Source organism: Cajanus cajan, chromosome 11 (assembly GCF_000230855.2).
Source record: "Cajanus cajan strain Asha chromosome 11, NIPB_CcT2T_4, whole genome shotgun sequence".
Lineage (NCBI taxonomy): Eukaryota > Viridiplantae > Streptophyta > Magnoliopsida > Fabales > Fabaceae > Cajanus > Cajanus cajan.
The window spans coordinates 4,778,554-4,850,642 of NC_138527.1; the positions used below are offsets into that span (position 1 = coordinate 4,778,554).

Genomic DNA, 72,089 nt, shown 5'->3' on the forward strand with positions numbered 1-72,089 from the left:
CCATCGTCGCGAATGCCAAGGTCCGTTTCGGCGGGTGGCGACAGATGGCGACTCCACTGGGGAAGCCTCGAGAGTCAATCCCATTTAGTGATGGATTCTTTTCAAAATAATAGTTTAAAATTACTTTATTACCCCTTACTTGTATGATAACATGCTTTATCTATTTGGCTTTAATAACTGTTGTATTTTTAAATTCTCGCAATTGTTTGAAATACAAACTGCACACGAACCTTTGCACACAAGAGTTCCCTCTATACCCGGGGGCATGAGTGGTAAGCCATAGGGAGTGGATGTTAGTACGGCCGGTTGTCGAATGGGCCTAGGTGCCCGTAGACCGTTGTCGAAAAGCATCACTCAAGGTGATAACCATGAACTCGAGTCCGACAGTGCGTTGGAGATTTCCATCGACTTACGATGAGAGGAATTGGGTCCCTATAATGGGGGCACCTTGGGGGCCTCAGACCGGTGAGAACAGTTAGAACCACCTTGAATATGCACTTTTCTGCAGGATACCCCTACCTCGTGATTCGCTCGTGACTGTTCGTGGATGAGTGAATTGTTTGTGCATTGTTTATGTGACATTGTTTGAGCATACATTGCATTCTTTAAACATACAACATTCCTTTTTTAAAATAAGAATAAATAGGAATAAGAATCTTCCATTGCATGGTGTTAACATCTACCTTCATCACATTCATATAGGTAGATTCCCTTTTCACCCAAAAAATAAATACAAAAAACAAAATACCCAAAAAAAGAAAAAGGGTTATTTATCCAAACCAAGCAATATCATGCATCATCTTAGGGACATCCTAAAAACATGATAATGCTTAGTTGAATAAACACAATGCATGCATATTCATCGCCATCATCTCATATCATGCATTCTTATCAAAGATCATGGAGGGATCTAGGTTTGCATTTCATACATCCCTCCTAGTAATTCATTAATAAACATTAATAAAAAGAAAGAATTAATCGATGCGTATGTTCAAAGAATGGATCGCACGCCGTTCGTTATTAAATGCAAGCCAACAACCGCGTCAAGCGAACACACATCAACTCCGTTGTTGGTAATCAAGACAAATAAAGGGGAAGGTCCGACACCGTTAAGGATCACTGCTCCAAGACCTTTTCCCTACGAATCAAATAAGGCTGTGCCATGGATATACGACATCCATTCTTCTGCCGACAGCGATATCTCTAACGTCGCTGGACTTGGGGGCATGACTAGGAGTGGCAGGATCTACACTCCCGAAGATCTTCATGATAAAGCTCCCAAGAATAAAGGGAAAGAAAAAGAAGAGAAAACCGAGGAAAACAAAGAATCCGAGGAGGAGACTGATGAGCTGTTAAAGTTTATCCGACAGAGCGAGTACTCCATCGTGGATCAACTTCATAGAACGCCAGCAAAGATTACTCTGTTGTCGTTGATCCTATGCTCCGAACCGCATCGACAAGCTCTGTTGAAAGTGTAACGACCCACCTTAGGCCGTCACATCAATAACCAACCAAAATAAATAATATAAAATAAAGAAAATAGAGCAAAAGCCAGCTACGCTAGAGTGTAATTATACAATAACATATAAATTGTTTCCAAAATATATAATATAATCTGCTATGGCAGAGTCATCATCCTTAGTAAAGTTATACAGTAATCCAAAAGATAATATAATTACAATGTCATGAAAACATTAAAATAAGACACCCTAGGTGCTGGTCAAGCTCTAAACCTAGCCACTTCTCAAAGTAGCTATCCAAAAGACTCCTTGTTAACCCAAAGCCTCATACCTGATCTGCTCCCCCATAAAGTGAGATCATCACAGTCCAAACCACATGGAAACATGCAAGGGTTAGCACATATAAAACCAACCATAGTACATCATGATAAAATATCATTAAACAAATATTTATCCACAGTATTTATCCAGACCAACAAGTCATTTCCATTCTAAATTTAAACCAATATATTGTATACACGTCCATGCCAATGTATACATATTTTATGATAATAAAATAATCCATAACCAATGTATACAATCCATACCATATGTATACAGATTCCATATCCAAAACAAAGTCACACCACTGTATAATCCATGATGTAACCAACACATCCAAACCAAATGTTGGCCTCAACACCATCCAAACCAAGTGTTGATACGGTGAAACATGTCAGCAACCCATGTCCCACACCTAACCTCTCATGGATAATATACAGTTGGATTACGTCGTCACGTAACCCTGGTGATCATGGCCACTTCATCCATCGGTATGACTCGGCCTGGCCCCCATACCGGTAGCAAATAGAATACTTAAAGGAGTACTTCAGAATCCACCTAACATCTGAAGTGGTTTATCATATAACCTTTGGAAAAGTTCCACATTGGAATCCTCACCATGGGATTCCCAAATTTCATATTTTTCCAAAGATTATATCCTGATCTCACCAAGAGATCTAATCCATACCATAACCTTACTCCTTTAAGTCCTATTTACTTTTCCAAACCACATACATAGCATATTCCATAATTAAACATAACCATAACCATGCCAATTTGTCAATATAATAATAATATAAATATCCAAAACAACCATCAATTGATCCAAATTATACTATATGAAATGAAAATCTCCACATAAAATAGCATATTAAAATTATACTATTCCTATCATGCTCATATATACTAGACTAATTTTATAAGCACTACCCTTACTTGTATAAACCTGAACTGAAACTCGGGCAGAACCTCCACCTCTCTCCTTAAACAAGAACCGAAACTCGGGCAGAATCTCCTCTACTGGATTCTTCTTTCTCTCTCTCCTCTTTCCTCTCTCTTTCTCCCTTTCTCTCTCTTCTTTCTCTCTAAAACTTCACTCTTCAAGTTATGAATTTCCTTCAACCCCTAGCCCCTATTTATAGAAATTTTCGCCACCTAACCCAGAACGGCCCGTTCCGAAAACGGAACGGCCGTTCTGAACCCTTCAGAACAACGTAAAATTTTCGACTGGAACGGCCCCGGAACGGCCCGTTTCGAAACCCAGCAGAACGGCCCGTTCTCCTTTCGGAACGGCCCGTTCTGCAAGGAGAACGCCCCGTTCTCCAATCAGAACGGCCCGTTCTGCAAGGGAAACGCCCCGTTCTCCAAGCAGAACGGCCCGTTCCAGCCCTGTTCTGCACAAACCCAGAACACATATTTTTATCTTTTGGAACGGCCCGTTCCGCTTTTGGAACAACCCGTTCCAAAATCCGAAAATACCCCAAAAATTTTAATAAAATTACGAAAATGCCACCGATAATTACTAAAATGCCATTGATAATTAATAATAATAAAATGGGTATTACAATTCTCTCCAACAACAAAAATTTTCGTCCTCGAAAATTCACTTACTCTAAAAGAGATATGGGTATTGATCCTTCATCCTTTCCTCCAACTCCCAAGTAGCTTCATTAGTAATCTCATCCCAAATAACTTTCACCAAATTGATAGATTTACCTCGCAACTGTTTAACTTTCTTATCTGCCACTGAAACTGGCTGTTTCTCAAAAGTTAAATTTTCCTTAACTTGTACTGCCTCTGATTCCAAGACATGACTTGGATCGTGAATATATTTCCTCAGTTGTGAAACATGGAACACATCATGCAGATTAGAAAGGAATGGAGGTAATGCAATCTGATATGCCACTGGTCCAATCCTCTTGAGAATTTGATACGGTCCAATAAACTTAGGATTCAACTTCTTAGCTTTGATAGCTCTTCCCACACCTGTGGTAGGAGTTACTTTCAAAAACACATGTTCTCCTTCTGAAAACTCCAAAGGTTTCCTCCTTTTGTCTGCATAAGACTTTTGCCGACTCTGAGCAGCTCTCATTCTTTCCTGAATTTGTTTCACCTTTTCAGTAGTCTGTAAGATGATCTCTGGCCCCACCATCACTGATTCTCCCTCTTTAAACCAACACAAAGGTGTTCGACATTTCCTCCCATACAGAGCCTCAAACGGTGCCATTCCTATACTTGCATGAAAACTGTTATTATAAGTGAACTCGACCAAAGGCAACATCTCTTCCCAATTCCCTAGATGATCCAAAATACAAGCCCTCAACAAGTCCTCCAAAGATTGGATAGTCCTCTCAGACTGCCCATCAGTTTGTGGGTGATAAGCAGAACTGAGCCTCAACTTAGTCCCTAACGCTTGATGCAAACTCTGCCAAAATCGGGATGTAAAACGAGGATCCCTATCAGAGATGATACTAGAGGGCACACCATGTAATCTAACAATCTCCTTAATATACAATTGAGTTAACCTTTCTAAGGACCACTTTATATTCACCGGAAGAAAATGAGCACACTTAGTTAATCTATCCACGATCATCCAAATAGAATTACAATTCTTAGCAGACCTTGGTAATCCAACAACAAAATCCATGGTTATACTATCCCATTTCCATTCTGGCACTTCCATCATTTGTAACAAACCTCCTGGTTTTTGATGTTCTACTTTAGCTTTTTGACACACAATGCAAGATGCAACATACTCAGCTATCTCCCTCTTCATACCATTCCACCAGAACATTTTCTTCAAATCTTGATACATTTTTGTCATACCCGGATGTACACTCAACTTACTTTTATGACCTTCCTCAAGTATCAACTTCTTCAACTCCTCATCTTGTGGAATACAAATTCTACCCTTATACCTCAAGATTCCATCCATATCTTGTTTAAATCCTTCAGCTTTCCCAGAACTCATCAACTCCTTAACCTTGTTCAAACTCGCATCCTGAACTTGTTTTTGTTTCACCATCTCTAAGAAATCACTAGTAATGGTAGTCATACCACAACTAATAAAATCTGAGGCAATCACCACATTAAGATTCATATCCCTGAATTTCTCTACTAACTCCATCTCTTTAACCATCATGTAAGACATATGAAGAGATTTTCTACTCAAAGCATCTGCCACCACATTTGCTTTACCTGGATGGTACATTAACTGAAAATCATAATCTTTCAAAAACTCAATCCACCTCCTTTGCCTCATATTTAACTCTTTCTGATCAAACAAATATTTCAAACTCTTATGATCACTGAACACATCAAACTTTGCTCCATAGAGATAATGTCTCCAAATCTTCAAAGCAAAAACCACCGCAGCCAACTCTAGATCATGCGTAGGATAATTTCGTTCATGAGTCTTTAACTGCCTAGATGCATAGGCCACAACCTGTCTATCTTGCATAAGAACACATCCTAAACCTTGATGAGATGCATCACAATAAACCTCAAAAGATTTATTAGGATCTGGCAGAATCAACACTGGAGACGAAGTCAACTTTTCCTTTAACTCTTGAAAACTCCTTTCACACTCCTCCGTCCATATAAAAGGATGATCCTTCCTGGTCAGCTGTGTCAAAGGCATAACTATTTTAGAAAATCCTTCTATAAATCTTCTATAATAGCCAGCCAATCCCACAAAACCTCTAATTTCAGTAACTGATTTTGGACGCTCCCACCTCAAAATCGCTTCCACCTTAGTAGGATCAACTGCAATTCCTTGTGCAGAAATCACATGACCCAAGAACTTAACTTCAGATAACCAAAACTCACATTTTGACAACTTTGCAAATAACTGTTTCTCCTTCAATACCTGCAAAACTATCCTCAAATGTTCTCTATGTTCTTCCATAGATTTAGAATAAATCAAAATGTCATCAATGAACACCACAACAAACTTATCTAGAAAGGGTCTGAAAATCCTGTTCATATAATCCATGAAAATAGCTGGAGCATTCGTCACTCCAAAAGGCATGACAACATACTCATAATGGCCATATCGAGTCCTGAAAGCAATCTTTGGTATGTCTTCTTCCTTTACCCGAATCTGGTGATACCCAGATCTCAAATCAATCTTGGAGAAAACAGAAGCTCCCCTCAATTGGTCCATCAAATCATCTATCCTTGGCAAAGGATACTTATTCTTGATTGTCAATTTATTTAACTGCCTGTAATCCACACATAACCTCACACCACCATCCTTCTTCTTTACCAATAACACTGGTGCTCCCCACGGAGAGACACTTGGTCTGATCATCTGCTTCTCCAAAAGCTCCTCAACTTGCTTTTTCAATTCAAACAACTCCGCTGGTGCCATTCTATAAGGAGAAATGGACACTGGTCCCGCCCCTGGTATAAGATCAATACTAAACTCTAACTCTCGCTTTGGTGGTAATCCCGGAACATCATCCGGAAAAACCTCTGGAAATTCTCTAACAACATCAATACTATTCAACAACTTTTCATTCTCTATACTAATAAAAGATAAGATCATAAACCCAAGAGCTCCATTCTTCAACAACCCATCCACCTGTCTATTAGAAATAAATCTCTCCTGTTCATCAGTAGGAAAGATTAATTTCTTCTCTGAACAATCTATCAAAATCCTATTGGCAGAAAGCCAATCCATCCCTAAAATCACATCCAAATCGGATAGAGGTAAACAAAACAAATTCACTTTATAACAACGCCCTTCCACCTCCACTGGACATCTCAAACAAACCTCAGAAGTCAAAATAGACCCTGAAGCTGGGGTAGAAACAACTAGATCCACACACAAGGAACTCACAACTAAATTTAACCTTGCCACGCATTCATAAGAAATAAAAGAATGTGAAGCACCAGAATCAAATAAAATAGAAATATCATTACCATCAGCTTTGCCCTTTCCTTTTACCAGCTCAGATGTCGTTTCAGCTTCAGCACCGGTTAAAGCAAAGACACGACCTGCTGCAGTAGGCCGATCCACTTTCTGGTTCTCTCTAGCTGGAATATTTTTGACATTGCAATCTTTAGCCATGTGACCCACCTTGCCACATTTAAAACACGTATAGTTCTTTGTAGGACAGTCCTTCATCATATGTGGGCCTCCACAGATATAACATCTAATACTCTGAACATCTCTTGTGGTAGTAGTCCCCATCGGTTTCTTATTAGCATTTCCAATTTGAAACTGAGATGGTCTCTTTTGAGGATGTTTCCCCCTACCAAATCCAGATGATCCCTCTGAACCCTTTGCCATTTTATTTCCTCCTTCAAATCTCTCAACTGTTTTTGCCTTTTCAACTAGAACTGGGAACTCCATAATTTCCATAGGGACAATAGTCTTTTTCAGCTCAAATCTTAAACCCTCACTAAACTTCCTGCATCTCCAGGCTTCAGTGATAGCTTGAGAATAATACCTAGCCAAGTGTTCAAAATTGACCACATACTCTTGTACTGACATATTTCCTTGTTGCAATCTCAAAAATTCAGCTTCCTTAGCATATCTGGCGCTATCTGGAAAATATTTCTCTAGAAATACCTTTTTGAAATTTTTCCAATTTATCACCTCCCCTCTAGCTTCCATCATAGCTTGAGCACCTTTCCACCAGAAACTAGCCTCACCCACCAACATATAAACAGCATAAACTAGCTTCCTCTCCTCGGGGCATTGCATCACCATGAAAATTTTCTCCATCTCCTCAATCCATTGATCAGCAACTTCAGGTCCATTAACACCTGTAAATTGAGGAGGATTCCCTTTTCTGAATTCTGACAAGCCCCTATATTCATCAGGTACTTCAGTCCTAGCTGCTTCAGCTGCAGCCCGGTTAGTCTCCATCTGAGCCAACAAGGTATTCTGTTGTCCAATAGCAACAGCAATTAGCTCCATAGCCTGAGCAATCTGCTGCTCATCTACACCTGAAGAAGGATGAGAATGGTTTCCCCTACCAACCATCCTAATAAAGATAAAAGATCAAGGAACCCATGAGTTTACACTAAAACACATAAGAAATTTCTTTCCAAAATCTATTTCCTCACAACAGGAACATAATAAGACCATTTCCCACAAACCCTAAAGAGACTCGACCAGCTCTGATACCAAAATTGTAACGACCCACCTTAGGCCGTCACATCAATAACCAACCAAAATAAATAATATAAAATAAAGAAAATAGAGCAAAAGCCAGCTACGCTAGAGTGTAATTATACAATAACATATAAATTGTTTCCAAAATATATAATATAATCTGCTATGGCAGAGTCATCATCCTTAGTAAAGTTATACAGTAATCCAAAAGATAATATAATTACAATGTCATGAAAACATTAAAATAAGACACCCTAGGTGCTGGTCAAGCTCTAAACCTAGCCACTTCTCAAAGTAGCTATCCAAAAGACTCCTTGTTAACCCAAAGCCTCATACCTGATCTGCTCCCCCATAAAGTGAGATCATCACAGTCCAAACCACATGGAAACATGCAAGGGTTAGCACATATAAAACCAACCATAGTACATCATGATAAAATATCATTAAACAAATATTTATCCACAGTATTTATCCAGACCAACAAGTCATTTCCATTCTAAATTTAAACCAATATATTGTATACACGTCCATGCCAATGTATACATATTTTATGATAATAAAATAATCCATAACCAATGTATACAATCCATACCATATGTATACAGATTCCATATCCAAAACAAAGTCACACCACTGTATAATCCATGATGTAACCAACACATCCAAACCAAATGTTGGCCTCAACACCATCCAAACCAAGTGTTGATACGGTGAAACATGTCAGCAACCCATGTCCCACACCTAACCTCTCATGGATAATATACAGTTGGATTACGTCGTCACGTAACCCTGGTGATCATGGCCACTTCATCCATCGGTATGACTCGGCCTGGCCCCCATACCGGTAGCAAATAGAATACTTAAAGGAGTACTTCAGAATCCACCTAACATCTGAAGTGGTTTATCATATAACCTTTGGAAAAGTTCCACATTGGAATCCTCACCATGGGATTCCCAAATTTCATATTTTTCCAAAGATTATATCCTGATCTCACCAAGAGATCTAATCCATACCATAACCTTACTCCTTTAAGTCCTATTTACTTTTCCAAACCACATACATAGCATATTCCATAATTAAACATAACCATAACCATGCCAATTTGTCAATATAATAATAATATAAATATCCAAAACAACCATCAATTGATCCAAATTATACTATATGAAATGAAAATCTCCACATAAAATAGCATATTAAAATTATACTATTCCTATCATGCTCATATATACTAGACTAATTTTATAAGCACTACCCTTACTTGTATAAACCTGAACTGAAACTCGGGCAGAACCTCCACCTCTCTCCTTAAACAAGAACCGAAACTCGGGCAGAATCTCCTCTACTGGATTCTTCTTTCTCTCTCTCCTCTTTCCTCTCTCTTTCTCCCTTTCTCTCTCTTCTTTCTCTCTAAAACTTCACTCTTCAAGTTATGAATTTCCTTCAACCCCTAGCCCCTATTTATAGAAATTTTCGCCACCTAACCCAGAACGGCCCGTTCCGAAAACGGAACGGCCGTTCTGAACCCTTCAGAACAACGTAAAATTTTCGACTGGAACGGCCCCGGAACGGCCCGTTTCGAAACCCAGCAGAACGGCCCGTTCTCCTTTCGGAACGGCCCGTTCTGCAAGGAGAACGCCCCGTTCTCCAATCAGAACGGCCCGTTCTGCAAGGGAAACGCCCCGTTCTCCAAGCAGAACGGCCCGTTCCAGCCCTGTTCTGCACAAACCCAGAACACATATTTTTATCTTTTGGAACGGCCCGTTCCGCTTTTGGAACAGCCCGTTCCAAAATCCGAAAATACCCCAAAAATTTTAATAAAATTACGAAAATGCCACCGATAATTACTAAAATGCCATTGATAATTAATAATAATAAAATGGGTATTACAGAAAGTCTTGAACGAGGCATATGTGTCGCACACTATCTCCCAAGACAAGTTTGAGGGGATTGTTAGTCACATCACGGCTAGTGATCACCTCTCTTTCACCGATGAAGAGATCCCCGTTGAGGGACCGAATCACAACAAGCCCTTGCACATCTCTGTAAAGTGCAAGGAGTATCACATCGCTAAAGTCTTGGTGGATAATGGATCTTCCTTGAACGTAATGCCAAAAAGAACGCTCGATCAAGTGGCAATCAAGGGAATCCAAATGCGCCCGAGCAACATGATCGTCCGAGCTTTCGACGGTTCTAAAAGAGAAGTGGTGGGAGAAGTCAATCTCCCAATCCAAATTGGGCCCACCATCTTCAACGTCGAATTTCAAGTGATGGACATTACTCCCGCATACAGATGTCTCCTTGGCCGACCTTGGATTCATGATGCAAAAGCTGTTCCTTCTACGCTCCACCAGAAAGTCAAATTCATTGTGGGTGACAAGTTGGTGACTGTACAAGCTGAAGACGATATACTCATCAGCAAGCCGTCCACCATACCTTACGTGGATGCAGCGGAGGAAGCTCTAGAAACTGCCTTCCAAGCATTGGAAATTGCCAATGTTGAAACGTTTCCCCGAGAAATGAAGAAGGTAGCCTCCATGCTCACCAAGAACGGATACTTGCCAGGACAAGGACTTGGCAAGGATTCCCAAGGAATTCCCGAGCTACCTATTATCAAGGATAATCCGGGGAAACAAGGGTTAGGATACAACCCTAATAAAGATCAAAGGACGAAGAGGAACCAAGATCCTTCTCGACGTTCTTTAAGCCAGATCTTTAGGAAGGCCGGTTCACAAGTGTCAAGGCCGGTCGTCGTCATCAAGTGCTTTTCTCCTTCTGATAGGGATGTATAGACCTGATGACTATTAGAGATTACTTCTCGGGGACAGCCCGACCCCCGAGCCTCGATAGGGCACATGTTTCCATTATGATTATAATAAAATCATTCTTTATTATTTCTTACTGCTTCTCTTCTTGCTTACAATAAATTTCTAAACCGCATTATTTTTCACCCTGTTTGAATAAACATGAATGAGGTTAAAATTGTCTTAATAATAATCCCGCATCATTTTTATGTGGAAGTGTGTGTGACAACTTGGAGCACCTTCCCTTGGCCTCGACAAGTGCCATCATGGATAAAAAGAAATCCTTTAAAATAAAAGAAGCTCGGCAGGAAACCCAAAAAGGGGGCTGCGCAAAAATAAGAGCAAAAGACCCGCTAGGAATCCCACGAAAGGGTGACCTAGGCAAAAGTTAGGGTTGCAAAAATGAACAAAAACAAAAGTCCGCTAAAACGCCACAAAAGGGTGTTTTAGGCAAAAATAAGGACTATAAAAAAAACAAAAGAAATCCATGATGGTACCATGAGTTGAATCCAAAAAGAAAGGTTCAAGGGAAATCATCTAAGTTGTCAAAATCACAACGTCAATAACAAGATTTTCTTAACTTCATAAGTGTTTAATCAAACAAGCCTAAACACATAAGCCTACCTTGACCAACCATTCTTACAAAAACCATTTTTGAAAAATAAATTCCCTCTAAAACACAAACTTCAGAACAAAAATATCTTTCCTTTCTTTTCTCTCTTGTCCCAAACGATTTTAGGATAATCTAGTGGAAACATGGAGATATAGTGGTCAATAGGAGGGTTGACACGTCTTCTAAAGGAAGGGGAGGATCACTGGGTTGAGGATGCCCATCTCAATATAACACGCATTATTCCTCGGTTACAGAAATCGGCAACGCACAGCTAGAGGAATGGCAAAAATCCAAACAGAGAAACGCATCGGTTAATTCTTTTGAAAAATGAATCAAATAGAATTAGGTGCATCATACCGCATACATGCATACAGATGATAGGTGTAATGGAAGATCACTTATTCTCTGTTTATTTAAAAAAAAAAAAAAAAAAAAGAGGCTCAATACGCTCGTACCCAGTTCAGTACGCCTGTACTGAAATTAGGGTTACGGGCAACCCTTCAGTTCAATACGGGTGTACTGAATGAAATATGCCCGTATTGACCTCAACAGACACACCAATACGGGCGTATTGAATCCAATACGGCCCGTATTGGTCCCCCGTTTTGCACACTAACGGCCAAGTCAGTACGGCCGTATTGAATTCAATACGGGCCGTACTGACATAAATTTTTCTATAAATAGGCCCCTTCCCCTCTCATTTCTGCACAACATTCTTCACTCCTTTGCATACCTTCTTTGTGAGTGTGTCTGAGATCTCCCCAAAATCTGAGAAATGGCCGAATCATCAAGAAAGAGGCACAGGGACCCCGCGCAAATCGAGATGACCGCGCGACATCAAGAAAGGCTTGAACTCCTAGAGTCGTTCGTATTCCAACCGTCAAGATCGCTTGACTTCACCATCCTCCGGGCGATGGAATGGGAGGACGAGGTCCGAGGCTACATCAACGCCATAGGATGGGGATTCCTCCTTGATCCCCACCCTCAGATCTATCCGACAGCAACGAAGGAGTTCCTAGCTACCGTCGGCATGACAGAGTCGACGAACAGTTATGGTGCGACGGTCTACTCAGTGGACTTTTGGATGATGGGAGGATACCGCTCCCTAACGCTGGACGAATTCAACATCCAGGCTGGCTTCTTCCAGCGAGCTGATCAGCTGGAGTATCGGGATGCCATCTGCGAGTGCCCCGATAGTCTAACCACGAACGAAATGTGGAGAGAGCTTACGGGTCAGTTGGACTACCACGCCGGAGTGAAGGGTACTCGGCTCCCGATAGCGCTCCGCAACTGCCACAAGCTGGTCACCGGCTCCATCCATGCCAGACCAAAGAGCCCAGAGTCAGTGACACGACAGGATCTACTGGCTCTCTATTGCATGGTCACTGGACAGAAGGCCAACCCCAGATTCTTTTTCCTCGAGCACATAAAGAATCTGGGGGCAAGGGAGGGAAGCGACGCTCGGCGAGGGTACATCATGGTCTCCACGCTACTTTCGCGACTCGCCGAGACTTGGGGGTGCCCCGATGGCATAGACGCAGGGGATTTGGCGCCCAAGCCCATTAATGTCGCCACCTTGATCAACATGAAGATCATTGCCAGGGCAGGGAGGCAATTTGTACGGGCGACCACACACGACACCTTTAGCGAGCTCTTCGAGAACATCGAGCTCCCGGGTGACGTGGACCCGTAGCCAGAGGCCAGCACCTCGCAGCAGGACAGGGCCTATTTCGATGCTCGCTTCGACGCCTTGCAGCAGAGCATTGATACTCGATTTGATACCGTTCAGCACAGCATCGGTGCCTTACAACAGAGCGTCGACACTCGATTCGATGTTGCATAGTACGGCATCAACGCCCTCAGACAGGATTTCGATAGCCTGTTGGTCTGGCTGCACAGTCGCTTCCCAGACCCTCCACAGGACCCGCCGGCAGAGGAGTGAAGACCGGATATTTTTCTTGCTTTTTGTGTATTTGTTTGATTGGGCTGTGTCCCACTTTCTTCATTTCCATTGTACAAATTTCATTCTACTTAATAAATGAAAATTTTCACTTTTGAATCCAAATTCTTTAGCACTTTAAATTCTGTACAGAAAAAGCCAAAATCAACAAAAAAGGCAAAAATACAGAAAAAGCCAAAATCAACAAAAAAGGCAAAAATACAAAAAAAGTCGAAATCAACAAAAAGGCAAAAATACAGAAAAAACTGAAATCAACAAAAAAGACAGAGATTCAGAAAATCAACCGCATTGTACAGAATAACTGAGCCTGGAGAGGCTTGCCGAAATAATACTCCCCAATCATACAGAATAACTGAGCCTGGAGAGGCTTGCCGAAATAATACTCCCCAGAGACTTCTCAGCTCACTCTCGTGGGTCAAATCCCCAGTAAGAGCTATCAAAGCAAGATCAGCAAAATTCCCCAATGGAAGCATGATCATCCAAACAGAATATCCGAGTCAAAGGACTCTGACTTCCTCAGTGGAAGATAGCTTTCCAACTCAAGCGAAGAGTGAAGCTAAGCCTGCAGAGGCTTTCTAAATAATACTTTGGGATACATAAAATCCTCAATTCACATTCGCCTACTCAGAGGCACTCCTCCAAAAAAGAGAAAAATCGAAAAGATCAATAATCATTCCCCAAAGCGGAATTCGGCATCGAGCCAATCATTAAACGTCAAGATGATCCGCCTAACAGAAGAGGCTAATCAAAATCAACGACAAAATCCCCCAGTGGATAACAGCCTACGCAGAGGCAACAAAACCGGAAAATCAAAAGAGTCACCCGAATAAGGATAACCGGGATACTCCACCAACGTCGAAAGGACGTCAGCCAATCATAAGGCACCGCTCATCTCAGAAAGAGCATCTTTGTATCTACACCCCAAGGAATCAGAAATTCCCCAATGGGCACCAACTACGCAATGGAAAGTTGGGACACAAGAACCTATGAGTAACTGCACATCCCCTAGACGGATCCCTGCATTATCCAGCCCTCAGCGGCATCAAAATCGAAAACAAACCGTCGAAGCAGCATCGTGGACTGTGGAGACAAAACCATCACAAATCCCTGGAGAGGGCAAACTCACACTACCCCGTCGTCAGAAACACGGAGGTATGCAGCTTCCGGCTCGGGCGTCGAGTGAAGCTGACCCTGGAGAGGGCAAACTCATGCTACCAAGGTTATCAGAAACACCGAGGTATGCAACGAGCCTGGAGAGGCGACGACTAATACTCACACTACCCCGTCGTCAGAAACACGGAGCTATGCAACTTCCAGCTCGGGCGTCGAGTGAAGTTGACCCTGGAGAGGGCAAACTCACGCTACCAAAGTGACCAGAATCACGGAGGTATGCAGCTTCCAGCTCGGGCGTCGAGTGAAGCTGACCCTGGAGAGGGCAAACTCATGCTACCAAGGTTGTCAGAAACACCGAGGTATGCAACGAGCCTGGAGAGGCGACGACTAATACTCACACTACCCCGTCGTCAGAAACACGGAGGTATGCAACTTCCAGCTCGGGCGTCAAGTGAAGTTGACCCTGGAGAGGGCAAACTCACGCTACCAAAGTGACCAGAATCACGGAGGTATGCAGCTTCCGGCTCGGGCGTCGAGTGAAGCTGACCCTGGAGAGGGCAAACTCATGCTACCAAGGTTGTCAGAAACACCGAGGTATGCAACGAGCCTGGAGAGGCGACGACTAATACTCACACTACCCCGTCGTCAGAAACACGGAGGTATGCAACTTCCAGCTCGGGCGTCGAGTGAAGTTGAGCCTGGAGAGGCGGTACTCACGCTACCAAGGTTGTCAGAAACACCGAGGTATGCAACGAGCCTGGAGAGGCGACGACTAATACTCAACCTGGAGAGGCTACTCAACAATTTTCCACCGGAAGACACTACAAGTCGGAAGGATGGCTTATTCCCCGGACAATTGGGTCAACTCCTTTACTTGTCAAACGGTACACCAAAAAGCTGTTTGACTAAGTAAAGGGGGGGCAGCTGTAGACCCCTAAAATTGTCCGGGTCGGAAATAAGACTCGAAGACTCTCGAAGACCAAAGGAAAGTCAGCTGGAAGGACTCCTGGAAGACCCTGGAAGACCCTAGGATGATTATTCGTAGGTTTAGAAGTCTTAGAGTAGCTTAAAATAAGGCTGTGGAAGGATTGAAGCTCAATACGGCCTCCTAGAAGTTCAGTACGGCCGTACTGAACAATTTGAACTACAATACGGCCGTACTGAAGCCAATACGGCCATACTGAAGTTTTTGAACTTCAGTACGGCCGTACTGAAACCAATACGGCCGTACTGTAGTTCAAAACTTCAGTACGGGCCGTATTGATGTCAGAGGCCGTACTGCGCCTCACTCCTATATATAGGACGTCATTTGGACGTCATTCCACACTTTTCCACACTTCTTGGACTCTCTTCTTGAGTATTCTGGGGTTTTTGAGCAGTGTTCTGCCCTAGAATTCTCTCCGAGAGCCGATCCGACGAAGTTCTTGAGTTCTGAGCATTTAGCTTGAGAATTCGAACTAGTCGAAGGGAAATCTTTTTGATTTCCATAGTAAGGATTAATTTTTAGGGAAGGAGCTAGCGAGCGTGTAGTGGGAGGGAGCGCCAAAAAGCCTCCTAACATTTGAATATATAAAAGCATGCTTCAAAGGTTTCTTCTTCAAAATCCTTCCTTTTATTGCTTTCTGATTGTTGCATCGCATGTTTAATTTATTCATCATGTAGATATCTTATTCATAGCCGTTTATAATAAATAGGGGTAATTTAGTAATTTTACACTGTTATTTATGAAATAATCCGTTATAGGGAACCCGAAAGGGGCGTTGTGGGGTGCTAACACCTTCCCCGCACATAACCGACTCCCTTACCCGACTCTGGTTGTAATGGCCAAAGTTGATTTATGAAATCAATAGCCTTATCCCTTTTTCCAATGTTTTGAGTAAAACATTGGTGGCGACTCCAAGAACCCTACTTTGCGAAAACCACTAATCCATGGAGGGTCCCGCTTGGGATTAACATGGATTAGTGACTCATTTAATAAAATTGTTAGTTCGACGAGGTCTCAGTTTTGGGAATAAGTCATTCTAACAATCCATCATTTTCCAAAACTTTAAAAAGAGTCAGACCATCGTCGCGAATGCCAAGGTCTGTTTCGGCGGGTGGCGACAAGTCATATCTGGAGCTATTTTCTGAAGGAACAAAAAGTAATTCAGTTTAATTTTAAATTTTGCTCCTTAAAAGAATAAGTAAATATTACTTACCAATCTCTTAAAATGCTCAGAAGTAGGAATGGATCTTCCAGTATGCAATGAACCATCAGGAGAATTTCTATTATTAGTATTAGTCCTTGACTTTTTTTTCCAGTTCTCATCATTCCATTTTTGTTCAAGTTCTACACGTTTTTGCTTTGGAATCCAACTCCCTAGATCAATGCCTCGTCACACCCTATACATAGCATTTGAAAACCCTTCAGATGCTTTATGGTCAAATGCTCTTCTTATTTGTGAATCATGATCAGGCAGCCACTTGAACTTTCTCTACATCAAAAATTTATAAAATTAAATTTAAACAATGAGAAATTTAATGCAATGAAAATATAAAATGGTTATTTTAATATTTGTAGTTCTTTATACTGAAACTCTTCAAACCACATGTTTGCCACACCTTCATTAGTGCTTTTAACCTCTCCATATGATTCACATGACCCTTCAAACTTGCCTTTGATTATTCTTGAAATTTCACGGGTAGGGTGAATTGGTGGGTCAAATCTATAAAAATAAAATAGAAGAATTAAAATAACTTATAACACGAAACATGTTTATATTGATTTAAAAGAAAAGAATTATTAATACTTACGTGTTTTGTGGACCTGGACGAATCCAAATACGTCCATCAGAGTCTACACTTCCAATTTCTAAAGATGGATCAATAGAGGATGATGATCCAACAATTGGACTACCAGTAGCATCAATAGAGGGATTTGTCTGTGGTGTTTCAGTCATATTTGGGGATTGTGTTAAAGAAACAGGAGGGGTAGGTATAGACTGGTTAGTTTGAGGAACTAAATGTGGTTGGGAAGTGGAAGTAACATGAGGGGTAGGTGTAGCTTGGTTACTTTGGGGAGTTGTAGGTGTTTGGGAGGTGGAAGCATGTGTAGGTTGTGTAGTACAATGTGGGGGTTCTCCAATAGAATGTGTTGGCTGAGAAGTAAAAGGTGGTGGCACAATGGTCGTACCTCTACCTCTCCCTCTTCCCCTACCTCTACTAATACCTCTACCAGTGTCTGTCCCTCTTCCTCTATCAGTCATGTTATTACTCATAATCTATATACACAATGTACAACATTAAGAAATGAAGTTTATTAAGACATCAATAATAAGTTCAAGATTAACAAATAATACCTACTATATAGTAATATATGCATATCCACAACAACCACAAGATTATGACATCAAAGTCTATTAATGTACCCATATCAACAAAAATTACAACATTACTTGAGGTAAATATGAAACATGAAATTAAGTTAATTCTTCTTCTTCTATTACATAAAAGAGTCAATATGAAACATGAGATTAAGTTAATTTGAATCTATATCTTCATAAGTTTCATCATAATCATCTTCATTACTTGATGTCAATTGTATGTCTTCTTCTTCTTCTTCTTCTTTTTCTTCTTCTTCTTCTATGTCATTTGGAACTTCCTCTGCTATGCCCATAATATCAACAAGACTTTGTTGAATATCATCATTTGAAATAACTAAAGGCATTTGTTGTAGATCATCATCTTGGTAAGCAACATTTGTTTCAAATTTATCATTTCCTAATGATTGAATTATATTGCGTGCCTTGGTTTTTATGACACCAAACCAACCTTGTTGTCCTTCAGGAAAAGATGTAAAATACACTTATTCTGCTTGTTGAGCTAGTATAAAAGGATCATAGCTATGATATCTCCTAGATTTTTTTATTTCAACATTGCCATAAATATCTATTTTTGTCCCTTGAGAACTGGAATCAAACAGTCACATTTAAATAAAACCAACTTTTTGTTAGGCCACCCAGTGTACTCCAATTCACAAATATCAATTAACACTCCATAATAATCATTTTCCATTACTTCATATTGGCCTCCTCGCACACAAACATGATGGTTTGTTGTACTCATTCCCTCATTTTGGGATTTAGTTACAAACTTGTATCCATTGATAGCACAATTAGGCCATTTTGTTACTTTTCTAATAGGGCCCCATGCCAAACTCCTTAAAAGCACATCATCAATTGCATTATCAGGGTTAAGCGCCTACATTTGATACTTTGTTAGTCAAAGATAATAAAATAAGGTACCTTGTTTGAAATAAAATAATAATTTCACGTACATGTGTTTTAAACCAAGTAGAAAAGTTCATGGAAATTTCCTTGTCTAGGTTGGCTTCATTTATCTCAGGGTTCAATTCCCGTAACAAATACGAGTACATACTGTATATCCAAGATGAGGATTTAATCATTTTCAAGTCTGATTTAAATTTATCACACGATGTTTATATTAAATATACTTACTTTAAGTAAGGAACCACCTCAGGACAATTTAAAAGCACATACAAATGTGCAACTTCCATTTCCTTCTCTTCCAAGGTAGAATTGATACGTTTCCCAAAAAGACGACATGGATAATTGAAAATTGACAATCGAGGATATGAAGAAGATTGTTCACCATCATCATTTCGTGACACTCTTGTTCTCCTTGATGGAATATGGGAAGGATAATAATATGATGCAAATGTCGACATCTCCTCAAGTAAATATGCTTTACAAATTGAGCCTTCCACATAAGCTTGGTTTGTAACTTTCTTTTTTAACGATCCTATAAACCTATGGAAAAAGTAAGTCTTAAAATTCAAGCAAAAAAAAAAATAAGGATGTTGTAATAGATTCAATATTAATAATAACTAACCTTTCAAATGGATACATCCATCTATATTGAACCGGGCCACCAACTCTTGCTTCATATGCTAAATGAATTGGTAGATGTTCCATTGAGTCAAAAAAACTTGGAGGGAATATTTGTTCTAGTTTGCACATTATGATTGGAATGTTATCTTCTAACACACACAACTTCTCTTCTAAAAGCAAGGACGAAGTAATTTCTCTAAAGAATTGACTAAACTCAGTAAGAGTGTTCCATATAGGCTTAGGCAACACTTTGAATGCGAGTGAAATCAAACATTGCATAAACACATGACAATCATGACTTTTCATGCCAAATAACTTTGCTTCCCTCAAGTCAACACACCTACTCAAATTGAAAGCATAACCATCTGGAAGCTTGAGACTTATACCCATTGACAAACAGCTAGTCTTTGTTGTTTGGTTAATGTATATTGTGCCTTTGGCTTTACAAGGTTCCAAGTCCTGCCGACATGTAGTTCTAAACCTCTACGCTTACAATGAACTTCTAAGTCCTTTCTAGATTTGATAGTATCCTTTGTTTTTCCTTTGGTATCCATGACTATGAACAAAATATTGAGAAATACATTTCTCTCAATGTGCATCACATCAAGATTATGTCGAAGAAGATTTGTCTTCCAATATGGTAATTCCCAAAAAATACTTCATTTTGTCCAATTGTGCTCTTTCCCATAGCTTGATGGATTTTGTTCTTGGGATTCTTCAGTACTTGGTAGATGTTGCACCCTTTCCCATATTTCTTGACCACTCAACCTTCGTGGAGGAGTTAGAACCTCAACTTTGCCTTTTGTAAATGAAGTCTTATTCCTTCTATATGGATGATCTTGTGGTAAGAATCGACGATTGCAATCAAACCATAATGTCTTTTTACTACATGCAAGGCTAAACCCTCGATTATTTTCCATACAAATTGGGCAAGCAAGTCTTCCCATTTTCATCCAACTACTTAACATCCCATAGGCTGGAAAATCATTGATCGTCCACATCAAAGCTGCTCTCATCAAAAAATTTTGCTTCAAGGACACATCATAAGTCATAACTCCATCATCCCACATCACTTTCAATTCATCTATAAGGGGGCGCAAGTACACATCAACTTTATTCTTTAGGTTGGATGGCCCAGGATTTATAATGGTTAAGAACATGAACTCTCTTCTCATAGACAACCACGGCAGCAAATTATAAGGAGTAACAATTACAGGCCAACAAGAATAAGTCCTAATAGTTTTGTCAAATGGAGCAAAGCCATTAGCACACAACCCTAATCAAACATTTCGAGCCTCTTGAGAAAAATCAGACCATGTTTCATCAAAGTGTCTCCAAGCTTCTGCATCTGAGGGATGAGATAAAGAACCAGGTTGTCTTTGATGAGTATGATGCCATTTCATTTCATGAGCTGTTTGCATTGAAGAATACAATCGTTTCAACCTAGGAACAAGCGGGAAGTACCACATACTTTTAAGTGGCACTACTTTGTCATTACCTCGTCTTGTAAAGCATTTATACCGCTGCCTTTGACAAACTTTACAATTTTGGAGCATCTCATTTTCCTTGTAGTACAACATACATCCACTTGGACAACAATCAATTTTCATACTTCCTAACCCTAATTCAGCAACTATTTTCTTTGCTTGGTAAATATTTTTAGGCAAACAATTGCCATCTGGAATTATATCTCCCATAAATTCCATCCATTCATTAAAACATCCTTCGGATAAACCATAGTCTATTTTCAAAGTTAAAGCTCTTAAAGAAGCGGACAATATAGAATATTTATCACAACCATCCCATAAAGGAGATTGTGCATCCTTCAACATTTGAAAGAATTTTTATGCTTCTACGTTTGGATCTTCCATCATTATGTTGTTGTTGTCATCATCATGTTGGTCAAGGTGGGTGCCAATTTCTGTTCTAGCAGCATCCATGACCAATTGTTGATAATTATCAAACATTTCCCTAGGCCCATTATTAGCATAATATGATTGATCTACAACCATAGGAGGAATTGGGGGCATTGGTTCACCATGATTTGTCCAATGATAATGTTAGTCATGAATCCTTTCTTGCAAAGATGCACCCTTACTAAGTCAGGTGTTTCATATCTCCTACACTTACATTTCTTACAAGGGCACCTAATCTTCCCTTGTCCAATATCATGTTCATCGTGTTCCAAAGCAAAATTCACAAATTCATTAATTCCGACAATAAATTCTTTTGTGATACTTCTATGACAATCCACTCTATTATCCATCCACCTTCTATTTTCAAGAATATTCATTTCTGATGCATATAATAAGACAAAATTAATAATTATAACGATTTTAATTTATTTTCTCCTATGACACTTAGGCATGGCAACGGGGCGGGGCGGGGGCGGGTTTTACGTCCCCCGCCCCCGCCCCCGCAAATTTAAACCGCCCCCGCCCCCGCCCCCGATACCCGCCGGGGATAAAATCTAGGTCCCCATCCTCACCCCCGGCGGGGTTCGGGTTTCCCCGCCCCGCCCCCGCCCCCGCTTTTATTTTATTTTTTCTTCTTTTTTTCTTTAAAATAAATATGAACAATTTAAAAAAAATAAAAGAAAAATAAAATAATATAAATTTTTACATATAAATATTTATAATTTTGGTTTATATATATAAAAATAATTTTTTAATTATATTATTAAGCGGGGCGGGGGGCGGGGGGCGGGTATGGGGACGGGGGCGGGGTGGGTATTAACATCCCCGCCCCCGCCCCCGCCCCCGATTTTATCAATCGGGGAAAACCCGAACCCGAACCCGAACCCGATAAACACGGGTTTTCCCCATCCAAATCGGGGCGGGTTCGGGCGGGTACCCACGGGGGCGGGTTAGATTGCCATGCCTAATGACACTCCTATGAGCATTAAATGAATTTTCTATATATATATATATATAGAGAGAGAGAGAGAGAGAGGAGAGAGAGACAGAATGAGGGGTTCACTTCAAGAATAACACTTAGTGGAGTTACTCCACTCAATAATAACCCATACACTACATTAAAATTCAATGATTTAACCATTAGATTAAATTTTTAGGAAATAAATCAACTCTACATTTTTTTTACAAAATTACACTACAACATTTCTTATCTATGGCAACAATAAAAAAACGTTGTTGAAAGCCAAAAAACCGTTCCTAAAAGTTTAAGGAACGGTTTGGCAACGGTTTTTCAAGCGTGGATTTATCAACCGTTGCCTATTTCAATATGCAACGGTTTTTTGGCCTGTGCCCACGATGTCAAAAAAACCGTTACCTAAACTTTCAAGAACGGTTTTCATGATCTTCAGTGGCAACGGTTTTTTTTTAATTTAAGGCAACACTATTAATTTTTAAAGAACGATTTTAGAAATGTAGTCTATTTTTATAGGCAACACTTTTATGACCGTTGCTAGTGACATCAAGGAACATTTTTTTAAGGTTGTCAATGAGATAATATAGGTAACAATTTAGACTAAATTTAAGCTAAAATTTTGTAAATAGTGTCTAAATAAACGCCCAACGTTGTCTAAATTTAAAAATTTAGACTGGATTTAACATTTTTTTAATGTTGTCTAAAATATTGTCTAAATTTTACTTTATCGTGTAAAATCATATATATATAATACGCACCTATAATTATAATACAAATAGTATATTAAACAACTCATATTAATAAGAAGAACTATACATTATTTTGGATTGATAATCCTCTTGTACATCCTTTACTTCAAGAAGACATTTCTCATGTGCTCAATAAAAAAATTGATTTCACCCTCAAAAAATAATAAAACAAATTATAAGGCTAGTCATCCATCCATGTAAGTAACATCATTCAGTCTCTTCATCATCATAAGGCTGATCTTCATTATCAAGTCTTTCCTGCACATAAATATATTTTTTCACTTAGAAAACTTATAGAATTAATCCCCAATCAATCTCCAACAATTAAATGAGTTAAAGCTAGTTATACATAAGAAAACTTTTGTAACTGGTTTGGTATACGCAAATGAAATGAATTAAAATATAATTTAGAACTTGACAAAGGAATAAATTATACCTTATCATGACCAGGATAACAATTTTCTCATGATATGACCATTCTGGGACTTTGAAATTTTTCAACTGCTTTTATAGGTGTCTTTGTCCACTTGTGAATCTGCTGATCCAGTTAGCATTCCAAAATAACTCTTATTTTCATGCGCTCTTTCTTCAACATATGAATCTATCAATGGGTCACAAAACCTGAATGACAATGAAAGGAAAAAAGGGTTGTTACCACAGCAAGAGCTCCCAAATGTCCAGAACAAAATTTTTGGGAAGCTTGTTCTTCAGACATTTTGTTCATTTGATTACTACATTAGAGAGTCATAGAATTCTGTCACCTTATGGTCAAAAAGTTTTGTTTTACCCATTTTACATGAAAAAAACACAGCTATATTTTCACAAAAGTGAAAAAAATAAAATCACTGGTATACTCTTTTCCTTTTTGGGGTAAAACCATGAGAGTATCTGGACCAATCCTCATTTAGGAGTAGAATCAGGGCTATAGTCTAAAATGCAAGAAAGGGGGTCCCTTAAAAAAAAGGCATGTCATTTCTTGGTTAAGCCCTACTCATGAAAATAATAATGTTCACCGTTATCATAGCCTCTATAATTCATATTACAAGTTACTTTAAGTGATTAGTGATTATCCAGAGCAATTGAAAATCATGCCTGTAAATTATGCAAATATCTATTCATCATCTGGAGTGGAACACCTCAATGTTGCTTCTAGCTTTCTACCATTTCATTTTTGTATGTTAAACAAGCCATGCAACAGCCACATAATGTATATTATGAACTAGTTTTTTCCTTATGCATCTCATCATGTATATTATGCACTACATACCATATAAGTTCATTTATCATGATTATTTTTTTTGGTTTGGGACAGGGAATTCATGTAGTTAAGTCTCACAAATAAATTAATAAATAGGGAAATGTATATTGATATTAAACTCACGAGTCAAGTAATTTAAACCAATGTGCCTCTGACTCCTCAGGATTTAGGCGAGGGGTGTTCCGCTGACACAGACTTGCAACTTACCATACATTTTCCTATTCTAGTATTATACAATCCTCCCCCATTAGTTAATTCACTAACACCACACACTACGCACCTCCATTATCAACTTGGAAAACAGCCCACTGCCCACATAAATGCTAATCACACAACAATCATGTCACAATACTATTAAAATATTCCTAGCACTCGTACAACAAATTAAATACAGCAGCTGGTGCAGCAATTCACCCAAATTAAATACCCACACAAAAAAGATGCCAATTCCATCAAACAAATTAATCAACATTCAATTACCCACAACCAAAATACCGGAAACCCAAGAACAATCAAATTGCATGAATAATTAACTACGGGCAAAATTAAGCAGCAAGGAAAATGAATCATTAATCAACAAAAAATGAATTAAGGATTGGCTGCCATATCAGCTAAGCTGCAAAAACAAAAGTGCCAAAAATGACAATTGAGGATCCAACAAATAATAAAACATATAAGAGTAAACTTGCCATGGTTGATAAATTCAGGAGGACCACTTTGACTGCCTCCACTGCTTTGAGGATCATAAATGCTTCTCTCTGACTGAGCTGCACTATGGTCTAATTCAAAGGTGCTGCTGCTCCAAAAATCTTCTAATCCATCCACTTTAGTCACTGTTTGATCTTGAGTTCTTAGTCCTTTAGATGCTTCATCCATTGCAATAACTTCTGGAGTTTTTTTGCATCATCCAACACAACCTATGTTCTATTATAAAGCGGTGGAATCAGAAGTATGATAAACACCTACTATTAGTAATATTTTGTGAACCAGCTTGAATTAAAAGATGATGTTGATAGTAAAGAACAGGTACCAAAAATAACTCAAGTTAAACAACATAACCTATCATGAATATGCATCACTCGGTTGGTAGTACTTATCATTTTATACCTAAACAATACATTAAAAGACAAATAAAACAGAGAGACACAATAGCCTACTCTCTTGGTATGTTCACCTGCAAATTGATAAAGAGAAATAAATTCAATAAAAACAACTAATCCACAAGTTTTCTAATCAGACCTATCATCAATTTCTAAAGCTCTATCCCAATTCTTGTTTCAATTCATTTTTTACCCTAAAATTAATCAATTAAATGTCAATTAATTCCAAGAATATACCTACTGCATGGATCTGAACCATACCAAAGCTAGAAGAAAATATTATCAAGAGTGTTGTTGCTAACACTGACCTATATGCATCATCCACTAATTTGGCCACCTGTTCTTTTTCCACAAAATTTAATTATAATAACTTCTTTCACTGATATCTTTCAATTTTATATTTATAATGAAGGGTAAATCTCTGTATTGCAAATAGTAATTAAGATATTAGAAGGAACCTAACCTACTGACACTGGGAGCGGGAGAGGGATATAATAACATGCTACTATCTAGCAAACACTGGAACAGAAACATCATTATCCTTCTAATTATATTACATAGATATGCATATGTACAAAAATTAGTACATTAATACATTACATACAATTACAACTACAATGTCTTACAAAAGAAACTTGGAGTAGAAGGACTGATACCTGAACAACCAGAGTTGTAAGGGGTAATGATGGACAATGTGAAGTAGCTCCGGCAACAAATGCCTGAGAAAGCCTATTGAATTCAGCAGCTACTTTTGCATCATCAAAGCTTGCACTAGAAACCTATAATCAAGGCCAAAGAGTTATGAACGAGATATGAAAAGAAAGGAAGAATACAAATCATAAGCTTCTAGTAATTAGGGGTTTAGGGTTTACAATTAGGCGATGTAGAGCGCGGCGGCGGCCTGCAAGCTCGGCTCCTGCTCCGTGAAGAGCGCCTCGACAAGCAGCTTGAGGAAGGAGGGGAACGGCTGCCTGGTGATGCGCATGGACAGTGCGGCGATAAAGTCGGCGCACGCAGCTCGCACCGAGGAGTCCGGGTCGCGAAGACGGCGCATGAGGTTGGCAAGGATTTTGGAGAGGAAGGGCGAGAGCGCGTTGGCGTGCGCGTGGGAGAGGGCGGTGGAGGCGAGGGCGACGTCGAAGGAGGGAGGGTGGGAGTTGGCGTCGTAGTTGGCGGGAAAGGGGGAGCTCCAGGAGGAGGAGGGAGGCGGCAGGGGTGGACTGACGGAGGCGGCAAAAGAGGGTGAGGGAGGAGGCGGAGAGGGCGACGATGAGGAGGGAAGGGGTGTGGGGCTGGGAGATGAGGAAGGGTGCGGGGAGAGGTGGGGAAGGGGTGTGAAGGTACTGGGGTTTCACTTCTACAACGGTCATAGGTAAACCCGATGTAGAACAACTTCCTGATTCAAAGTCTGGCCAGGGGGAGCGCCAACTGAAGAGGAGAGAGGCGGCGGCGTGGAGTGGCGGAGGCAGGGGAAGAGGGCAAGGGAGGGGGCGGAGACGGCGATGATGAAGAGAGAAGGGGTGTGGGGTTGGGAGATGAGGAAGGGTATGTGAAGAGGTGGGGAAGGGGGTGTGAAGGTATTTTTCATAGTAGTGCAAGAATAGTTTTATTAATATTGAAAAGAGAATAGTGCACCCTTTGATCAATTGTTGCCTATATGTGCTTTTGGGAACGGTTTTATGATTGTTGTCAAATAAAATGCCAACAGTTTACAAAATTGTTGCCTATATGTGTTTTTGGAAACGGTTTTATGATTGTTGTCAAACAAAATGTCAACAGTTTACAAAATTGTTGCCTATATGTGCTTTTGGGAACGGTTTTATGATTGTTGTCAAACAAAATGCCAACAGTTTACAAAATTGTTACTTATTCCATATTTTGAGAACATTTTTTTAGGCGTTGCCTAAAAACTCGTTGCCTAATATAAAAAATGTTGTAGTGTTAAAAAACAATTTTGATAGTTAGTTAAATTAATTCAAATAACAATACATTAACTTAATCCCTAAATTAAATTTCAAGAATAATACCTAGTAGAACTATTCCACTTAATAACTCATGCATTACATTAAGTTGAATGGATAACAATACATTAACTTATACAGTACATTAAATTTCAAGAATAATACTCAATAGATTTACTTCACTCAATAACTTATACACTACGTTAAATTTTAATTATTTAACTAATAAATTAATTTTTTTTATGAAATAGACCAAGTCTACAATTTTTTATAAAATTTGAAAACTATTTGATAGTTTTTTAAATTAATTTAAATAGACGTATATTCATAAAAATATATTATATATCAATTTGAATTAATATAATAAAGTTTCAAATAGATTTCTAATTTTATAAAAATTTATACACTTGATTTATTTAATAAGAACTTTTAATTTAAAAATTAAATTATGAAGTTTATTATAAATTTCCTAAAATATCAACACCAAGTTCATCATATTACACTAGAGCACTCTTCATAAATGCCAACTTTAGTAAAGATATACAAATAAAGCCCAAGTTCCTAACCTGTCCACTCGTTACTCTTGGTGAAATCAACACCAACAATAAGATTAGAAGACTCGAGCCCAGCATGTGCAAGAGCCTCGGTAACCTATAATCAACCATATAATTATTGCAAATGATTGAAATTTTCAAAAATAAAATAATTACAAAGTGTTGATTCTTTTCCAGTAATACAAAGAAAAGGCAAGAGCACCATGAATGAGAAAAAAAAACTTCGAAAATTTCAAGATAGTATTAAATAACAGCAATCAAAGTCATTCCAAATCACATGAAAATGCACGCAATCATAATAGCTATATGCACATGACATTGTGTAGTTCTAAATTCATTGCAAATAACTATATGTGCAGAGCATTTATATTTCTCTTCGGTGAATTCCATTTAGCATATTTTTCTTTTGTTCGTTCCTGGAGTATCCTCCGCCGATAGCAGTGACTAATCTCCTCGCTACGTTGGAGGCACCTCAAAGAATGGGATAACTGATCCCAAGATTTAACGCGGCTGCATACACAAGGCAGGATTCGAACTCCTGACCTTGCTTAAGCGTGAATCAACCCCTACCGCTGCATATACACTTTGAAATGTAGTTCGTAATCAATCTATATTTAAGAAAGAAGCAACTACACATCCTTCTACATCCAATGTAACAAATAATTTCATGGGTGTAGTATCTTTTGTTTTTCGTTTAAAACAATAATAATCTTCCTAAATGTCAAAAAATAGACACCAAAAACATATAAGAAATCATCCTTTAAGGATTCGTTTGAGGACTAAACATATTAATTAAGCATTTTTTATTCAATAACTTTTTAACACATGAGAGCTTACTCCACAAATTTTCCCATAAAACTCATACAAAAGAGCTTATTTTGATAAGTTTCAACAAGAAACCTTTCAAAACAAGCTAAAAGTAAGATTTGTAAGTCTTTTTTTTCCTCAAGTGAGTCCAAATAAGTTCTCTAAACCCTCTGTCAACCAAAAGCATTAGTATGGTTAATGGTGAATGGTCAATCAATGAAATGAAACTGAGTCTTATGAACTCTTAGTAAATTGGAAAAACCCGCTTAGTGAAGATGGGTGAGAACCAAGGACACATAGTGGTATAAACCATACAATAATTCCTCCGACCAAACACCCCTTAACTGCTAAACAAAACAGTAAAAAATTAGTAGTGAAACATTAATAAATTATAAAAAAATAATTTAACAACTTATTAAAAATAATGATTTATGATTAGATAATGATGTATGACTAATTTTCTTATTTTGTTTAATATCTTATTCAATTTTTATTTATTATCATCTTCAATTAGTAGCATGAGCATGTAACAATAGGTAGAAACTTATTATTAAAAATAATATTAAAAATAATTTAGACGGAAGTCTGATATTGCAACCAATTAATTTATTAGAGACCAAATTGAGACAAAAAATAAAAGTAGGATTATATTGAAAAAAATAATTATTATAAGGAACCAAAATAGGCTTTTAGCCTTTTATTAATGGATGGTGAGTAAATCACACAAGTGAATTTGATATTATAACTCAAAATCTTAAAGCATTAGACACATAAGTCTTCTCACTTATATTATCTTATTTAACATAAACAACTCTAAATGATGTGAGACCACTTGACACTTAAACTCCAACATAAACACATTTACCATTCTTCGTGATCTTAAACAATATAAAAATAAAATACAAAGGGGTGAATTTGCTCCCTGCATATAATATTTCTAGTAACCTAATGTTTGATTAAACTTGAGATCATTAGGATATTAATATGCATAAAAAATTTCATATCAAATAATGATACTATCACAATAGTATTTATAAATAGAAGTTAACTCTTAATTTATAAGTAATTGTTTTTCTTTTTTGGAAAAATTGAATTAGGGTTAAAATTCACATTATAAGAATATGAAAGGGGTGGGGGGAATAAAACTTCTTCGATCTGCAAAGTGCTACTATTAAGCAATTAGTTTTATAATTAACAAAAGCTGCAAGTGAAAAACTCGTGAAAAGAATTATATACCATCATTTGCATAAATTTCCTCATCCACATCTTTTGGTGCAACTTGAGCAGAAAGAACGAGCACCGAAGCCAAGAACACACCAAGAACGAGCAAAGTTTTGAAACCCATTTTACCTAACTCACCGTGAAACAATTTAATTACAAACTTTTTCCTACGTTTGTCGATGAAATTGAAAAGGATGTGGCTAAATATTCTCTATTTATCGGCAAGGTGTGAGAACTGATACAACAAAATCATATTCAATTCTTTAGTTGGTATCGATATATATCAGTCTTATCTTATAACTAAGCCTTCAAAAATATATATGATCATGATTGATATGTAGTTTAGTCTCTAAAAACTAGAAAGAAATATTGAAAAAAATTCAAATCTCACATCGGCTAAAAATTAGACAATTAAATAGTATATAAGTAAAAAGTAATTCTCACCTTATAAGTCAATTTTGTATTATTGAGTTAGACTCAAATCCACAATTCTAAAATTATTAGGTATGAGTGGGTGTACCTTATAAGACGGTTTTGTAGAATTGAATTAGGCTCAAATCCACTGTTTTAAGAAGAAAAAAAGTTTCATTTTTCTATAAAAAAGTTACAAATTAATTTATATATAAACTAATTTTAAGTTTGCATCAATATTTTTTTCATATTACTTTTATGCTCTGAAAAGTATTTGGAAAAATTCATACAAACAATCACTTAATTAATGAATAATAATCAAATATTGTATAAAAAAAAGTTATATATATCAAAGTCTATATAATAAATATTATATAAAAATGTAAATATGAAGTAGAGCTGTCAAAATGGGTTCAACCCGGTGAGCCAACCCGGCCCACCATGGGTTCGAGCCAGGTTGGGCCAAAAAAAATTTAAAAATTTTAGTACGGGCCAATTTTGAACCCGGCTCACCCTGGTTGAACCCGTGGAAAGCCGGGCTGACCCACCAACCCGTAATAGAAAAAATGTATACTTATGTTATTAGGCCAAATTAGGGTTTGATACACTCTTAGTTCTCACACCCTCATCAGTCAGCACCGCGAGCCAGGACGCGCTTCTTTTCCAACCCTCGAAGCTCTCGCAGGCGTCGTCGCCAAAAAGCACGATCGCTACTTGTTGCTTGGTTGGTGTCTCCTTCTTCGAAATCTAATCGAGTACGAGAGTTCCGTTCATCAGTCCATGTTTGCTAGGAATAAGGGAGAGGTATCGCGATTTGTTGAGGATACTCTCCACCTGCCTTCCAGATTTGGCTGCCATTGTCAGTAAAGGAAGGTATCGTCGTTTCTCATGAATCTCTCTTTTTTTTTTCAAAGAGTAATAATATATTAATAACTTCTAAGGCATGCACCGATCATTCTTATAATTTGATAGTTTAGAATTTAGAATCTAGCAATAATATTTCCTTTCTTTCTGTTTTTGTTTACTGCATGGCAGTGTTTTCGTAAAGGACTATTTTAGGATGGAATTTGTGAACTTAGCAAGAAGCTATTGTTATTGGTGGTTTTGGGATATTGTTGTAAACCTAGAAATTGAATTTTATTTCATTGATTTATCTTGTGTTGGTTGAATCAATGTAATATTTGACAAGCTAAATTTCTGCCTGTTATTAATTGTGTTGTGTATATTTACGGTTTTACAGAATAAAATGAGATTTGAAACCATAGATGAACAATGTGTTAATAATAATTTGAATGAAGCTTTGCCATCAATTGCAGAAGAGATTGAAAATGAGGTATTGATGTTGATAGAGAAAGTAAGAGACCTAGGGTAACTACTTCTAAAGTTTGGGATCATTTTACAAAAAATGGTATAAAAGATGGTAAAGAAAAGGCGAAATGTAATGCATGTGGTGTTGAGTATGCTGTTGGTGGGACAAAAATAGCAACTTCAACAATGTTGCATCATTTGTCAAAGTGTGTGGTGCTAAAAAAATTAAAAGATAATGATGTGGTAAAAATGATAATTGATCATGCTAGGAAGTTAAGGTCTAGGGAAATTGACCAAAAAGTTGTAGATGATCTTATTTCAATGGCTATTATTCAACATGGGTTGCCATATAATTTTGTTGAATATAAGTGGATTAAAGAATTGCTTATATATCTAAATCCAGAAGTAAGAGTTCCAAGTAGGAATATAGTTGTGTCTAATATTTCAAAGAAATTCCATGAACACAAAGAGAGGGTGAAAGTTGCAATGCATAAATCTCATAGCCGAATTTGTTTATCTGATTGTTGGACTTCTATAACTCAACAAGGGTATATTTGTTTGACTGCTCATTTTGTTGATGCTAGTTGCAAGTTGAATAGAAAGATTATTGCCTATTGTAAAATAGAACCTCCACACACTAGTCATGATTTGGCACAAATTTTTTTTGCTTTGTTGCTTGAATGGGAATAGATAGGAAAATATTTTCTATCACATTAGACAATGCTAGTGCCAATGAGGTGTTGCAAAAAAATTTGAGTGAGCAATTAAAATTGCAAAATAATTTGATATGTAATGGTGATTACTTTCATATAAGGTGTAGTGCACATATCTTGAATATTATTGTGCAAGGGGGCTTAAGGGTGGCTTCTGATGCTTTGCACAAGATTAGAGAGATTATTAAGTATGTGAGAGGATCGGAGGCAAGAAAAATTGCATTTAAAGAATGTGTTATTCAAGTAAGGGGTATTGATACAAAAGTAGGTTTGAGAATGGATGTTTCTACTAGGTGGAATTCTACCTATCTTATGCTTGAAAGTGCAATTAGATATCGACGTGCCTTTTGAAGCTTGGCTATCTGTGATAGAGCTTATGTTCATTGTCCATCAAATGATGAATGGAAAAGAGATGAAAAAATGTGTGAGTTCTTAAAGCTATTTTAAGTCATGACTAATTTGATTTCAAGTTTATCTTATCCAACTTCTAACTGTTACTTCATGCAAGTTTGGAAAATTGAATGTTTGTTACGAGAAATGCCAAAAGTGATGATCCGATAATTAAAAATATGGCATTGAATATGATGAACAAGTTTAGTAAGTATTGGGATCATTATTGTGACATTATTGCTATTGGGGCTATTCTTGATCCACGAATGAAGTTTGAAGCTATTTGGTTCTGTTATTCAAAGATTGGTCCTTCTACATGTGAAGAAAAGATTAATATTTTAAAGGAGAAGATGTACAAGTTGTTTGAAGAATATGTCAAATTACATTCAAATGAGTCAAATACTTCAAGTTCTCAAATTTCCCCTTCAACACATATTGCTTCTTTTACAAATGATGAGCAAGTGATGGATGCATTTGATGTAAGTTTTTATTTATCAAATTTTCCAACACAACTTGTTTTATTTTATTTACATCTTATTTCTTACTTATCAATGACTTAAAATTCTCTTATTAAATGTCGTAGGAATATGTTGATTATTTGAGTCAACATATTAATGAAACTGGAAGGTCTGAATTGGATCTTTAATTATTTAGATGAAGAGAATCTTGACCTAAAGTTTTTTGATAAGTTGGATGTATTGAGTTATTGGAGGGATCGTCGAGATCGTTATCCAAACTTATCTAAGATAGCTTGTGACATGTTTAGCATTCCTATCACTACAGTTGCTAGTGAGTCTGCCTTTAGTTTCGATTCTCGTGTGCTAACAAAATATTGTTCTTCCATTCTTCCGGAGATTATTGAGGCACTCTTTTTAACTCAAAATTAGTTGCATGGTTTTGAATTAACAGGTAACACTTATTAGTATTATGAAATTAATTTAATAATTTATTACTTAATTTTTCATCATTATTAGTTAACATTTTTTTTATTATAGATGGGGATGAAGAAGATGCTTTAATAGATGAATATATTTTGGATTGCTCCATTCAAGACTCTAATGTTATAGATGGACAAGTGACAACAATGATTTAATGTTAGATTGTAACTTGTAATTTTTATGATTTTGGATTGTATTTGAAGTTGAGGATGATTTTGGGTTGTATTTGAAATTTGAGATGATTTTTAATTATATTTGTCTACATGAAATTATTTAGATTTTATTTGATTATATTTATAATTATCATTTAATTATGGATATTAATTAGATTTTTTGGGCTTTAGTTGTATATTAAAAAAATACATTTTTTTAAATTAGGTGAGTCAACCTGTTTAACTCACCAACCCGTGGTGGGCTGGACCAAATGGGGTTACCTGTTTTCACAGCTCTATGAAGAGTAGTATCACACTGCAAATGTATCCCAGAATTCATGTTTTAGAGCACACGTGACAAGAAATTCAATTAATTAATTAAGAATCGGGTCACCGCAAAATTCTATGCATTTCCGCTGCTATCTAGCTAGGGTTAATAACCTATCTCGCATTGAGTTTAGGTCATGACATACTAGGTTGCCCAATAAATTAAGTCAAAACTTTTTAAATAAAATGTCATTTTAATATGAAAGTATTGTTAAAATTAAGAAAATATCAAATAACTGCATAATTTTGACTACTTATTATCATTTTTAATTCTTTAATATCATTTTAATCACAAATATTTTTAGATTCACGTGATTGTTAATTTATATTTTTAGAAGCTTATTTGATTACAAAGTGACATTATTTTTCAAATTTAGGGTCCAAAAAATAATTATTACTCAAATTTCTTTTCAAAAGCTTATTTAATTAAAAAAATTATCTTTTTTCGGATGGTAAATATCTCTCAAAATATAGAATATGAATGAAATCCATGTTTTGAATCATTTAAAAAGTCTTTTAAAGTTTTCGTTTTACTGAAAAAGTCTTTTAAAGTTAATAAACTAATATATATATATATATATATATATATAAGTAATAAAATAATATAGATATATAATATTATTTTTATAGTAATTTTTTACAATATAATATTTTGATATATATTGCTAAGTTATTTAAAACCTTAAACTCACTAATTAGAAATATATGTGTATGTAATCTTATTCAATAAATCCCTTACAACAAAGAAAGGTAAAAAAAAAAAAAAAAAACTTAGTCATATATAACAAAATTTAAAGGTCAAAAGTAAACCTATACGTAGTCAGTCATGTACGATTGAGGAGTGAGTTTGTGTTAATCAAAATGTCAAGAGAATGAAATAAACCATGGAGAAACTAATTGCTATAAAGCTCGGCCAAATTTGTTTATGGATAATAATAGGCCAATTTGGACTTATTTGATTGAAATTATGGATGTTTTGTACCGTGAACAACTGCTTCAAGTGATTCATGTATGAAGTATTAAAAAATACATATTTTTTATTTGTTTTTTAAAAAATGATAATGATCTTTATATTATCTCCTCCTCCACTTCTTCCTTCTCATTGTTATTCTCAAATTACTTTCCCTTTTTCTTTTCTTCTACGGCAACCATCACCCAAACACCTCCTCTTGATATGTATAATCTCTTCATATCACTATCTTTACCAAAATCCAATCCTCCCCTCTTAATCTCCATCACGGTCAAGGAAAGAGAGGCAACAATTCATCCTTTTCTCAAGCCGTTGGCTCATATTACTACAATTAATTGAACTTTGCTACTCCATGATGTTTGTGTGCAACGAAAGGAAAGTGGTTTCAAATCTTTCTGACTTTTGTTATTTTTGCTTTGAATATGAAACTTTGCGGTGAAAAGGGATTTCAAATCCACGACACAAGATTGTTGATAAGTCATAATTTGATATGTATCTTATCCTTCAATTTAGCTATTTTACATTCCATTCATGGTTAATTATAGGATTTAGATAGATATGTGTGTTGTTGGGCCAAATTGGATAGTTGGGAATTATTATTCTAAATTTTCGCTGTTTTTGGGCTGATGAACATGTCTCGGTCTTCAGGGCATAACTTGGGCTGTAGTGATCCAAATGGTGAAAACTCGGTGGCCCTGGAAAGCTGAGACAAAGACCTAGAACTTTGCAGAAGGAACCGTGTTCAAATTCGTTCATCTAGAAGGACAATTTCGGTGGTCAAAAATCGGTGCGGAAATGGCATCCAACTCATCCCACCAACAACACCAACTCATCCCATTTCGTTTTGTCTTAGCTTTTTCCCATTATTTTATATTTCTTTTGTGTTAGATCAAGGCTATAAATAGGCCTTCACTTCTCCATTGTAAGACATCCCTGAATACACCTTCAAATAAGTTACTCTTGGGTGTTCTTCTTCCTCCCTTCTCTTTGTTTTCTTTGAGTTTATTTTCTCTGTTGTAGTTGTAGTTTATGTTTTATTGTCCTTTCCTTTTGTATGCATTTTAATTCTGTTCTTTGCCTCCTCCATGGAAGGCTAGATTGTAGTACTCTTTAACTTGATTTAATGCATTTTCATTTTCCTTGCATTTTCATTTCTAGTTCAAATTTAATGGAAGGCTAAAACCATTGGGTTGGCTTCTTGTTATGGATTGTAATCTCTGTTTGAGGTTGGGTATGTTTGTGTGTCTCTGTTCTACTTTGTTCTTCTTCATTCAACCTCTATATTAGTATGTCCATGCTTAATGGGCTATGCTTAATGACACAGTTGCTTAATCTGTGAAGAGGTTGATGTTGTATACGTTTTCTTAATTCGTGTAGGGAAATCTTGAGTTAATCTTCGCTTAGTTGGTTAACTCGGATGGAACAAGGATTAAGTAGTTAATAGAGCAATCTTATTGTAAATCAAGGATAAGAGAGTTACAATCCGAACAAGGAGCCAATCTATTTTACTTATTATGTTATCTGTATTTTATTGTGTTATAAACTTAAAATTTAAACAACCAAAATTCCCCCCCCCCCCCCACTTCGTGTGTTTAAGCCTTTGACAGAGAAAAATGGTCCTTGAGAGACGACCTAGGACAACTTCCTAGTACTACATTTAATTGTTTTTATTTGACCGGATACGACTTCGATCAAATATTTGATAAGTCATAATTTGATATGTATCTTATCCTTCAATTTAGCTATTTTACATTCCATTCATGGTTAATTATAGGATTTAGATAGATATGTGTGTTGTTGGGCCAAATTGGATAGTTGGGAATTATTATTCTAAATTTTCGCTGTTTTTGGGCTGATGAACATGTCTCGGTCTTCAGGGCATAACTTGGGCTGTAGTGATCCAAATGGTGAAAACTCGGTGGCCCTGGAAAGCTGAGACAAAGACCTAGAACTTTGCAGAAGGAACAGTGTTCAAATTCGTTCATCTAGAAGGACAATTTCGGTGGTCAAAAATCGGTGCGGAAATGGCATCCAACTCATCCCACCAACAACACCAACTCATCCCATTTCGTTTTGTCTTAGCTTTTTCCCATTATTTTATATTTCTTTTGTGTTAGATGGAGGCTATAAATAGGCCTTCACTTCTCCATTGTAAGACATCCCTGAATACACCTTCAAATAAGTTACTCTTGGGTGTTCTTCTTCCTCCCTTCTCTTTGTTTTCTTTGAGTTTATTTTCTCTGTTGTAGTTGTAGTTTATGTTTTATTGTCCTTTCCTTTGTTATGCATTTTAATTCTGTTCTTTGCCTCCTCCATGGAAGGCTAGATTGTAGTACTCTTTAACTTGATTTAATGCATTTTCATTTTCCTTGCATTTTCATTTCTAGTTCAAATTTAATGGAAGGCTAAAACCATTGGGTTGGCTTCTTGTTATGGATTGTAATCTCTGTTTGAGGTTGGGTATGTTTGTGTGTCTCTGTTCTACTTTGTTCTTCTTCATTCAACCTCTATATTAGTATGTCCATGCTTAATGGGCTATGCTTAATGACACAGTTGCTTAATCTGTGAAGAGGTTGATGTTGTATACGTTTTCTTAATTCGTGTAGGGAAATCTTGAGTTAATCTTCGCTTAGTTGGTTAACTCGGATGGAACAAGGATTAAGTAGTTAATAGAGCAATCTTATTGTAAATCAAGGATAAGAGAGTTACAATCCGAACAAGGAGCCAATCTATTTTACTTATTGTGTTATCTGTATTTTATTGTGTTATAAACTTAAAATTTAAACAACCAAAATTCCCCCCCCCCCCACTTCGTGTGTTTAAGCCTTTGACAGAGAAAAATGGTCCTTGAGAGACGACCTAGGACAACTTCCTAGTACTACATTTAATTGTTTTTATTTGACCGGATACAACTTCAATCAAATTTGGCGCCGTTGCCGGGGACCATCAGTTTCTGTAAAAGGCCGTGTGTTTATGTGTATTTGTTATTGTGATGTTCTGTTTTGTGTTTTGTGTTTTATGTTTTAGAGTCTTTGTCAATTTTTGTGTGTTTTGTTTTAGTGTATTAATGTGAATATGAATAATGTCGAATATTAGAATTTTCTAATTAATTGTGATTTTTGGTTTTGACAACTAGATTTATCATTTTACCTCAAATTTTGTGTGGTAGTAGCTAATGATACTGGTGCATTAGTTTTGTTGTTTTATAAGTTTTCATAAAAATCCCTTTTTGTTCACTGTTACTATAGTGGTACATGTAGTGCATGACTAGGAACAATCCACAGACTTTGCATCCATTTGTTCCTGAGATTGATAGGACATTCCATAGATTAACTAGAGAGCATATCATTCCATCTTTAGATAGTGATAGTGATACTCATAGTGTTAGTGATAGTGTAAGTGTTGCATTTGAACTTCATTCAAGTCAACAACAAAACATGGCTGACCAACCTGGACCTCGAGAGAGAACACTTAGGGAAATGGCTGCACCTGATTTTACTTATGAGAGTTTATGCATTCAATACCCTGAGGAAGATGTTCCTTTTGTGCTTAAAACTGGACTAATCCATTTGCTGCCTAAGTTTCATGGTCGTGCAGGTGAAGACGCACATAAGCATCTTAAGGAGTTCCATATAGTTTGTTCCACCATGAGGCCACCAAATGTCCCTGAAGATCACATCTACCTAAAGGCATTCCCTTTTTCATTGGAAGATCTTGCCAAAGATTGGTTGTACTATCTAGCTCCTGGTTCAATAACAAGCTGGAATGGCTTAAAGAGAGCATTTCTAGAAAAATTCTTCCCTGCATCCAGGACCACAGCAATCCGGAAAGACATATCTGGAATTAGGCAACTCATGGGGGAGAGCTTATACGAGTACTGGGAAAGATTCAAGAGGCTATGTGCTAGCTGTCCTCACCATCAGATTTCTGAACAGCTATTATTACAGTATTTCTATGAAGGATTGAACATAATGGATAGAAGCATGATTGATGCAGCTAGTGGAGGAGCCTTAGGAGATATGACACCTGCTTCTGCTAGAGGGTTGATTGAAAAAATGGCGTCAAACTCACAACAATTCAATATGAGGAGTGATGCCATTGTCGTGAGAGGTGTGCATGATGTGGTAGCCTCAGACTCCATTGAACATAAAAAGCTAGAGAGTAAGATTGATGCTCTCACCACCTTGGTTTCACAACTGGCTACAAATCAAAAAGCAGCTCCAACACCAGCAAAGGTATGTGGCATCTGCACTTCAATTAATCATCTAACTGATGCTTGTCCCTCCTTGCAAGACTCTTCTATAGGTCCTGATGCCCCACAAGCCTATGCTGCAAATATCTATAATAACAGACCAGCGCAACAACAACAGCAGCAGAGTTATGACCTCTCCAACAATAGGTACAATCCAGGTTGGAGAAATCATCCTAATCTCAGATGGTCTAACCAGCAGCAGCAGCAACAACAACAGCCATCCCCTCCCTTCCAAAACAATGTTGGTCCTAGCAGATATGTGCCTCCTCCTATCCAACAACAACAACAAAGACAACATGAAGCTCCTGCACCACCAGCTCTTCAACCTTCTACTTCTGAACCTACATTGGAGGAGTTAGTGAGGCAGATGACTATTCAAAACATGCAGTTCCAACAAGAGACCAGAACTTCCATACAAAGTTTGACAAATCAGATGGGTCAGATGGCCACTCAGCTTAATCAATCACAGTCCCAAAATTCAGACAAGCTACCTTCACAAACTGTGCAAAATCCGAAGAATGTGAGTGCCATCACCTTGAGGTCTGGCAAACAAATTGACATTCCAGCACCTCCTACAACTGTTGTACCTCCACCTAAGCCTACACTTGAGAAAGAGGATTCTACAGGTAGTAGCAAAAATTTTCATGCAGGTAGTGCACGTAGTGATGATCTACATCAGCCTCCTATCCCTCTTCCATTTCCACCAAAATTAATTCCAAGCAAAAAAATGGAAGAGGTGGACAAGGAGATATTAGAAACCTTCAGGAAGGTGGAGGTGAACATACCTCTACTGGATGCCATCAAGCAAATTCCCAGATATGCAAAATTCTTGAAGGAGCTGTGCACTCACAAGAGGAAGTTGAAGGGAAATGAGCGAATCAGCATGGGCAGGAATGTCTCAGCACTCATAGGTAAATCTGTTCCACACATTCCTGAAAAGTGTAAGGATCCAGGTACATTTTGTGTACCTTGCATTATTGGTAACTATAAGTTTGAAAATGCCATGCTTGATTTAGGAGCTTCAATTAATGTCATGCCTCTGTCTATTTTCAATTCTTTGTCTCTTGGTACTTTGCAACCTACGGGTGTGGTCATTCAGTTGGCCAATAGGAGTGTTGCCCACCCCACAGGTTTAATAGAGGATGTCTTAGTTCGGGTTGGTGAATTAGTTTTTCCTGCTGATTTTTATGTGCTTAATATGGAAGATGGATTTTCCCATGGTTCTGCCCCAATCATTTTGGGTAGACCATTTTTAAAAATAGCCCGGACCAAGATTGATGTTTATGCTGGCACCTTGTCTATGGAATTTGGTGATATTGTTGTTCATTTTAATATTTTGGATGCCATGAAATTTCCTTCTGAAGCTCATTCTGCTTTTCGTGCTGAATTGATTGATGATCTAGTTGATGAGCATTTTTTTTCTCATGCTAAAAAGCATTCACCTTCACTTGATTTGTATAATTGTCTTTCATACATTGATTCTGAGTTTGAATCTGAATCTGAATATGAATCTGAATGTGAAACTAATTATGATGCATCTGAATTTAACACTTTAGGTGTTGTACCTCTTGCTCTTGATTTTATACAGTCAGAATGCCCTAACCATGTTGCAGGAAGTACAAAAGAATCTGACTTGCAGGTTGAGGAACAGGTTGTGGAACCCCTTTCCCCTTCTTTGGTTTCTTCTAATGTTCAACCAGCACCCACACCAGAACTGAAGCCTCTTCCAGAGAATCTCAAGTATGCTTACTTAGAAGATAATGAGAAGTTGCCAGTAATCATTTCCACCTCCCTTGATGCTGTTCAAGAGGACAAATTGTTGCAGGTTCTAAAGAAGCATAAGAAAGCAATTGGTTGGACCTCGGCAGACATTTCTGGCATTAGCCCATCCACATGCATGCACAGGATATTATTGGAGGATGGAGCAAAACCAGTAAGACAACCTCAGAGAAGACTTAACCCAGTGATTATGGACGTTGTGAAGAAAGAGGTCACCAAGCTTCTACAGGCTGGGATTACCTATCCCATTTCAGATAGTCAGTGGGTGAGTCCGGTCCAGGTGGTCCCCAAGAAGACAGGCCTCACTGTTGTTAAGAATGAGAAGGATGAGCTCATACCCACCAGAGTCCAAAATAGTTGGAGGGTTTGTATTGACTACCGGAGGCTCAACCAAGCAACAAGGAAGGATCATTTTCCTCTGCCCTTCATTGATCAGATGCTTGAGCGTCTATCAGGTAAATCTCATTATTGTTTTCTTGATGGGTTCTCTGGTTACTTTCAAATCCACATTGCTCCTGAGGATCAAGAGAAAACCACATTCACCTGCCCCTTTGGCACTTTTGCCTATAGGAGGATGCCCTTTGGCCTATGCAATGCCCCTGGTACCTTCCAGCGGTGCATGCTTAGTATCTTTTCTGATTTTCTTGAAAATTGCATAGAGGTGTTTATGGATGATTTCACTGTGTATGGATCCTCTTTTGATACATGTTTGGATAGTCTGGATAAAGTTTTGAATAGATGCATTGAGACTAACCTTGTTCTTAATTTTGAGAAATGTCATTTCATGGTTGAGCAGGGTCTGGTTTTAGGGCATATCATCTCTAGTAGGGGCATTGAGGTAGATCCTGCAAAGATATCTGTTATTTCACAATTGCCTTACCCCTCTTGCGTGCGAGAGGTGCGATCTTTTCTTGGCCATGCAGGTTTCTACAGGCGTTTCATTAAAGACTTCAGCAAGAAGGCCCTTCCACTATCCAATCTACTACAGAAGAAGGTTGATTTTGTTTTTGATGACAGGTGTAAACAGGCATTTGACTGCCTCAAGGAAGCACTGACCACCACTCCAATCATTCAGGCACCTGATTGGACAGTCCCATTTGAGCTGATGTGTGATGCATCCAATTATGCATTGGGAGCTGTCCTAGCACAGAGAGTTGATAGGTTGCCTCGAGTGATATATTATGCTTCCAGGACTTTGGATGCTGCCCAAGCAAACTACACTACCACAGAGAAAGAGCTTCTTGCCATTGTTTTTGCTCTTGATAAATTTAGATCGTATTTGCTTGGTTCTCGTGTTATTATCTATACTGACCATGCAGCTCTAAAGTACCTGCTGAAAAAGGCTGAGTCAAAGCCTAGATTGATCAGGTGGATGCTTTGGCTCCAGGAGTTTGACTTGGATATCCGGGACAGGAGTGGAGCTCAAAATTTGGTGGCAGACCATCTAAGCAGAATTGAAAGACCTGAGGATAGTGCTGACATCTTGCCCATCCAGGATAATTTTCCTGATGAAAATTTGTTTATTATTTCTTTTGTTTCTACTTCTTCTACCCCTTGGTTTGCAAACATTGTTAATTTTTTAGTTGCTTCTGTTTTTCCTCCCTTAGCATCACGAGCTCAAATTGATAAAATTAAGAGTGATGCTAAGCATTATATTTGGGATGACCCCTATTTGTGGAAGTTTTGCAGTGACCAGGTGATTAGGAGATGTATACCAGATCATGAGATTGATTCGGTCCTGCAGTTTTGTCATTCTTCCCCACCAGGTGGCCATCTAGGCATTCAGAGGACAGCTCGCAAGGTGCTTGACTGTGGTTTCTACTGGCCCACGATCTTCAGAGACGCGTGGAAGATTTGTAGCACTTGTGAGCAGTGCCAGCGAGCAAGAGGATCCCTTACATGGAGACAGCAGATGCCTCAGCAGCCCATGCTATTCTGTGAGGTGTTTGATGTCTGGGGTATTGATTTCATGGGTCCCTTTCCTGTTTCTTTTGGTTTTTCCTACATTCTTTTAGCTGTTGATTATGTTTCAAAATGGGTGGAAGCCAAACCCACCAGAACTAATGATGCTCGGGTCGTAGTGGATTTTGTTAGATCTCACCTATTTTGCAGGTTTGGAGTACCCAGAGCCATTGTTAGTGATCAAGGAACCCATTTTTGCAACAGATCTATGCAGGCTTTGCTCAAGAAGTATGGGGTAGTGCACAGAATTTCCACACCTTACCACCCCCAAACTAATGGACAAGCTGAGATTTCAAATAGGGAGATCAAGAGAATCATAGAGAAGATTGTACAGCCCAACAGAAAAGATTGGAGTAACAGGTTGGATGATGCTCTTTGGGCACATAGGACTGCCTACAAAGCACCTATAGGGATGTCTCCTTATCGGGTTGTCTTTGGCAAGGCATGTCATTTACCTGTTGAGATTGAGCATCGGGCCTACTGGGCTGTGAAGACCTGCAACTTCTCCATTGATCAGGCTGGTGAGGAAAGAAAGTTGCAACTGAGTGAGCTGGATGAGATCCGCCTGGAAGCCTATGAGAACTCTAAGTTCTACAAGGAGAAAACCAAGAAGTTCCATGATAGTTTGATAGCTAGAAAGGACTTCACGGTTGGGCAGAAAGTTTTACTGTATAATTCAAGGCTTGGTCTCATGGGTGGTAAGTTGCGTTCTAAGTGGATTGGACCTTTTGTTGTTACTAATGTTTTTCCTTATGGTACAGTTGAGATCAAAAGTGAATCCACAGACAAGAGCTTCAAAGTTAACGGGCACCGTCTGAAACCTTTCCTCAGCAATCCTTCCCTGTTGAATGCAGTTGTAGAGGAGATGTCTCTGCTCGACCCCACTTCTCTTCCACCATGACTTAGGGAGTTTTCTTTTCCCTTCTCCTTCTTTACTTTTATTGCACTTGTCCAGATTTATTGATTGTCCTGATTGCTCTGATCTTCTGTTTGGGCCACATTGGGACAATGTGTGATTTAAGTGTGGGGGGGACGGTTTTAGCTTGATTACATGTTTTTAGGGTTTATTTGTTATTTTAGGTTTTATGTTTAGGTGTTCTGTACAGCTTTGCATGTTTCTCTGTGATTTCTGGGTTTTGATTGTTTGTAGGCACTGACTTCATTCTTGGATAGGAGTTTCTTGATACTATATGGTTTGAAATCCCTGTTTTTCTCTACTTGGAAAGATGATTTTGAGGTTTGAGAGGTTGTTTTAACTGTGACAAATATACCCTGTGTGAGGATTTGAGCCACTCTCTGTTCTTACTTGTGTGTTATGCCTCTTGATTCCCTGCACAGTTGCCTTGTCTTGACTCTTTTTGATACTTCTTGATTCACATGCATGTTTGGATATGATTAAGGCATTTTTGTTCTTATAAGCCTCTGGCCAAATAAGCTTACCCTGAATTATCTCCTCTGATAACCCCTGCTGAGCCTATTTCCCCTTCTTTTGTTTGAAGCTCATTACAAGCCTTAAGCGAAAAACCATGATTACCTTAACCTTAGGGAGTTTTGGAGCTTTGGAATTGTTTTGGGAATAAGTTCTTGAATAAGTGTGGGGGTGTGTGTATGTTTCATTGGATGATATATATTGACTAGTTGATTCCTTATGCTGTACATTTTACTTCTCTGCATGTTATCTTTTCTCATTTCAAAATTCGTGTGTACTGTTCACGATGTAATTTTCGTTAAAAAAAAAAAAAAAAAAAAAAAGAGAAGTTGTTTGAGGCAAGAGAAAGAGGATTGATCATCATAGAGGTCATTAGAGGTTTCTGGGTTTGTTTCTTGTGCACATTCTTGACTTATTCCCCATTGCTCCTCTAGTTCCTCTGGTTTGTAGTTACTTATCCCATATGTTTTCCTCTACCCTGTCCTTGGCCTCATTACAACCCTAAAAAGACCTTTTGATCCTTATGTGCATGTTTATTGGGTGTTGATTTTAGAGGCTTGCCAAGTCTATCTGTTGCTTGTTTTTCATGAGTGCTTTGAGAGTATACAGTTGCCTAGACACTTGAGAGATACAGTGATACAGTGCATCTTGTGAGGTTCTGTTGCTTTTGAATCACCTCTTGAGCTGATTGATTGTCTTGCCATGTTTTGAAATGCTTGGATGATTTCCATAAGTATCTGGTTTCTCTGACTCTTTATATGTTGGATGTTGTCTACTTCTTTCCTTTTCCCAAGATTCATTGAGGATTATGTAAACCTGTTTGTTTTCTTGTGTGTATTGTTGTCTCTGTTTCTTCCTGTTTCGTCACTTTCTTTGATATATTTGGAATTGTTCTTTGCTTTGCTTTCTTGATTTTGCCCAGGAGTGCAAAAAGCTAAGTGTGGGGGTATTTGATAAGTCATAATTTGATATGTATCTTATCCTTCAATTTAGCTATTTTACATTCCATTCATGGTTAATTATAGGATTTAGATAGATATGTGTGTTGTTGGGCCAAATTGGATAGTTGGGAATTATTATTCTAAATTTTCGCTGTTTTTGGGCTGATGAACATGTCTCGGTCTTAAGGGCATAACTTGGGCTGTAGTGATCTAAATGGTGAAAAATCGGTGGCCCTGGAAAGCTGAGACAAAGACCTAGAACTTTTCAGAAGGAACCGTGTTCAAATTCGTTCATCTAGAAGGACAATTTCGGTGGTCAAAAATCGGTGCGGAAATGGCATCCAACTCATCCCACCAACAACACCAACTCATCCCATTTCGTTTTGTCTTAGCTTTTTCCCATTATTTTATATTTCTTTTGTGTTAGATGAAGGCTATAAATAGGCCTTCACTTCTCTATTGTAAGACATCCCTGAATACACCTTCAAATAAGTTACTCTTGGGTGTTCTTCTTCCTCCCTTCTCTTTGTTTTCTTTGAGTTTATTTTCTCTGTTGTAGTTGTAGTTTATGTTTTATTGTCCTTTCCTTTTGTATGCATTTTAATTCTGTTCTTTGCCTCCTCCATGGAAGGCTAGATTGTAGTACTCTTTAACTTGATTTAATGCATTTTCATTTTCCTTGCATTTTCATTTCTAGTTCAAATTTAATGGAAGGCTAAAACCATTGGGTTGACTTCTTGTTATGGATTGTAATCTCTGTTTGAGGTTGGGTATGTTTGTGTGTCTCTGTTCTACTTTGTTCTTCTTCATTCAACCTCTATATTAGTATGCCCATGCTTAATGGGCTATGCTTAATGACACAGTTGCTTAATCTGTGAAGAGGTTGATGTTGTATACGTTTTCTTAATTCGTGTAGGGAAATCTTGAGTTAATCTTCGCTTAGTTGGTTAACTCGGATGGAACAAGGATTAAGTAGTTAATAGAGCAATCTTATTGTAAATCAAGGATAAGAGAGTTACAATCCGAACAAGGAGCCAATCTATTTTACTTATTGTGTTATCTGTATTTTATTGTGTTATAAACTTAAAATTTAAACAACCAAAATTCCCCCCCCCCACTTCGTGTGTTTAAGCCTTTTACAGAAACTGATGGTCCCCGGCAAAAAAAATAGAAGTTGTTTGAGGCAAGAGAAAGAGGATTGATCATCATAGAGGTCATTAGAGGTTTCTGGGTTTGTTTCTTGTGCACAACTTTTACAGAAAAACTAAGAGAAAAACGCACAACTTTTACAGAAATAGCCATTTGCAAAATCGGTCGTTTAGGAGGTCAAAATTGGAATTTGATTGATACAATTGTTTCTCGCTGGACTGATTGGCAAGCCTCGGTTTTTGGGGCATAACTTGGACTGTGGTTGTCCAAATGATGCAACCTTGGTGGCTATGGAAAGATAAGAGAAAATCCTACAACTTTTATGAAGAAATTACTTTCAGATTAGGCTGTCTATAAGGTCCAAATCGGTGGCCAAAGTCGGTGAGGAAAAGAACATGGCACCAACTCCATTAATTCATCCACTAACTCCACTAATTCATCCCACCAACTTCAATAATTCATTCCACTAATTCATTCCACTAATTCATTTCAATAATTCATTCCACTAATTCATTCCACTTAGTTTTGTCTATCTTTTTCTCCATTATTTTACATTTTTTTTTAATGTGTTTTGGAGGTTATAAATAGGCCTTCACTTCTCCATTGCAAACCATCCCAAGAAACACTTCTCATTCTCATTCTCTCTTCTCTTATACTCTCTTCTTCTCCTCTTCTTCTCTTTGAAGACCAAGGAAAGTCTAGAGGATAACATTAAATCTAATCCTTAAAGTAACTCCTTGGACTGGAATTGGTAGAGCACTTAAATCTCGCAAGCTTACTCTACGATTCATTGGTCCCTACCAGATCCTTAAGAGAATTGGTGATGTAGCTTTCCAAATTGCGTTACCTCCATCCCTATCAAATCTTTATGATGTCTTTCATGTTTCTCAACCTAGAAAATACATTCATCTCATATTGTGGAATCCGACAACATTCAGTTAAAGGATAACCTCACCTATGAGACTATACCTTTGAGGATTGAGGATAAGAGGGTAAAGAAACTAAGAGGTAAGGAAATTCCTTTAGTCAAAGTTGTTTGGGGAGGAAACTTTGAAGAAGGCGCTACATGGGAACTAGAAAGCAAAATGCGGGAAGCTCATCCATTCCTGTTTTCAGGTAAATTTCGAGGACGAAATTTCTTAAAGGAGGGGAGAATTGTAACATCCCAGTTTTCATTATTATTATTATATGGTATTTGGTCATAATTTGGTGATTATCTTTTACTTCAATTGTAGCTAATTCACACTCCATTTATGCTTAATTGTAGGCTTTAGAAAGATATGTGTATTGTTGGGTTTATAGTTGTGTATTTTTTTTTTCTCGCTGGGCTGACTGACTAGTTCAGTGTCTGAGGCATAACTTGGGCTGTGATGGTCCAAAAGATGCAAAATTGGTGTCAATGGAAATCTAAGAGAAAAACGCACAACGTTTGCAGAAATAGCCATTTGCAAAATCGGTCGTTTAGGAGGTCAAAATTGGACTTTTATTGATACAATTGTTTCTCGCTGGGCTGATTGGCAAGCCTCTGTTTTTGGGGTCTAACTTGGTCGGTGGTTGTTCAAATGATACAAACTTGGTGGCTATGGAAAGATAAGAGAAAATCCTACAACTTTAATGAAGGAAATATTTTCAGATTCGGCTGTCTATAAGGTCCAAATCCGTAGCCAAAGTCGGTGAGGAAAAGAACATGGCACCAACTCCATTAATTCACACCAACTCCATTAATTCATCCCACCAACTTCTATAATTCATTCCACTAATTCATTCCACTTAGTTTTGTCTATCTTTTTCTCCATTATTTTACATTTTTTAATGTGTTTTGAAGGCTATAAATAAGCCTTCACTTCTCCATTGCAAACCATCCCAATGGGAAGTATTTCATGGGATGGTTTGCAATGGAGAAGTGAAGGCTTATTTATAGCCTCCAAAACACATTAAAAAATGTAAAATAATGGAGAAAACGATAGACAAAACTAAGTGGAATGAATTAGTGGAATGAATTATAGAAGTTGGTGGGATGAATTAATGGAGTTGGTGTGAATTAATGGAGTTGGTGCCATGTTCTTTTCCTCACCGACTTTGGCTACGGATTTGGACCTTATAGACAGCCGAATCTGAAAATATTTCCTTCATTAAAGTTGTAGGATTTTCTCTTATCTTTCCATAGCCACCAAGTTTGTATCATTTGAACAACCACCGACCAAGTTAGACCCCAAAAACAGAGGCTTGCCAATCAGCCCAGCGAGAAACAATTGTATCAATAAAAGTCCAATTTTGAACTCCTAAACGACCGATTTTGCAAATGGCTATTTCTGCAAAAGTTGTGCGTTTTTCTCTTAGATTTCCATTGACACCCATTTTGCATCATTTAGACCATCACAGCCCAAGTTATGCCTCAGACACTGAGACTAGTCAGTCAGCCCAGCGAGAAAAAAAAAAAATACACAACTATAAACCCAACAATACACATATCTTTCTAAAGCCTACAATTAAGCATAAATGGAGTGTGAATTAGCTACAATTGAAGTAAAAGATAATCACCAAATTATGACCAAATACCATATAATAATAATAATGAAAACTGGGATGTTACAATTCTCCCCTCCTTTAAGAAATTTCGTCCTCGAAATTTACCTGAAAACAGGAATGGATGAGCTTCCCGCATTTTGCTTTCTAGTTCCCATGTAGCGCCTTCTTCAAAGTTTCCTCCCCAAACAACTTTGACTAAAGGAATTTCCTTACCTCTTAGTTTCTTTACCCTCTTATCCTCAATCCTCAAAGGTATAGTCTCATAGGTGAGGTTATCCTTTAACTGAATGTTGTCGGATTCCACAATATGAGATGAATGTATTTTCTAGGTTGAGAAACATGAAAGACATCATGAAGATTTGATAGGGATGGAGGTAACGCAATTTGGAAAGCTACATCACCAATTCTCTTAAGGATCTGGTAGGGACCAATGAATCGTAGAGTAAGCTTGCGAGATTTAAGTGCTCTACCAATTCCAGTCCAAGGAGTTACTTTAAGGATTAGATTTAATGTTATCCTCTAGACTTTCCTTGGTCTTCAAAGAGAAGAAGAGGAGAAGAAGAGAGTATAAGAGAAGAGAGAATGAGAATGAGAAGTGTTTCTTGGGATGGTTTGCAATGGAGAAGTGAAGGCCTATTTATAACCTCCAAAACACATTAAAAAAAATGTAAAATAATGGAGAAAAAGATAGACAAAACTAAGTGGAATGAATTAGTGGAATGAATTATTGAAATGAATTAGTGGAATGAATTAGTGGAATGAATTATTGAAGTTGGTGGGATGAATTAGTGGAGTTAGTGGATGAATTAATGGAGTTGGTGCCATGTTCTTTTCCTCACCGACTTTGGCCACCGATTTGGACCTTATAGACAGCCTAATCTGAAAGTAATTTCTTCATAAACGTTGTAGGATTTTCTCTTATCTTTCCATAGCCACCAAGGTTGCATCATTTGGACAACCACAGTCCAAGTTATGCCCCAAAAACCGAGGCTTGCCAATCAGTCCAGCGAGAAACAATTGTATCAATCAAATTCCAATTTTGACCTCCTAAACGACCGATTTTTCAAATGGCTATTTCTGTAAAAGTTGTGCGTTTTTCTCTTAGTTTTTCTGTAAAAGTTGTGCACAAGAAACAAACCCAGAAACCTCTAATGACCTCTATGATGATCAATCCTCTTTCTCTTGCCTCAAACAACTTCTATTTTTTTTGCCGGGGACCATCAGTTTCTGTAAAAGGCTTAAACACACGAAGTGGGGGGGGGGGGAAATTTTGGTTGTTTAAATTTTAAGTTTATAACACAATAAAATACAGATAACACAATAAGTAAAATAGATTGGCTCCTTGTTCAGATTGTAACTCTCTTATCCTTGATTTACAATAAGATTGCTCTATTAACTACTTAATCCTTGTTCCATCCGAGTTAACCAACTAAGCGAAGATTAACTCAAGATTTCCCTACACGAATTAAGAAAATGTATACAACATCAACCTCTTCACAGATTAAGCAAGTGTGTCATTAAGCATAGCCCATTAAGCATGGACATACTAATATAGAGGTTGAATGAAGAAGAACAAAGTAGAACAGAGACACACAAACATACCCAACCTCAAACAGAGATTACAATCCATAACAAGAAGCCAACCCAATGGTTTTAGCCTTCCATTAAATTTGAACTAGAAATGAAAATGCAAGGAAAATGAAAATGCATTAAATCAAGTTAAAGAGTACTACAATCTAGCCTTCCATGGAGGAGGCAAAGAACAGAATTAAAATGCATACAAAAGGAAAGGACAATAAAACATAAACTACAACTACAACAGAGAAAATAAACTCAAAGAAAACAAAGAGAAGGGAGGAAGAAGAACACCCAAGAGTAACTTATTTGAAGGTGTATTCAGGGATGTCTTACAATGGAGAAGTGAAGGCCTATTTATAGCCTTCATCTAACACAAAAGAAATATAAAATAATGGGAAAAAGCTAAGACAAAACGAAATGGGATGAGTTGGTGTTGTTGGTGGGATGAGTTGGATGCCATTTCCGCACCGATTTTTGACCACCGAAATTGTCCTTCTAGATGAACGAATTTGAACACGGTTCCTTCTGCAAAGTTCTAGGTCTTTGTCTCAGATTTCCAGGGCCACCGAGTTTTCACCATTTGGATCACTACAGCCCAAGTTATGCCCTTAAGACCGAGACATGTTCATCAGCCCAAAAACAGCGAAAATTTAGAATAATAATTCCCAACTATCCAATTTGGCCCAACAACACACATATCTATCTAAATCCTATAATTAACCATGAATGGAATGTAAAATAGCTAAATTGAAGGATAAGATACATATCAAATTATGACTTATCAAATACCCCCACACTTAGCTTTTTGCACTCCTGGGCAAAATCAAGAAAGCAAAGCAAAGAACAATTCCAAATATATCAAAGAAAGTGACGAAACAGGAAGAAACAGAGACAACAATACACACAAGAAAACAAACAGGTTTACATAATCCTCAATGAATCTTGGGAAAAGGAAAGAAGTAGACAACATCCAACATATAAAGAGTCAGAGAAACCAGATACTTATGGAAATCATCCAAGCATTTCAAAACATGGCAAGACAATCAATCAGCTCAAGAGGTGATTCAAAAGCAACAGAACCTCACAAGATGCACTGTATCACTGTATCTCTCAAGTGTCTAGGCAACTGTATACTCTCAAAGCACTCATGAAAAACAAGCAACAGATAGACTTGGCAAGCCTCTAAAATCAACACCCAATAAACATGCACATAAGGATCAAAAGGTCTTTTTAGGGTTGTAATGAGGCCAAGGACAGGGTAGAGGAAAACATATGGGATAAGTAACTACAAACCAGAGGAACTAGAGGAGCAATGGGGAATAAGTCAAGAATGTGCACAAGAAACAAACCCAGAAACCTCTAATGACCTCTATGATGATCAATCCTCTTTCTCTTGCCTCAAACAACTTCTCTTTTTTTTTTTTTTTTTTTTTTTTTTTTAACGAAAATTACATCGTGAACAGTACACACGAATTTTGAAATGAGAAAAGATAACATGCAGAGAAGTAAAATGTACAGCATAAGGAATCAACTAGTCAATATATATCATCCAATGAAACATACACACACCCCCACACTTATTCAAGAACTTATTCCCAAAACAATTCCAAAGCTCCAAAACTCCCTAAGGTTAAGGTAATCATGGTTTTTCGCTTAAGGCTTGTAATGAGCTTCAAACAAAAGAAGGGGAAATAGGCTCAGCAGGGGTTATCAGAGGAGATAATTCAGGGTAAGCTTATTTGGCCAGAGGCTTATAAGAACAAAAATGCCTTAATCATATCCAAACATGCATGTGAATCAAGAAGTATCAAAAAGAGTCAAGACAAGGCAACTGTGCAGGGAATCAAGAGGCATAACACACAAGTAAGAACAGAGAGTGGCTCAAATCCTCACACAGGGTATATTTGTCACAGTTAAAACAACCTCTCAAACCTCAAAATCATCTTTCCAAGTAGAGAAAAACAGGGATTTCAAACCATATAGTATCAAGAAACTCCTATCCAAGAATGAAGTCAGTGCCTACAAACAATCAAAACCCAGAAATCACAGAGAAACATGCAAAGCTGTACAGAACACCTAAACATAAAACCTAAAATAACAAATAAACCCTAAAAACATGTAATCAAGCTAAAACCGTCCCCCCCACACTTAAATCACACATTGTCCCAATGTGGCCCAAACAGAAGATCAGAGCAATCAGGACAATCAATAAATCTGGACAAGTGCAATAAAAGTAAAGAAGGAGAAGGGAAAAGAAAACTCCCTAAGTCATGGTGGAAGAGAAGTGGGGTCGAGCAGAGACATCTCCTCTACAACTGCATTCAACAGGGAAGGATTGCTGAGGAAAGGTTTCAGACGGTGCCCGTTAACTTTGAAGCTCTTGTCTGTGGATTCACTTTTGATCTCAACTGTACCATAAGGAAAAACATTAGTAACAACAAAAGGTCCAATCCACTTAGAACGCAACTTACCACCCATGAGACCAAGCCTTGAATTATACAGTAAAACTTTCTGCCCAACCGTGAAGTCCTTTCTAGCTATCAAACTATCATGGAACTTCTTGGTTTTCTCCTTGTAGAACTTAGAGTTCTCATAGGCTTCCAGGCGGATCTCATCCAGCTCACTCAGTTGCAACTTTCTTTCCTCACCAGCCTGATCAATGGAGAAGTTGCAGGTCTTCACAGCCCAGTAGGCCCGATGCTCAATCTCAACAGGTAAATGACATGCCTTGCCAAAGACAACCCGATAAGGAGACATCCCTATAGGTGCTTTGTAGGCAGTCCTATGTGCCCAAAGAGCATCATCCAACCTGTTACTCCAATCTTTTCTGTTGGGCTGTACAATCTTCTCTATGATTCTCTTGATCTCCCTATTTGAAATCTCAGCTTGTCCATTAGTTTGGGGGTGGTAAGGTGTGGAAATTCTGTGCACTACCCCATACTTCTTGAGCAAAGCCTGCATAGATCTGTTGCAAAAATGGGTTCCTTGATCACTAACAATGGCTCTGGGTACTCCAAACCTGCAAAATAGGTGAGATCTAACAAAATCCACTACGACCCGAGCATCATTAGTTCTGGTGGGTTTGGCTTCCACCCATTTTGAAACATAATCAACAGCTAAAAGAATGTAGGAAAAACCAAAAGAAACAGGAAAGGGACCCATGAAATCAATACCCCAGACATCAAACACCTCACAGAATAGCATGGGCTGCTGAGGCATCTGCTGTCTCCATGTAAGGGATCCTCCTGCTCGCTGGCACTGCTCACAAGTGCTACAAATCTTCCACGCGTCTCTGAAGATCGTGGGCCAGTAGAAACCACAGTCAAGCACCTTGCGAGCTGTCCTCTGAATGCCTAGATGGCCACCTGGTGGGGAAGAATGACAAAACTGCAGGACCGAATCAATCTCATGATCTGGTATACATCTCCTAATCACCTGGTCACTGCAAAACTTCCACAAATAGGGGTCATCCCAAATATAATGCTTAGCATCACTCTTAATTTTATCAATTTGAGCTCGTGATGCTAAGGGAGGAAAAACAGAAGCAACTAAAAAATTAACAATGTTTGCAAACCAAGGGGTAGAAGAAGTAGAAACAAAAGAAATAATAAACAAATTTTCATCAGGAAAATTATCCTGGATGGGCAAGATGTCAGCACTATCCTCAGGTCTTTCAATTCTGCTTAGATGGTCTGCCACCAAATTTTGAGCTCCACTCCTGTCCCGGATATCCAAGTCAAACTCCTGGAGCCAAAGCATCCACCTGATCAATCTAGGCTTTGACTCAGCCTTTTTCAGCAGGTACTTTAGAGCTGCATGGTCAGTATAGATAATAACACGAGAACCAAGCAAATACGATCTAAATTTATCAAGAGCAAAAACAATGGCAAGAAGCTCTTTCTCTGTGGTAGTGTAGTTTGCTTGGGCAGCATCCAAAGTCCTGGAAGCATAATATATCACTCGAGGCAACCTATCAACTCTCTGTGCTAGGACAGCTCCCAATGCATAATTGGATGCATCACACATCAGCTCAAATGGGACTGTCCAATCAGGTGCCTGAATGATTGGAGTGGTGGTCAGTGCTTCCTTGAGGCAGTCAAATGCCTGTTTACACCTGTCATCAAAAACAAAATCAACCTTCTTCTGTAGTAGATTGGATAGTGGAAGGGCCTTCTTGCTGAAGTCTTTAATGAAGCGCCTGTAGAAACCTGCATGGCCAAGAAAAGATCGCACCTCTCGCACGCAAGAGGGGTAAGGCAATTGTGAAATAACAGATATCTTTGCAGGATCTACCTCAATGCCCCTACTAGAGATGATATGCCCTAAAACCAGACCCTGCTCAACCATGAAATGACATTTCTCAAAATTAAGAACAAGGTTAGTCTCAATGCATCTATTCAAAACTTTATCCAGACTATCCAAACATGTATCAAAAGAGGATCCATACACAGTGAAATCATCCATAAACACCTCTATGCAATTTTCAAGAAAATCAGAAAAGATACTAAGCATGCACCGCTGGAAGGTACCAGGGGCATTGCATAGGCCAAAGGGCATCCTCCTATAGGCAAAAGTGCCAAAGGGGCAGGTGAATGTGGTTTTCTCTTGATCCTCAGGAGCAATGTGGATTTGAAAGTAACCAGAGAACCCATCAAGAAAACAATAATGAGATTTACCTGATAGACGCCGCTCAAGCATCTGATCAACGAAGGGCAGAGGAAAATGATCCTTCCTTGTTGCTTGGTTGAGCCTCCGGTAGTCAATACAAACCCTCCAACTATTTTGGACTCTGGTGGGTATGAGCTCATCCTTCTCATTCTTAACAACAGTGAGGCCTGTCTTCTTGGGGACCACCTGGACCGGACTCACCCACTGACTATCTGAAATGGGATAGATAATCCCAGCCTGTAGAAGCTTGGTGACCTCTTTCTTCACAACGTCTATAATCACTGGGTTAAGTCTTCTCTGAGGTTGTCTTACTGGTTTTGCTCCATCCTCCAATAATATCCTGTGCATGCATGTGGATGGGCTAATGCCAGAAATGTCTGCCAAGGTCCAACCAATTGCTTTCTTATGCTTCTTTAGAACCTGCAACAATTTGTCCTCTTGAACAGCATCAAGGGAGGTGGAAATGATTACTGGCAACTTCTCATTATCTTTTAAGTAAGCATACTTGAGATTCTCTGGAAGAGGCTTCAGTTCTGGTGTGGGTGCTGGTTGAACATTAGAAGAAACCCAAGAAGGGGAAAGGTGTTCCACAACCTGTACCTCAACCTGCAAGTCAGATTCTTTTGTACTTCCTGCAACATGGTTAGGGCATTCTGACTGTATAAAATCAAGAGCAAGAGGTACAACACCTAAAGTGTTAAATTCAGGTGCATCATAATTAGTTTCACATTCAGATTCATATTCAGATTCAGATTCAAACTCAGAATCAATGTATGAAAGACAATTATACAAATCAAGTGAAGGTGAATGCTTTTTAGCATGAGAAAAAAAATGCTCATCAACTAGATAATCAATCAATTCAGCACGAAAAGCAGAATGAGCTTCAGAAGGAAATTTCATGGCATCCAAAATATTAAAATGAACAACAATATCACCAAATTCCATAGACAAGGTGCCAGCATAAACATCAATCTTGGTCCGGGCTGTTTTTAAAAATGGTCTACCCAAAATGATTGGGGCAGAACCATGGGAAAATCCATCTTCCATATTAAGCACATAAAAATCAGCAGGAAAAATTAATTCACCAACCCGAACTAAGACATCCTCTATTAAACCTGTGGGGTGGGCAACACTCCTATTGGCCAACTGAATGACCACACCCGTAGGTTGCAAAGTACCAAGAGACAAAGAATTGAAAATAGACAGAGGCATGACATTAATTGAAGCTCCTAAATCAAGCATGGCATTTTCAAACTTATTGTTACCAATAATGCAAGGTACACAAAATGTACCTGGATCCTTACACTTTTCAGGAATGTGTGGAACAGATTTACCTATGAGTGCTGAGACATTCCTGCCCATGCTGATTCGCTCATTTCCCTTCAACTTCCTCTTGTGAGTGCACAGCTCCTTCAAGAATTTTGCATATCTGGGAATTTGCTTGATGGCATCCAGTAGAGGTATGTTCACCTCCACCTTCCTGAAGGTTTCTAATATCTCCTTGTCCACCTCTTCCATTTTTTTGCTTGGAATTAATTTTGGTGGAAATGGAAGAGGGATAGGAGGCTGATGTAGATCATCACTACGTGCACTACCTGCATGAAAATTTTTGCTACTACCTGTAGAATCCTCTTTCTCAAGTGTAGGCTTAGGTGGAGGTACAACAGTTGTAGGAGGTGCTGGAATGTCAATTTGTTTGCCAGACCTCAAGGTGATGGCACTCACATTCTTCGGATTTTGCACAGTTTGTGAAGGTAGCTTGTCTGAATTTTGGGACTGTGATTGATTAAGCTGAGTGGCCATCTGACCCATCTGATTTGTCAAACTTTGTATGGAAGTTCTGGTCTCTTGTTGGAACTGCATGTTTTGAATAGTCATCTGCCTCACTAACTCCTCCAATGTAGGTTCAGAAGTAGAAGGTTGAAGAGCTGGTGGTGCAGGAGCTTCATGTTGTCTTTGTTGTTGTTGTTGGATAGGAGGAGGCACATATCTGCTAGGACCAACATTGTTTTGGAAGGGAGGGGATGGCTGTTGTTGTTGCTGCTGCTGCTGGTTAGACCATCTGAGATTAGGATGATTTCTCCAACCTGGATTGTACCTATTGTTGGAGAGGTCATAACTCTGCTGCTGTTGTTGTTGCGCTGGTCTGTTATTATAGATATTTGCAGCATAGGCTTGTGGGGCATCAGGACCTATAGAAGAGTCTTGCAAGGAGGGACAAGCATCAGTTAGATGATTAATTGAAGTGCAGATGCCACATACCTTTGCTGGTGTTGGAGCTGCTTTTTGATTTGTAGCCAGTTGTGAAACCAAGGTGGTGAGAGCATCAATCTTACTCTCTAGATTTTTATGTTCAATGGAGTCTGAGGCTACCACATCATGCACACCTCTCACGACAATGGCATCACTCCTCATATTGAATTGTTGTGAGTTTGACGCCATTTTTTCAATCAACCCTCTAGCAGAAGCAGGTGTCATATCTCCTAAGGCTCCTCCACTAGCTGCATCAATCATGCTTCTATCCATTATGTTCAATCCTTCATAGAAATACTGTAATAATAGCTGTTCAGAAATCTGATGGCGAGGACAGCTAGCACATAGCCTCTTGAATCTTTCCCAGTACTCGTATAAGCTCTCCCCCATGAGTTGCCGGGGACCATCAGTTTCTGTAAAAGGCCGTGTGTTTATGTGTATTTGTTATTGTGATGTTCTGTTTTGTGTTTTGTGTTTTATGTTTTAGAGTCTTTGTCAATTTTTGTGTGTTTTGTTTTAGTGTATTAATGTGAATATGAATAATGTCAAATATTAGAATTTTCTAATTAATTGTTATTTTTGGTTTTGACAACTAGATTTATCATTTTACCTCAAATTTTGTGTGGTAGTAGCTAATGATACTGGTGCATTAGTTTTGTTGTTTTATAAGTTTTCATAAAAATCCCTTTTTGTTCACTGTTACTATAGTGGTACATGTAGTGCATGACTAGGAACAATCCACAGACTTTGCATCCATTTGATCCTGAGATTGATAGGACATTCCATAGATTAACTAGAGAGCATATCATTCCATCTTTAGATAGTGATAGTGATACTCATAGTGTTAGTGATAGTGTAAGTGTTGCATTTGAACTTCATTCAAGTCAACAACAAAACATGGCTGACCAACCTGGACCTCGAGAGAGAACACTTAGGGAAATGGCTGCACCTGATTTTACTTATGAGAGTTTATGCATTCAATACCCTGAGGAAGATGTTCCTTTTGTGCTTAAAACTGGACTAATCCATTTGCTGCCTAAGTTTCATGGTCGTGCAGGTGAAGACGCACATAAGCATCTTAAGGAGTTCCATATAGTTTGTTCCACCATGAGGCCACCAAATAAAAACAATTAAATGTAGTACTAGGAAGTTGTCCTAGGTCGTCTCTCAAGGACCATTTTTCTCTGTCAAAGGCTTAAACACACGAAGTGGGGGGGGGAATTTTGGTTGTTTAAATTTTAAGTTTATAACACAATAAAATACAGATAACACAATAAGTAAAATAGATTGGCTCCTTGTTCGGATTGTAACTCTCTTATCCTTGATTTACAATAAGATTGCTCTATTAACTACTTAATCCTTGTTCCATCCGAGTTAACCAACTAAGCGAAGATTAACTCAAGATTTCCCTACACGAATTAAGAAAACGTATACAACATCAACCTCTTCACAGATTAAGCAACTGTGTCATTAAGCATAGCCCATTAAGCATGGACATACTAATATAGAGGTTGAATGAAGAAGAACAAAGTAGAACAGAGACACACAAACATACCCAACCTCAAACAGAGATTACAATCCATAACAAGAAGCCAACCCAATGGTTTTAGCCTTCCATTAAATTTGAACTAGAAATGAAAATGCAAGGAAAATGAAAATGCATTAAATCAAGTTAAAGAGTACTACAATCTAAATTCAGGTCCCTGAATGATTGAAGTTGTTTTTTTTTTCTCATGCTAAAAAGCATTCACCTTCACTTGATTTGTATAATTGTCTTTCATACATTGATTCTGAGTTTGAATCTGAATCTAAATATGAATCTGAATCTGAATGTGAAACTAATTATGATGCATCTGAATTTAACACTTTAGGTGTTGTACCTCTTGCTCTTGATTTTATACAGTCAGAATGCCCTAACCATGTTGCAGGAAGTACAAAAGAATCTGACTTGCAGGTTGAGGTACAGGTTGTGGAACCCCTTTCCCCTTCTTTGGTTTCTTCTACTGTTCAACCAGCACCCACACCAGAACTGAAGCCTCTTCCAGAGAATCTCAAGTATGCTTACTTAGAAGATAATGAGAAGTTGCCAGTAATCATTTCCACCACTACAAGAAAAATCAAGATTATCTACGGAAAAATCCGTAGATAAACATAAAATTCCGTAGATAAATGTCAATTATCTACGGATTATCTACGGAAAAAAATCCGTAGATAAAATGGTCGTAGATAACATTATCTACGGAATTTTCCGTAGATAACGTTATCTACGGAACATTATCTACGGAATTTTCCGTAGATAATGTTATCTACGGATTTTTCCGTAGATAATGTTATCTACGGAATTTTCCGTAGATAATGTTATCTACGGAATTTTCCGTAGATAACTCATTTCAGGAAATTTTTATTTAATTTTAATAAATTTATTAATGTAATAACTCTCATATTTGGCCTCTCAAGGATGCTATTTCATTACACTTCACTTTTCAACATGTTTTGTTCTTATTGCACATTTTCTGGGAAACTTCCCAGAAGGTCACCCATCCCTATACTACTCCAGGTCAAGCACGCTTAACTGTGGAGTTCTTATGAGATAGGCTACAGAAGAGCTAATGCATGTTATCAGTATTAGTAGTACAAATTAATTCATTTAAGTACAATCTCATACTTATACTATTTTTGGATCCCTCTCATTTTGGTATGTTCTGACCGCTATAAAAATATAAAAATATATATAATAATTATATTACCAATAATAATAATAATTATATTATATTTAATTAATATTTACTTATAAATATACATACTTGTATAATTAACAATCTACTTATCTATGGAAATTTCCGTAGATAAGTTACCTACGGATTTTTCCGTAGATAACTTATCTAATAACAATATTAAAAATATTTATTTTAAAATACTATAATGAATTAACTAAATTTTAAAATATATTTTAATCAAAAATATATTTTTTGGTCGATACGGTGACTAAAAGTATTATAATAAATAATTAAATTGAAAAAAAAATTAAATCTTATAATGATTATTTTTTTAATGATGCTAAAGTAAATATTTTAATTATTTTACAATAAATTAAAATGAAACGATAATAAAATATGTTAATTGATATTTCAAATAAAATATTATATCTACGAAATTTATTTACTAAATTATCTACGGAAAAATCCGTAGATAAGTTATCTACGGAAAAATTCGTAGATAAGTTATCTACGGATTTTTCCATAGATAAGTTATCTACGGAAATTTCCGTAGATAACTTATCTACGGAAATTTCCGTAGATAAGTTACCTACGGATTTTTCCGTAGATAACTTATCTAATAACAATTTAAAAATATTTATTTTAAAATACTATAATGAATTAACTAAATTTTAAAATATATTTTAATCAAAAATATATTTTTTGGTCAATACGGTGACTAAAAGTATTATAATAAATAACTAAATTTAAAAAAAAATTAAATCTTATAATGATTATTTTTTTAATGATGCTAAAGTAAATATTTTAATTATTTTACAATAAATTAAAATGAAACGATAATAAAATATGTTAATTGATATTTCAAATAAAATATTATATCTACGAAATTTATTTACTAAATTATCTACGGAAATTTCCGTAGATAACTTATCTACGGAAATTTCCGTAGATAACTTACCTACGGATTTTTCCGTAGATAACTTATCTAATAACAATTTTAAAAGTATTTATTTAAAATACTATAATGAATTAACTAAATTTTAAAATATATTTTAATCAAAAATATATTTTTTGGTCGATACCGTGACTAAAAGTATTATAATAAATAATTAAATTGAAAAAAAATTAAATCTTATAATGATTATTTTTTTAATGATGCTAAAGTAAATATTTTAATTATTTTACAATAAATTAAAATGAAACGATAATAAAATATGTTAATTGATATTTCAAATAAAATATTATATCTACGAAATTTATTTACTAAATTATCTACGGAAAAATCCGTAGATAAGTTATCTACGGAAAAATTCGTAGATAAGTTATCTACGGATTTTTCCATAGATAAGTTATCTACGGAAATTTCCGTAGATAACTTATCTACATATATTTCCGTATGTAGACCCCTAAAATTGTCCGGGTCGGAAATAAAGCTTGAAGACTCTCGAAGACTGAAGGAAGATCAGCCAGAAGGACTTCTGGAAGGCCCTAGGAGGGTTCTCTGTAGGTCTAGAGGTCTTAGAATAGCTCAAAATAAGGAAGTGGAGGGAATGAAGCCCAATACGGCCGTACTGAACTTAATACGGCCGTATTGAAGCTTCAATACGGCCGCAGTGAACTCAATACGGCGTATTGAAGTTTCTGAAACTTCAATACGGCCGTACTGAAATCAATACGGCCGTATTGAAGCTTCAATGCAGCCGCAGTGAACTTAATATGGGCGTATTGAAATTTCTGAATTTCAATACGGCCGTATTGAATTCAATACGGCCGTATTGAAGTTCAAAAATTTCAATACGGCCGTATTGCACCTGTAGGCCGTATTGCGCCTATTCCCTATAAATATGACGTCAATTGGACGTCATTCCACACTTTTTCAGATAGTTTTAACCCTCTCCTTGAGTATTCTGGGGTTTTTGAGCAGTGTTCTGCCCTAGAAATCACTCGGAGAGTTGATCCGACGAAGTTCTTGAGCCCCGAGCCATTTTGCTTGAGGATCGAACCTAGCACTACAAGAAAATTCAGTATTTCAGACGGCAAAAATCCGTGGGAAATGCCCAAAATCCGTGGGTAATGAGGCATTTCCGACGGATTACCGACGGACACTAATCCGTCGGTAAATTGGTCGTCTGAAATTTTCCCACGGATTTTAATCCGTGGGTAATTTCCCACGGATTTATCCGTGGGTAACTTTCCCACGGATTTATCCGTGGGTAACTTTCCCACGGATTTATCCGTGGGAAATTACCTGAAAATTATAATTTTTTTTAATTTTAATAAATTTATTAATGTAACAACCCTCATATTTGACCTCTCAAGGGTTCTATTTCACGATATTTCATTGTTTAGTGTGTTTTATTCTTACTTGTGCAATTTCTGGGAAACTTCCCAGAAGGTCACCCATCCCTGTACTACTCCAGGTCAAGCACGCTTAACTGTGAAGTTCTTATGAGTAAGCTACCGAAATGTATATGTGTGTTGTCAGTATAACTTGTACAAATTAATTCATTTAAGTCATTCTCAAATATACAATCTCATATTTGTACTATAATAATAATATATAATAATTTTATATTACAAATAATAATAATAATTAATAATAATAATATATTTAATTATTATTTATTTATATGTACTTACTTTTATAATTAACGTCTACTTATTTTTATTTAAAATTATAATTTAAATTATTTTATTTTATAATTTATAATGATAATATAATTTAAAAAATTATAAATATTTATTTAATACATACTTATAAATTAAATTTTAATATTTTAAATAAATTATTAATTAATTTAATATATTTAGTTACCTTAAATCAAACATATAAAATTCAAAAAATGTATTTATCCTTGTTGTTTTTTTTTTCTAATTATCAACTATTAATAAAATACTAACTTAAAATCTTATCTAATTATATATAATATTCTCATATCAAATTTAAAATCAGATATTAGTTATACAAAAATATTAAGATCATATAGTAAAACCAGATATTAATTATACAAAAATATTAAGATCATATAGTAAATTTTCAATAAGATTTTAGTTAAATAATTTAAAATAATTAATGTTTCAATTATATTGTTAATTCACAAATAATTTATTCCAAAACTAATTAATTTTTTATATTAATTATTAGTAAAATTTAGTAACTTTTAATTTAACAATTAATTAGATCGATAAATTTCAACACACGCCATGAGTTACTGAGCGGAATAACTTTACCAAAGAGTTATTTTATAAGTTATCTTAAATCAAACATATAAAATTCAAAAAATGTATTTATCCTTGTTTTATTTTTTAATTATCAACTATTAATAAAATACTAACTTAAAATCTTATATAATAATATCATAATATTTTCATATCAAATTTAAAACCAGTTCTTACATTTTCGAAAAATATAAATTTGTCTGAAATATTTCATCAATAATATAGCTTTTCCTACAAAAAATTTTCTCATCGAAAATATAAATTTTTCAACAGATTTAATTTTGTTTTATAACAAATCATCTTTGATTAATATAAAATTTTGTATATATGATTTAAGAGTAAAATATTTTTAATTTAACGGTTGAATTTACAAAATTAACATTTAATATAAAGTTATACGTTATCTTGTAACTGATTTTGTCTAAAAAATAATAGATAATCATACCCTTAACTAATTTTTATTTTATATATTCTAATTTTATTTGTAATAATATGATTATATATTTAAATAATTTAATTTTAGTAATTTTTTAAGTATATTTTTGTCTTTTCACTTAAAATATTTGAATTTCCATATTTTAATTTGAATTATTTTTTAAGTATATTTTTGTCTTTTTGTCTTAAATTTTTGAATTTCTATATTGTAATTTAAATAATTTTTTATTTCTATTATTTATTAATTCTTTTCTTTTTTAATGTTTTATAACATTATTAAAATTTTATAATTTTAATCTCTCTAATTTTATCTTACTTTTTATTTTATAAATATAATTTAGATTATTCATTTTATAATTAAATTAATTTTTTTAAATTTTTTATGAGTTTACATTCTAAGAATGTATTGAAACTCCTCAATTTTGAATTTAAAAAAAAAAATTTTCACAGAATTACCCACGGACTAATCCGTGGGTAATTTCCCACGGATTAGTCCGTGGGTATCCGTGGGAAATTACCCACGGATTAGTCCGTGGGAAATTACCCACGGATAAATCCGTGGGAAATCCGTGGGAAATTCTGTGAAATTTTTTTTTTTTTTTAAATTCAAAATTTTATTAAATAATTATCCTATTTAAAGATATTAAATCAATCATAATTATGTAAATCAAAACAAATTCATTCATACAAAATAAAATATCATACATAACAAATAAAGTTTAGGAGTTCAAATTTAAAAATAACATATAGTACGATCAGTAGTAGAATTATAACATAATGTCTAATAATCAGAATATCTATATTGTTGCTATCTAATAATCAAATATTGAGGAATTTCAATACATTCTTAGAATGTAAACTCATAAAAAATTTAAAAATTTTAATTTAATTATAAAATGAATAATCCAAATTATATTTATAAAATAAAAAGTAAGATAAAATTAGAGAGATTAAAATTAGAAAATTTTATTAATGTTATAAAATATTTAAAATGAAAAGAATTAATAAATAATAGAAATAAAAATTATTAAAATTAAAATATAGAAATTCAAAAATTTAAGACAAAAAGACAAAAATATACTTAAAAAATAATTCAAATTAAAATATAGAAATTCAAATATTTTAAGTGAAAGACAAAAATATACTTAAAAAATTATTAAAATTAAACTATTTAAATATATAATCATATTATTACAAATAAAATTAGACAAAATCAGTTACAAGATGACGTATATTACCCTTTATCTATTACTATAGATAATCAAACAACTATATATTTAACTATTTTTCTTCTATTCATTTTCTCTGTCTTTATCTCTACTTTCTATATATAGATTCATTGAAGTTTTAAATACTCATATTTATACTCGTTACTTTGTATTTTACTGATTTACTTAAATATAAAATTCAGAAATCAATAAAATGTAAATTTAAGAAATTACTACAACTTAAAGAGATTTTTAAATCAATCAGTTATTAGGAACAAAAATAATTATTTAGTGTAATTATTTTAACTTTAATGTTTTAAGTTTTAAATAAAGAAGATTTAATCTAGAAAAAATTTCATTAACCCCTACTTGAAGTTTTTCTCAATAACGTCATACATATATCTCTTCTCAAATTTTTAAGTGAGTATTAATTTTCTTATTTATTTATTTAAGAGGCACATACAACTACTTATATAAGATAATACTGTTTATATACTATTAAGAGAAAATAATTTATTAATACAAATATCAATAATTAAATGAGATTTGATCTCTTATTTCATTATTTCAACTTTTTTGAAATTTATTTTAAATATCATGCACACTGTGATTTAAAAATATATATTAAATTTAAGTAATAATTTTAAAAATGAATTGAAAAAAATCTTATTTTCAAAATTGAAGATCAATGAAAGTTTTCATCAAAATGACATAGTATTGGATGTAATTTAGAAATAAATGATAGATACATATATATGATTTGCAGAACATAATTTAACTTTTTCCCCCTTATTTAATTAATAACGTTATTTTCAAAGAGATGAGTGATTTTTAAAAATTAAAGAAAAGATGTGTGTTATTCTTAAATTTGAACATCATGTGTTGGTATTTTTCAAGATAAGTAACAAAAAACACATTTACGCTAATTAGTTTATAATTTATAATAACCTAAACATATAATTATATATAGGTAATATAAGTCATACCTCACACACTTTGATTTATATTTATCTTATTTATATTTTGAAAACACCCATATAATAATGAAAACATTATATAGTGCATTGTTGTGTGTATTGATGCGATTAGGATTGGTTGCATTTGAAAAATAATTGGCTTAAATTTTATTTAATAATTTCAGACGCGGGAAACTCCGCCAGAAATTTCAGATGGATTTTAATCCGTGGGAAACTTCGTCAAAAATTTTAGACGAATTTAAATCCGTGGGAAATTCCGTCGGAAATTTCAGACGGATATAAATCCGTCGGAAATTCCGTCGGAAATTTCCCACGGATTTAAATCCGTCGGAAATTCCGTCGAAAATTCCTTCATGTAAAAATCCGTGGGAAATTCCGTCGGAAATTTCCCACGGATCTAGATCCGTGGGAAATTTCCGACGGATTTTGGTCCGTGGGAAATAATCCGTGGGAAATTTGACTTTTTCTTGTAGTGTAGTCGAAGGGAAATCCTCCGGATTTCCATAGTTAAAAGTTTTTTTAGGAAGGAGCGAGCGAGCTTGTAGAGCGAGGGAACGCCAAAAAGCTTCCCAGTTTTACTCAATATATAAAGCACGCTTCAAGAGGTTTCTTCTTAAATCCTTCCTTTTACTGCTTTCTGTGTGCATATTTAAACTGTCATCATGTAGATAGTTAATTTATAATTGCTTAGAATAAATAGGGGTAATTTAGTAATTTTACACTGTTATTTTAGAAAATAATCTGTCATAGGGAACCCGAAAGGGGCGTTGTGGGGTGCTAACACCTTCCCCACGCGTAACCGACTCCCTTACCCAACTCTGGTTGTAATGGCCAAAGTTGATTTTTAAAATCAATAGCCTTATCCCTTTTTCCAATGTTTTGAGTAAAACATTGGTGGCGACTCCACGAACCCTCCTTTCACGAAAACCACCAATCCATAGAGGGTCCCGCTTGGGATTAATATGGATTGGTGAGCCTTTTAATAAAATTGCTCGCTTGACGAGGTCTCAGTTTGAGAATAAGTCATTCTAGCAATCCACACTTTTAAACAAATAAGAGAGTCCAACCATTATTCGCGAATGCCGAACGCCCGTTTCGGGCCGGTGGCGACACCGTAGATAAGTTACCTACGGATTTTTCCGTAGATAACTTATCTAATAACAATTTAAAAATATTTATTTTAAAATACTATAATGAATTAACTAAATTTTAAAATATATTTTAATCAAAAATATATTTTTTGGTCAATACGGTGACTAAAAGTATTATAATAAATAATTAAATTTAAAAAAAATTAAATCTTATAATGATTATTTTTTTAATGATGCTAAAGTAAATATTTTAATTATTTTACAATAAATTAAAATGAAACGATAATAAAATATGTTAATTGATATTTCAAATAAAATATTATATCTACGAAATTTATTTACTAAATTATCTACGGAAAAATCCGTAGATAAGTTAGCTACGGAAAAATCCGTAGATAAGTTATCTACGGATTTTTCCGTAGATAAGTTATCTACGGATTGTTCCGTAAATAAGTTATCTACGGAAATTTCCGTAGATAACTTATCTACGGAAATTTCCGTAGATAACTTACCTACGGATTTTTCCGTAGATAACTTATCTAATAACAATTTTAAAAATATTTATTTAAAATACTATAATGAATTAACTAAATTTTAAAATATATTTTAATCAAAAATATATTTTTTGGTCGATACGGTGACTAAAAGTATTATAATAAATAATTAAATTTTTTAAAAAAATAAATCTTATAATGATTATTTTTTTAATGATGCTAAATTAAATATTTTAATTATTTTACAATAAATTAAAATGAAACGATAATAAAATATGTTAATTGATTTCAAATAAAATGCTTTACCTACGAATTTTATTTATGGGTGAAGTTTTCTACGGAAATTTTCGTAGATAAATTATCTACGGAAAAATCCGTAGATAAGTTATCTACGGAAATTTCCGTAGATAACTAAATATTACCTACGGAAATAATTCCGTAGGTAATATTCCGTAGATAACTAAAAATTATCTACGGAAAAAATTCCGTAGATAATTTTCCGTAGATAACTAAGCAATATCTACGGAAAAAATTCCGTAGATAATATTCCGTAGATAATAATCTTTTTTCTTGTAGTGCACCTCCCTTGATGCTGTTCAAGAGGACAAATTGTTGCAGGTTCTAAAGAAGCATAAGAAAGCAATTGGTTGGACCTTGGCAGACATTTCTGGCATTAGCCTATCCACATGCATGCACATGATATTATTGGAGGATGGAGCAAAACCAGTAAGACAACCTCAGAGAAGACTTAACCCAGTGATTATGGACGTTGTGAAGAAAGAGGTCACCAAGCTTCTACAGGCTGGGATTATCTATCCCATTTCAGATAGTCAGTGGGTGAGTCCGGTCCAGGTGGTCCCCAAGAAGACAGGCCTCACTGTTGTTAAGAATGAGAAGGATGAGCTCATACCCACCAGAGTCCAAAATAGTTGGCGGGTTTGTATTGACTACCGGAGGCTCAACCAAGCAACAAGGAAGGATCATTTTCCTCTGCCCTTCATTGATCAGATGCTTGAGCGTCTATCAGGTAAATCTCATTATTGTTTTCTTGATGGGTTCTCTGGTTACTTTCAAATCCACATTGCTCTTGAGGATCAAGAGAAAACAACATTCACCTGCCCCTTTGGCACTTTTGCCTATAGGAGGATGCCCTTTGGCCTATGCAATGCCCCTGGTACCTTCCAGCGGTGCATGCTTAGTATCTTTTCTGATTTTCTTGAAAATTGCATAAAGGTGTTTATGGATGATTTCACTGTGTATGGATCCTCTTTTGATACATGTTTGGATAGTCTGGATAAAGTTTTGAATAGATGCATTGAGACTAACCTTGTTCTTAATTTTGAGAAATGTCATTTCATGGTTGAGCAGGGTCTGGTTTTAGGGCATATCATCTCTAGTAGGGGCATTGAGGTAGATCCTGCAAAGATATCTGTTATTTCACAATTGCCTTACCCCTCTTGCGTGCGAGAGGTGCGATCTTTTCTTGGCCATGCAGGTTTCTACAGGCGCTTCATTAAAGACTTCAGCAAGAAGGCCCTTCCACTATCCAATCTACTACAGAAGAAGGTTGATTTTGTTTTTGATGACAGGTGTAAACAGGCATTTGACTGCCTCAAGGAAGCACTGACCACCACTCCAATCATTCAGGCACCTGATTGGACAGTCCCATTTGAGCTGATGTGTGATGCATCCAATTATGCATTGGGAGCTGTCCTAGCACAGAGAGTTGATAGGTTGCCTCGAGTGATATATTATGCTTCCAGGACTTTGGATGCTGCCCAAGCAAACTACACTACCACAGAGAAAGAGCTTCTTGCCATTGTTTTTGCTCTTGATAAATTTAGATCGTATTTGCTTGGTTCTCGTGTTATTATCTATACTGACCATGCAGCTCTAAAGTACCTGCTGAAAAAGGCTGAGTCAAAGCCTAGATTGATCAGGTGGATGCTTTGGCTCCAGGAGTTTGACTTGGATATCCGGGACAGGAGTGGAGCTCAAAATTTGGTGGCAGACCATCTCAGCAGAATTGAAAGACCTGAGGATAGTGCTGACATCTTGCCCATCCAGGATAATTTTCCTGATGAAAATTTGTTTATTATTTCTTTTGTTTCTGCTTCTTCTACCCCTTGGTTTGCAAACATTGTTAATTTTTTAGTTGCTTCTGTTTTTCCTCCCTTAGCATCACGAGCTCAAATTGATAAAATTAAGAGTGATGCTAAGCATTATATTTGGGATGACCCCTATTTGTGGAAGTTTTGCAGTGACCAGGTGATTAGGAGATGTATACCAGATCATGAGATTGATTTGGTCTTGCAGTTTTGTCATTCTTCCCCACCAGGTGGCCATCTAGGCATTCAGAGGACAGCTCGCAAGGTGCTTGACTGTGGTTTCTACTGGCCCACGATCTTCAGAGACGCGTGGAAGATTTGTAGCACTTGTGAGCAGTGCCAGCGAGCAGGAGGATCCCTTACATGGAGACAGCAGATGCCTCAGCAGCCCATGCTATTCTGTGAGGTGTTTGATGTCTGGGGTATTGATTTCATGGGTCCCTTTCCTGTTTCTTTTGGTTTTTCCTACATTCTTTTAGCTGTTGATTATGTTTCAAAATGGGTGGAAGCCAAACCCACCAGAACTAATGATGCTCGGGTCGTAGTGGATTTTGTTAGATCTCACCTATTTTGCAGGTTTGGAGTACCCAGAGCCATTGTTAGTGATCAAGGAACCCATTTTTGCAACAGATCTATGCAGGCTTTGCTCAAGAAGTATGGGGTAGTGCACAGAATTTCCACACCTTACCACCCCCAAACTAATGGACAAGCTGAGATTTCAAATAGGGAGATCAAGAGAATCATAGAGAAGATTGTACAACCCAACAGAAAAGATTGGAGTAACAGGTTGGATGATGCTCTTTGGGCACATAGGACTGCCTACAAAGCACCTATAGGGATGTCTCCTTATCGGGTTGTCTTTGGCAAGGCATGTCATTTACCTGTTGAGATTGAGCATCGGGCCTACTGGGCTGTGAAGACCTGCAACTTCTCCATTGATCAGGCTGGTGAGGAAAGAAAGTTGCAACTGAGTGAGCTGGATGAGATCCGCCTGGAAGCCTATGAGAAGTCTAAGTTCTACAAGGAGAAAACCAAGAAGTTCCATGATAGTTTGATAGCTAGAAAGGACTTCACAGTTGGGCAGAAAGTTTTACTGTATAATTCAAGGCTTGGTCTCATGGGTGGTAAGTTGCGTTCTAAGTGGATTGGACCTTTTGTTGTTACTAATGTTTTTCCTTATGGTACAGTTGAGATCAAAAGTGAATCCACAGACAAGAGCTTCAAAGTTAACGGGCACCGTCTGAAACCTTTCCTCAGCAATCCTTCCCTGTTGAATGCAGTTGTAGAGGAGATGTCTCTGCTCGACCCCACTTCTCTTCCACCATGACTTAGGGAGTTTTCTTTTCCCTTCTCCTTCTTTACTTTTATTGCACTTGTCCAGATTTATTGATTGTCCTGATTGCTCTGATCTTCTGTTTGGGCCACATTGGGACAATGTGTGATTTAAGTGTGGGGGGGACGGTTTTAGCTTGATTACATGTTTTTAGGGTTTATTTGTTATTTTAGGTTTTATGTTTAGGTGTTCTATACAGCTTTGCATGTTTCTCTGTGATTTCTGGGTTTTGATTGTTTGTAGGCACTGACTTCATTCTTGGATAGGAGTTTCTTGATACTATATGGTTTGAAATCCCTGTTTTTCTCTACTTGGAAAGATGATTTTGAGGTTTGAGAGGTTGTTTTAACTGTGACAAATATACCCTGTGTGAGGATTTGAGCCACTCTCTGTTCTTACTTGTGTGTTATGCCTCTTGATTCCCTGCACAGTTGCCTTGTCTTGACTCTTTTTGATACTTCTTGATTCACATGCATGTTTGGATATGATTAAGGCATTTTTGTTCTTATAAGCCTCTGGCCAAATAAGCTTACCCTGAATTATCTCCTCTGATAACCCCTGCTGAGCCTATTTCCCCTTCTTTTGTTTGAAGCTCATTACAAGCCTTAAGCGAAAAACCATGATTACCTTAACCTTAGGGAGTTTTGGAGCTTTGGAATTGTTTTGGGAATAAGTTCTTGAATAAGTGTGGGGGTGTGTGTATGTTTCATTGGATGATATATATTGACTAGTTGATTCCTTATGCTGTACATTTTACTTCTCTGCATGTTATCTTTTCTCATTTCAAAATTCGTGTGTACTGTTCACGATGTAATTTTCGTTAAAAAAAAAAAAAAAAAAAAGAGAAGTTGTTTGAGGCAAGAGAAAGAGGATTGATCATCATAGAGGTCATTAGAGGTTTCTGGGTTTGTTTCTTGTGCACATTCTTGAC

General features: G+C 36.7%; 3 protein-coding genes and 1 long non-coding RNA gene across 4 annotated transcripts; 1 reads left to right on the forward strand and 3 right to left on the reverse strand.

The window, feature by feature from the left end:
* Positions 1-1,561: 1,561 nt before the first annotated feature.
* On the reverse strand, positions 1,562-3,127 carry LOC145953072 (uncharacterized). Its single transcript, XR_014430626.1, has 2 exons — positions 2,718-3,127; positions 1,562-1,796 (listed from the first exon to the last, which is right to left on the reverse strand). It is a non-coding gene; the product is annotated as an uncharacterized LOC145953072 (long non-coding RNA).
* A 12,679-nt stretch (positions 3,128-15,806) lies between these two features.
* Positions 15,807-18,152, reverse strand: LOC145953071 (uncharacterized). Its single transcript, XM_083066669.1, has 2 exons — positions 17,193-18,152; positions 15,807-17,104 (listed from the first exon to the last, which is right to left on the reverse strand). Exons 1-2 carry the CDS (start codon positions 17,654-17,656, stop codon positions 16,942-16,944), a joined length of 627 nt encoding a protein of 208 aa, XP_082922795.1. The 5' UTR covers positions 17,657-18,152; the 3' UTR covers positions 15,807-16,941.
* A 4,792-nt stretch (positions 18,153-22,944) lies between these two features.
* Positions 22,945-27,137, reverse strand: LOC145953085 (uncharacterized). The gene is made up of 5 exons (XM_083066696.1): positions 26,157-27,137; positions 25,941-26,063; positions 24,308-25,108; positions 23,363-23,547; positions 22,945-23,184 (listed from the first exon to the last, which is right to left on the reverse strand). Exons 1-3 carry the CDS (start codon positions 26,652-26,654, stop codon positions 25,088-25,090), a joined length of 642 nt encoding a protein of 213 aa, XP_082922822.1. The 5' UTR covers positions 26,655-27,137; the 3' UTR covers positions 22,945-23,184; positions 23,363-23,547; positions 24,308-25,087.
* A 7,975-nt stretch (positions 27,138-35,112) lies between these two features.
* LOC145953233 (uncharacterized) lies at positions 35,113-46,464 on the forward strand. The gene has a single exon (XM_083067107.1). The coding sequence runs from the start codon at positions 38,300-38,302 to the stop codon at positions 43,928-43,930; it is 5,631 nt and encodes a 1,876-aa protein (XP_082923233.1). The 5' UTR covers positions 35,113-38,299; the 3' UTR covers positions 43,931-46,464.
* The last annotated feature ends 25,625 nt before the right edge of the window (positions 46,465-72,089 follow it).

Excerpts from the sequence above, each read along its gene's own strand:
- LOC145953071 (XM_083066669.1), bottom strand. The coding sequence starts at position 17,656 with ATGAGTAATAACATGACTGATAGAGGAAGAGGGACAGACACTGGTAGA. Across the intron at positions 17,105-17,192 it reads CGTCCAGGTCCACAAAACAC|ATTTGACCCACCAATTCACC; the intron begins GTAAGTATTAAT and ends TTATTTTTATAG.
- LOC145953085 (XM_083066696.1), bottom strand. The coding sequence starts at position 26,654 with ATGACCGTTGTAGAAGTGAAACCCCAGTACCTTCACACCCCTTCCCCA. Across the intron at positions 26,064-26,156 it reads GCGCTCTACATCGCCTAATT|GTTTCTAGTGCAAGCTTTGA; the intron begins GTAAACCCTAAA and ends CCTTGATTATAG. Across the intron at positions 25,109-25,940 it reads TTACAACTCTGGTTGTTCAG|AACATAGGTTGTGTTGGATG; the intron begins GTATCAGTCCTT and ends GCTTTATAATAG.
- LOC145953233 (XM_083067107.1), top strand. The coding sequence starts at position 38,300 with ATGACTAGGAACAATCCACAGACTTTGCATCCATTTGTTCCTGAGATT.